The sequence below is a fragment of the Desmodus rotundus genome, chromosome 7 (assembly GCF_022682495.2).
Source record: "Desmodus rotundus isolate HL8 chromosome 7, HLdesRot8A.1, whole genome shotgun sequence".
Taxonomy (NCBI): Eukaryota; Metazoa; Chordata; class Mammalia; order Chiroptera; family Phyllostomidae; genus Desmodus; species Desmodus rotundus.
This window is the reverse complement of record NC_071393.1, coordinates 30,633,690-30,705,778: the sequence shown is the minus strand read 5'-3', so window position 1 is coordinate 30,705,778 and position 72,089 is coordinate 30,633,690.

The following is a 72,089-nucleotide window of genomic DNA, read 5'->3' as shown; positions in this document are numbered from 1 at the left end:
GATATCATATTATTCTATGATATCTTCTCCTTAGAGAAGAGATAGGAGATCCTTTGGATATGTACAGTGTTAACTGTGATATTCACCCACCTAGCCACTTTTTAGAAAGGGTGGAAAGAAGATAAGACTCCTTTTGTAGGAGGGGGAAGGATTGTGATTTGGATCTAGAAAGCAGTGAGCTTGTGGGAGGTCAGATTATGAGCAAAAGTGAGAGTAAAGGGGAAAAAATAGGTGTAAAGTGTGAGAAAATAGAGTTAACCACAACAGTAATAAGGTTCAGGAAATAGTGAAGTGGGCTAAGATCTGGGAGGGGTGCTGTGTAGTATTAACAAATGTATGGAACAGCTATTATTTACAACAGTAATGGAGCAATAATTATATGACTGAATCTATGTGGTCTGGATAACTAGAATAGGGAGTATAGGACCTAGAGTAGTGTGCTAATGGAACACAAGTGAAGTGAAAGACAGTAAATTAACAATACACTATGAGAGAGAGAACAAGGGGAAACCAGTCAAACAATGCAAATTAACCAGTCAAGTAAAGGAGACTAAACAGAAAGAGGAGAAATACAAAGATACTAATAAAATGAGTGATGTAAGAACAAAGAAAAAATAAGAATATAAATATACAATAACTTGCAAGTTCTCTGGAGTAGCAAAGTGAAATTTGTTTCACTGTTTCAGCTGTTGGGATGCTCCCTCTCTGGGTCCAACTCTGGTCTTTTCACAGTTCCAGGTTTTACTGTCTCACTTGTGGGAATTAAAAGAACAGAAAAGAAAAAAGAAGAAGGAAGGAAGAAGAGATATAAAGGGAAAGAAAGAAGGAGTAGAACAAGAAAGAAGGAGAGAGGAAGAAAGTGTTAAAAGAAAAAATAATAATAACATAATAAAGAATTACTTTTTATATATATATTTATTGATTATGCTATTACAGTTGTCCCATTTCTGCCCCTTCACTCAACTCCATCCTGCCCACCCCCTCCCTCCCACATTTCCCCCCTATAGTTCATGTCCGTGGGTCATACTTATAAGTTCTTTGGCTTCTACATTTAAGAATTACTTTTTTAAAAAATTAAAAAAGAAACTCTCCTGCTGGCTTCAAACTAGTCAAGCCAGTTTTGCTGGTCTTTTTGGCTGCAGCAGGCTCAGGGGCACTTACTATAGCTCTTCTCTGTTCCTGATCAGCAGTTGGCCGGCTTCCAGCCCAGCTCCCCAGCAGCCCCTGGTCCAGCAGGTTCAGGCGGGCACCCTCCTCGGGGCTATGGGTGTGAGCGCAGGGCCTTCCGTGTTGCACACTCTTCCCAGTGCCTGGGATGTGGGCTTGGTGCCCCCCCCATACCTCCCATGGGAGTGCCTCCAGGTGGCCAGGTGGAAAGGAGGCTTGAGCTGCTGCTGCAGGAGAATTCCCCAAACTGCCCCTGAGTGTCTCTCTTATTTCACTTTTTCTTTTTGAGAAATTCCTCCTGCTTGATCCTGCTGCTTCTTACAAGGAAGGGCCGGTCCTCTTGCACAACCCACCTCTCCAGCTAGACCAGGGACTGTCCAGGTCAGGGCCCCACACAGCCCAACTTTCAACTCTACCCAGCTGGCCCACAGTCTCCATGTGTTTACCACTTCGTCCTTATTCCCCTCCCTGCGACTACAAGCAACCAGGTGTCTCTCAGTGCTGCTCAAACTTTGTTTGGCAGGGGAGGGAGCTGTTAACCCGGCTCTCTCCCAGGAGTCCTGTGGCAGGCCAGGGGGGTACCAGCCTGGGGCTGCAGATGCCCTGGTCCCCGGGACCTTATTGTCCTGAAGCAATCCCCTTACCGTCTGTTTTTTTAGTGTCCTCTATATTTTTTGGTCTCCCATCTTCATATTTGCTGGGGTACTGTTGGCTGTTCGCTTTGTTCCTCAGTAGATCAGCTAGGTGTTTCACCTGTTTGCAGGGGGAAGTGGACTCCACTCCCACCTATCTCGCCACCATCTTCCTCTTCCCACATTACTTTTTTAATTAATAAAGATTTTATTTACTGCTTTTCAGAGAGAGGGGAAGGGAGAAAGAAAGAGAGGGAGAGAAACATCAATGTGTGGTTGCCTCTCATGTGCTCCCCACCAGGGACCTGGCCCACAACCCAGGCATGTGCCCTGACTGGGAATCAAACCAATGACCCTTTGGTTTGTAGGCCAGCACTCAGTCCACTGAGCCACACCAGCCGGGGCTCATGCATATTACTTTTACATAATCTATAGAAACAAATTCCATTGCTAATAATTATTCTGACAGTCATTTACAGAACAATTAGAGTAGAAGAATAAATCTAATTTACCTTCATCTATTATATAGTCTTTGTTCTTTATTTTTTGTGTAAGACCTGAGTTTTTGATATATTACTTGTATCTGGAAAATTGTCTTTAACTTTTCTTATTTACTAAATCTACTGGAAATAAATTGTTTCTTTTGTATTTTTGTCTGCAAAGGTGTTTATTTATCCCTCATTTCTGAAATATGCTTTCACTAGATATATGGATTGGCAGAATTTCTTTCTTCTAGGCCTTTAAGCTGTCACTCCGTCATCTTCCCGGATGCACTATTTCTACGGAGAAGTCACTGAAATGATCATACTTGCTCCTCTGTAGATAGTGTATTCCTCTGCCTTTACCTGGCTTCCTTTCAAAGATTTCTCTTTGTCTTTTTTTTATTTTTCAGAAGATTGATAGGATATACTTAGAGGTATGTGTTGATTTTTCTTTGTTTTTGCTTTTGTTTTCGTCTTGCATGATGTTTTCTGAAATTCTTAAGTGTGTGATTTTGTATCTGTCATTGATTTGAGAAATTTATCAGCTATTATTTCTTTAAACATTTCTTGTCCTATTTACTCTTTTCTATATGGGATTTCATTTACACAAACATTAGGGTTTTTTTAATATCGTTCCACATCTAATTAACATTTGCCCTCCTCCAACTCTTTTTCCTCTTTTTGTTTCAGTTTGTGTAATTTCCACTGATCTATCTTCATATCCTCTGGTTCTTACATCGGATGGTTTTGTTAAAAGTATCTTTCATCTCTGTTATTTATTTTTTACTTTTAGCATTTTTATTTTATTATTTCTTATGAATTCTATTTCTTTGTTGAAATTACCTATCTAATCTTCCATGTTGTCCATCTTTTTAATAAGTTTTTATTGCATTAATTATAGTCATTCTAATTCCCTGTCTGATGGTACTGGTAAAATCTGTGTTGCACAGCAGATATTAATAGTAAACAGGTTTTGGACCTGAAAGTAGGCACACTTTTTTGCCTGCTAGGCAAGAGTTTCAGTGTGTCTAATAATGTGCTGGGCTGGATTTGAAGTTAGTTGTTGCTATGGTTACCCTCAGAACTCTATAGCACTTTAAATTCTTTTAGCAATACCTAATGTTTAGGGGGAAGATTAGTTTGGATTTTTTCTAGTTCCTGCTGCATCTTCAACCTTAAGTATTCCTTTTGCACTCAGCCACAGAGAGGATCTGTCTCTTGCAAGTGACTTGTGGTCCATGCTTCTTATCCTGACAGAGTCGGGGGAGTGAAACGGAATGCTGCTGATCTGAGGAAGCCCTGTCTCAGCTGTGGAAGGGCTCTGTGTCTCTAGGTCCTAGAAGGGCAGCCTTTTCAAGTGTATGGTAATCTTGCTTCTCCCTTGGTGAAGTTTTGAATCTGGCACATATGTCTGCCTCTCTTTTAGGGCTGATTTTTGTTTCCTCCTCTTTCCCTCCAGTTGCAATGAGATTTTACCAGTGCCCTTAAACTGGTAGTGTTTTTTGACCTTCCCCTTAAACATATTTTCCAGATTTATTTAGATATAATTGGTATAATACAACATTGGGTAAGGTTAAGGAATACAATGTGATGCTCTGATATACATAAATTACAAAATAATGACCACAGTAGGGCTAGCTAACACCTCCCTCCCTTCACAATTTTACGTTTTGTATGTGTGTTGTGAGAACATTTAAGATTTATTCTCGTAGCAACTTCTGACTATATAATACAGTATTGTCAGCTGCAACAACGGTGCTGCATATCAGATCCCAGATCTTACTTTGTGAACTGGAAGTTTGTGCCCTGGGAGTAATATCTCCCCTTTACCCTAACCCCAGCCTCTGGCACCCACCACTTTATTCTTTGCTTCCGTGAATTTGGCTTTTACAGAATCCAAATGTAAATGAGATCACACAGTGTTTCCGTGTTCCTGTCTGTCTTATTTCACTGAGCATCTTGCCCTCAAGTTCCATCTGTGCTGTCGCAAATGCAAGCTGTCCTTTTTTCACATGTTGAATGACATCCCATGTAAATAAAACATTCCTCATGTATAAATCCATTTTTACCCACTTATCCATAGACAAACACTTAAGTTGCTTCCATCCCTGGGCTGTTTTGAATAATGCTGTAGTGGACATGGGGGAAGGGTGCAGATATCTCTTCAAGATACTGATTTCATTTTCTTTGTATATTTACCCAGAAGTTGGATTGCTGGATCATACGGTAATTCAAGTTCTGGTTTTGTTGAGGAATTGCTGTATTGTTTTCCACAGTGACTATGCTAACTTACTTTCCTACCAGTAGTGCACAAGAATTCCTTTTTTCCATGTCCTTGCCAACTACTTGTTGTGTCCTTTTTTTGACGATAGCCATTCTAACAGGTGTGTGAGGTGATTGCTCATTATAGCTTTAATTTGCATTTCCTTGGTGATTACTGATGTTGAAGATCTTTCATATACCTGTTGTCCATTTCTATGTCTTCTTTGAAAAATAGTTAACTTCTTCTATTTTTACAAATAAAATTGTTTATTTATTTGTTTATTGAGTTATATGAATTCTTTATATTTTTGAATATTAACCTCTTATCAGAATAATGATTTGCAAACATTTTCTTCAATTCCATCAGAAAAACAGAAGAAACACTGGAAAATTCACAAATATGTAGAAATTATACAATATACCTCTAAACAACTGAAGGGTAAAGAAAGAAATCATAAAGAATTTTTTTAAAATATTTAAATAAAAGTGGAAACACAGCATACCTAAAACCCATGAAATGCAACAAAATCAGCTTTAAAAGGAAAGTGTGTAGTGATAATTGCCTACATAAAGAAAAAAATCTCAAATTGATAACCTAACTTTATACCTCAGTGAACTAAAAAAAAGAATAAACTAACCCCAATATCAGTAGAAGAAAGGAAATAACAAAGATCAGAGCAGAAATAAATACACCACCAAAAATAAAAACATTGGAAAACATGAACAAAACTAAAAGTTGTTATTTAAAGGTAAACACCATAGATAAACCTTTATTTACATTAAGAAATGTTTTAAAGAGACTCAAATAAAATCAGAAATAAAAGCAGAAACATTACAATTGATACCACAGGAATAATGAAGATCATAATATACATTAAGACTTTTGTTTCACGGAGGAGAATTCTTGGAAGGATTTGGGTGGAGTCTCCCTTCCCAGAGTGGCAGGGCAGTTGTCCCCTGCCCCCAGTCATCCCTTTAAGGGAGACTACATCAAGATTCTTTCAATAGTTTTTGGTTGGTGCTTTATGGGTTTCACGGGGAAAGAACCCATACAAAACTTGTCATTTTCCCCAGATTTGCAGTCCCCAGGGGCCACCCTGTCTCTTGGCAGAGCATGCGCAGCTGAGAGCAGTTGGTCAGCTACGCTGGAGGCACACTTCCTACTGGACCCCACTGCATCTTGCCCAGGTTGTGTCAGTGCCATGGCTTATTCCTACCTGCAGGAGCCTGTTTCTCCCCAAATCCTGGTCAAGTTGGTTGCCTTACAACCTCAGAATTGCAGTGTGGTCAAGAAATACATGACCTTGTTTACCATCTGGATTTTTACATTTTAAGTTCGGAAGCAATGGTCTTTCCAACTCTCTAAATTTGCAGCCAGAAAATGGAAAGTTTCTGCATTCTTTCAGAGTATTCATCAGTATCCTTTTATGTTCCTGAATCATCTTATTAGCTATACTCTTTATTTCCTTAATTGTTGCCTTTGTATATAAAATTTATTTTTCAAACTTAGCAGTCTAACTTCTAATACACTAATATATGCAAAATTTTAGAACCTTATGACATTATGTTTCCATTTGCTTCTCATATTTTTATACTATTGCTTTTCAAGATTTTTGTGCATATATTATAACTCTCAAACACATTGCTGGTATTTTGGCTATAAGCAGTTTATTTTTTGTTAATTTTTTAAATTAAAAGTATGTTCAATACACATTTCTTTTTTCATTATTTCCCATATTTTTCTTTTTGTAAGTACAAGAAACGTTTGAGAAAAGTCTTTTAGCCTACCAATTTCAGCTCCTGTCACACCCGTGAATTTCCTGACTGTGCTTTTATCACACTGTTTGGCTTCTATCTGGTGACTCTGAGCTGCTCACCGATCCCATTAGACAAGCCCCTGTCTCTGTCACGTCACGTGCCCGGTCTCCATTGGACCACTTTTGCTCAGAGGGACCCCTCCCATGAAAGAAGCTGGTCTTCCCTCACTTTTGATAAAACATGAATCCCAGCCCAAAGCCAAGCCAGTCAAAACTACCAAGACTTAACTGGGCCTTTGTATTCATGGACCCAACATCTTTTACCAGAAGCTTCTCTCATTTCGTCACCTTTTGTCAGGGTGATTGACAGTCAGGGTCAACATGAACGAACACAATGACAAGAAAACACATGGCATGTAGTTATGGTAGATTGAGTGGTAGTGGGTATTTATTGGGAGCCTGTGATGGACGAGGCAGGTACATGGGTGGTGCTGGTGTCCTAGTATGTGAGACAAACATGGAGTCCGACCCTGGAGTTTAGGGTCCAGAATCTAGTTCAAACAAACAAAAGCACTTTAATATTCGCCAATAAAATTTCACTTTGTTTGGATTAGTGACTGTAATTTGCATTCTATGAAAATATTCTTCTTGTGAGTTAGACTGGCTTTTGGTGTATCTTCAAAGTCACCTGAAATATCTTGATAATATATGCTTAAATAGACTCTTTTTTATTTTATTTATTTATTTTAGAGAGAGAAAAGGGGGAGAAAGAGATGGAGAAAAACATTAATTTGTTGTTCTACTTATTTATGCATTCATTGGTTGGTTCTTGTAGGTGCCCTGACCAGGGATCAAACCCACAACTTTATATATTAAGACAATGATCCAACCTACTTAGCTACCTGGCCAGGGCCTCAAGTAGAGTCTTAGTAGACTAAACATCATTGATTCTGAAAACTTATCTCTAGTTTATCCCTGAAAACAAGTAGATAAGAGCATCACATTACAGAACACCAGGAAGCCACAGACTCTGAGTGTGTCAAGGAAACCTGAGGGCTGTATTAGGAATTCTCTGTACACTAGGAAGCATTGAATCCATCATGCTTCTGCTTCCTATCACCCTCTCTGCAGGACGCTTATGCAATGAAGCCATCTTGGTTTATTATAAAATCCGCCACTGCCCAGAATACCATAATTTGGCTGTCTCCCACTGTTACCAGTTAAATGTCACAACTTTAGAAGAGCCAGTGTTCTGTGAAGCCAACATAATTTGAATTTTCAATGGTTAAGAGCTTTTTATTTCTCCTACTATAGACCTAAAGTGATTAGATCTCAGGTGAGACAGAGTTGAGGGGGACTGGAAGAGATTAGTCAAAGAACATGTATGCGTATATGCATAGCCGTGGACACAGACAGCAAAGTGGTGAAGGCTGGCGGAGGGGGGTGACTTCATGGAGGGGAGTAAAGGCCGGTGGGGGGCGGGAAATGGAGGACATCTGTCATAGTGTAAACAATAAAAAAATCATTTTAGGATAAGTGTTTTATTTTTGTCTTTTAAGCAATTTAGCATAAATGCAAAGGGTACAACCCTCCAGGGAGAAATGAGAAGCAACTCAATCTTATTTTTGAGCAACAAGTACATTTTCCTGCTTCTTTCTTGGATCCTGAAAGCCAAATGCCCTTTTAAGATGCTGCACATAATGCTAAAGCAATAAACTGACAAGTTCATGGAGAAAATGGGTGATGTTATTGAAATATAAATGTGTTTTTATATTTTCTTTCTATATTTTACAATCATCTCCTGGTGGCTTATATATCTCTCTTTCTTCTAATGTTCTCCTACAGCTTTCCTCTTTCCTCTGCTCACTGACTGGAATCAAGCTGCCTGATATCAATCTGTTGGAAGTCTGCGGCTGAGCAAACTTCATATTACATATTTGTCATCTCGGAAAAGTGTTCATCAGAATTGATTGTTCCCTCTGTCCCTGTATCCCTTTCCTTTCTTTTCTTTTCTTATTTTTCTTTTCTTTTCTTTTCTTTTCTCCCTCCCTCTCTCCCTCCCTCTCTCTCTCTCCCTCTTTCTGTCTTTCTCTTTCTTTCTTTCTTTCTTTCTTTCTTTCTTTCTTTCTTTCTTTCTTTCTTTCTTTCTAATCCAGGCTAATAACTACATGGCATAATGCTTTTATTATTTTTATTTCTCCTTGTTTATTCTAGCGTAAAATTATTTTCCAAGTAGTGATAAATTCAGGCAAGACCTCCTCTCCTTGTTATACAGTTTGCAATAGTTGTGACGATAATAATTTTGCTGACCTGTTAACAGAGTGGTAGAGTTTTGTAAAATATCAGTTCCCATATTGTCTTCTGTCATTCATGCAACCTCATGCTTCATTACTTATTCTTTGATGTGTTTCTTGGGGATGATCAATTAATGGAACATCTTCTCTGAAATTAAATGTGTGACCTTGAAGGTACAGAACAAGCAAAAAAATGCAAACTTTTGGGTCTGATATAGACAAACCCAGACCACATAATGTCCCTGAGTAGCCTCTCCATCTCAATTCTTCATTAAAACAACAATAGCAACAATGGAAAGGCAGAATGTCTTAAAGGTTAATGGAGGACTGGGGCATGTCCTGGCCTCTGGGGTCTTGTATAATTCTAAAACTCCAGGTAACTGTTCAACAGCTGATATGGCAGGTTTACTTTATCTGGCTAACTCATTTGATCAGATCTTACCTTGTCATTCATCAAGATTAACATTTAGAGTAGAATTTAGGGAAGGGACTGATAAGATATTGTAACTAGACTCTGCCACCCAAGACTGAAGTGGTTGGTTGCTGAGGATTCTACCTGGCTGAGCAAGATGACATCCAAGCGGAGCTCAAGAAGAAATAGCAAAGGAAGGTCTAGGATGCAGCACAGATGGGAACTGGAGGCACAGGCAGTTGGTGTGAAGAAGTTTTCTCCACAGGAGCCAGGCCCCAGGCACTAGCTTGTGAGTTAGGGCACAGTTCTCAGGAGGAGCTGGCTTCAAGACCAAGAGCACTCTGGGGCATTAGGATGTCCACTAGCAAGGTCTAGGGCACCAACACAGTCATGAGAGCTGGGCCAGGGCAGGGACTGGAGATGAGAAACCAAGTGGTAGGCATGTTATCAGGTTCAGGCAGAGAATCACAGGGCAGGCCCATTAATGCTGGACCCCGTGTGCGTCTGCAGCCGGCAGAGCCTTATGGCTCTGAGCTATACTCAGTTGGTCTCAGAGACAAGGTGAGATAATACAGAGGCCTCATTTTGGGGACAAGTGGCTGCATGCAGAGGTTGGATACAAGATGGGGCCTGTCAGGTTATATCACTGTCCATGACAGCAAGGTCATCAGTTTCTGTGAGTCCTTATATTAGCACCTTGCCACAGTATAAATAGTTACCTGATATTTGCTAATTCACTGTGGTGAGGGTGGACAGTGATGGTCAGCATGTTTCCTCTGGCCAGGACCTGGAGGCTGCTCCTGTTGGTAAAAGATGGGGGCAAACTGGCATCCAGGGAGTCAACACCAGTGGCTCTTTAGCCAGGCCTTCTGAGTGTGACCCTGGGCAGAACTGTTTCTTGCTAGGACTGAGTCCCCAAGTGTCAATTTAAAAAGATGGTCTATGTTTGAGTCAGGAAGAGACATTCTAGGACTACTATCAGCTGTAACTGTTCTAAAGGAAGCTGGTTTAATAAACTTTGATATGATATTGGTTGTATTTTATTGTTCAAACTGGGCAAATTTGAGAGACTATGAAATTTGGCCTGAGATAGCAGGTATTGTGTTGGTCAAAAAATTCATTTGCTTTTTTTCTGTAAGATGGCTCTAGTAGTGCTTAGTGGTCTTTAGCTTCATTTGAAACAATTTTGTTAGATTGTATTGTGACAGCTGTCATATCAGCATGTATTAAAAAAAATCAAAATTGGTGATTTTTTGTGTGGCCATTTTAATATTGAAGATGGAAGGAAATCCATAACATTTTCAGCATATTAAGCTTTATTATTTCAAGAAAGGTAAAAACTCGACCGAAATGCCATTATGGAGAAGGTGCTGTGACTGGTCGAAGGTGTCAAAAGTGGCTGTGCAGTTTTGTGCAGGAGATTTCTCTCTGGAGGATGCACCATGGTTGGGCAGAGCAGTTGAAGTTGACAGTGATGAAATTAAGAATAATCATCATTATTCCATGCAGGAAATAGCTGACATGCTCAAAATATCCAAATCAATAAAGTTATTGGTGAACATGAAAAATATGTCTTTTATGGAAAAAATCTAAATGGACTTTTTGGCCCACCCAGTAGAAGCAGAGTGCCAGAAGAAGAGCTCCCAGGACCTCGAGACAGCTCTCCTCCTGCCCCCATCTCCCAGGGCAAGGCTTCTGCCAGCCTGTGTTGGGAATCATGCCAGTTCTTGGGCAAATGCAAGAAGACTGAAAGATACCTCGGATCTTTGGGTATTAAGGGCCAGAATTAGATCATTTGCATTTTATTTTTAAGTTAGAAGACCCAGTGTCTTGCCCCAGTTCTATCAGTAACTGGCATTAGGCCATCCCATTCCTTTCTAAGTATCATTCGTTCATCTGTCCAATGGGAATAGTAACCCCTTCCCTGTCTACTCACTCAGTAATTTTTTTCTCTGCATCAAATGAAACAAAGCATGTTTTCGTTCCCCACGAAGTGAAGATTGTTGTCAAAGGTAAGTGTCCATTTGTGGGACAGTACTCATTCTTTGTAGTAAAATCAGCTGGAAGGAGTGAAAGCATTTTTTTCCCTCTTGTGTGGCTGCAAGCTCCATGGACAGAATCTGGCCCTTCAGGTAGAGAGCATTGGGTAGGGGAGGCACTGAGGAGAAGATGGGGTGTCAAGGGGATAAGGCAGGTGCTCTCCCTTTGGCTCCTGTGACTGAAGGGGCAGGGGAAAGAGGATACACTGCCAGGGCCCCAGACTCACAGACAGGTGCCCTGTTGGTGCCCATTTTTTTTTATCCCAGCCTGGTGGTAAATTAACACATATCTCAGAAATATCCTGCTCTCTGGGCTGGAGATGGCTGGGGAAGGGATCCTTCCTCCGCTTCGGGGTTTGCCACATGTCAGGGAGCATGATTGGGAATGCTCAGGTCTACACTGGGCCTCAAAGAGGAGCAGGCACAGGGCAGTCAGTGCTCTTCAGAGGCCAGGGAAGAAAAGGCCAGGACACTATGTTCAATAATGGGAAAATGAGAGGACAAAAATCCTCTGCCTCATTTTGTTCTAAAGGTAAAGATATTTGGAAATAAATTTATATTAGAATGTCATGTTAAATATTGTTATTCAAGATGGGCTGTTTTAGTAAAGCATATATATTTTTTAAAACAGGATTTTTTTTTTAGACAGAGACAAGTAAAGTTTTCCATTATTGCTGAGGGAAGAGACCTACTACATTTAAATATTCAATGTACTTTAAAGTCATTATTTTTTTTCTTTAATTGTAGAGTTTTATTTATCATTATAAGTGTTCCTTATAAAATTTTTCTTTTCTCCTCCCCATGTGGAATATAAGTTAGAAGAATCTGTAAGAACTAAAGCTTGGAGAGATCAGGGCCTGAGAGGCAGTCACGGTAACAATAAAAAAGAAATCTTCTAACCCTCGCCCGGTGGCTTAGTTAGTTGGAACATTGTCTCATACACCAAAAGGTTGTTAGTTCAATCCCCAGTCACGGCACATAAGTAGGTCATGAGCTCAACCCCTGGTTGAGGCACGTACAGGAAGCAACAGATTGATGACTCTCTCACATTGATATTTCTCTTTTTGTTTCTCCCCAACTCTTTCTCTCTCCCCACCCCTTCCTCAGGTGAAGATTAAAAAAAAAAAAATCTCCTAAACTGCAGTGCTTATAGCCAGGGTGAGGTTTTTGGTACTAAGCTCTTCCGAAGCTGTGGAACTGAGGCTGCAGGAGGTATTTGGTACCTGATGGGCTTTATGGCAAGTTGAAACAAACAAAAATTAAAAGATGGATGGGATGGGATGGGATGGGATGGGATGGGATGGGATGGGATGGGGTGGGGAAGGGTTGGACAAGGGAGCATTGTAGTCAAAGCCTGAACTTGGGCCTTTGGACTATATTATTGATAAGTGGTGACTGAGTTCTCACTACCCAGCAAGCTCTGTTCTGTGTTCTTCATCTATGTTAATTCACTGGCTTTGCACAGCAGCCCAGGTGATATATTTATTATTTGCCTCATGTTTGCAGGTGGAAAAACTGAGTTGTCCACTGGGTGGGTTAAATTTCTAAGGTCACAGAATTGGTTTGTAGTAAAACTGGAATTAGGAATCCAGAGACCATATTATTATTTTGTGGGGCATGGATCTAGTTTCATTACATTACTGTTTGTGCTAATACAGTTGTCCCAAATTTTCCCTCTTTGTTCCTCTCCACCCAGCACCTGCCTACTCCCTCAGGCAATCCCTACACTGCTGTCCATGTCCATGGGTCCTGCATAGATGTTCTTTGGCTACTCTATGCCCTGTGCTGTACTTACAGCCCCCTGACTATTCTGTAACTACCAATTTGTACTTCTTCATCCCTTCATCTTTTTCACCCATTCCCCTGACAACCCTCCCATCTGGCAAGCATCAAAATGTTCTGTGTATCTATAATTATGTTTCTGTTCTGCTTGCTTGTTTATCTGCTTTTTTAGATTCAGTTGTTGTTAGACATGATTTATTGCCACTTTTTTGTTCATATATTTGACCTGCTTCTTCTTCATCATCTTCTTTTTCTTCTTCTTAAAAAAGACCCTTTAACATTTCATATAATACTGGTTTAGTGATGATGAACTCCTTTAGCTTTTTCTTGTCTGGGAAGCACTTTAATCTGCCCTTCCACTCCAAATAATAGCTTTGCTGGGTAGAGCAATCTTGGTTGTAGGTCCTTGCTTTTCATCACTTTGATATTTCTTGCCAGTCCCTTCTAACCTACAAAATTTCCTTTGAGAAATCAGTTGACGATCTTATGGGGGTTCCCTTGAAGGTATCTAACTGCTTTTCTCTTGCTGCTTTTAGGATTCTCTCTTTGTATTTAACTTTGGCATTTTAATTATGATGTGTCTTGGAGTAGGCCTCTTTGGGTCCATCTTTTTTGGGACTCTCTGTACTTCCGGGACTTGTGTGTGTATATATATATATATTTCCCTCACCAAGTTAAGGATGTTTTCTTTCATTATTTTTTCAAATAGGTTTCCAATGTCTTTCTTTTTCTCTTCTCCTTCTGGCACCCCTAAGATGCAAATGTTGAACTGCTTGAAGTTGTCCCAGAGACTCCTTATACTATCCTCATTTTTTGGATTCTTTTTCCTTCTTGCTCCTCTGATTGGTTGTTTTTTTCTTCCTTATGTTACAAATCACTGATTTGATTCTCAGCTTCACCCACTCTACTATTGATTCCCTGTAAATTGTTGTTTATTTTAAATAGTGTATCCTTCATTTCTGACTGGATCTTTTTTAGATTGTTGAGGTTCTCACTGAGTTCCTTGAGCATCTTTATAACCAGTGTTTTGAACTCTGCATCTGATAGATTGCTTTTCTTGATTTTTTTAGTTCCTTTTCTGGAGTTTTGTTCTGTTCTTTCATTTGGGACATGTTTCTTTTAGCAATCTCCCTGTGTTTGCTTCTATGTATTAGGTAAAGCTACTATGTCACCCAGGGTTGGCAGAGTGGCCTGAGGTAGTAGGTATCCCATAGGGTCCAGTGGCAGAGCCCCCCCTATTATGCAAGCTGAGTATTCAAGGTGTGCCCTCTGTGTGGGCTGCATACACCCTCCTCTTGTACTTGATCCTTAATTGCTCTTGGCACATCCGATGACAACTTCTGACTGTTTTCTGTCCTGGATCACACAGCATAAGCTACAAAGTGATCTGCAAATGGCTGCTACTTGTCCTGAGCTCAGAGGTGCTCAGACCAAGCCAAGCTGTGGACCAAGACTGGCTGCTGCTAGTGCTGGGCTTGAGGCAACTTAGCAAGAGGTATGGGTCTCACTGATGCTGTTTGTTTGAGAAAATTTAGGAAAATCTGAAGCATGGGCTAAGACAAGCCATTTGTAAGGAAAAGTCCCTGGAAACAGCTTGGGTGGGCCTGAAAATTGGGTGTAGCAGGGCCTCAGGGAATCACCAGTGTGGGGTAAACAGTGTGAGCCAGGTGGACGGAGTCTCAGATATGGTGCCACCTGCTGGCTCTATGGCTCTGTGTGGGGAAGGCTCAGAAAAGGAACAATGATCTCTACCAGTGTTTCTGTCTGGGAGAAAGCTGCCCCCAGCTCTCACTCTGAGGCTGGACAATTCGGTTTCTCCTCATATGTCTCTTCTGGGGGGCAATCTGCTGTCCCCTTGCTGGAGCTCAGAGGGAGTGAGTCCAAGAAGTCTATGCACAAGCTTTTTAAGAGAAACTGCCTAGGATTCCAGCAATTCCTGTCTTCCACAGCCTCATTCCCTCCATGTTTTTACAGCCAGAAATTATGGAGACTTATCTTCCTGGCACTGGAACACCTGGGCTGGGGGGCCCGGTGTGGGGCTGGGACTCCTTGCTGCTGAGATATCCCTCCCAACTTTTACCTCCACACAGGTGTGGGACCAGCTCATTCCACATCTCTGCCCCTCCTACCAGTCTCAACGTGCTTTCTTCTTTAATTCTGTAGTTGTAGGACTTCCATTCAGCTCAATGTCTGACATTCCTAAGTGATAGTTGTTCTATATACAGAGTCCTCTGCCAGTAATGCCCCTTTTTTATTATAAAATCTTATTATAAAACATTTTATTAAAAAGTCATAAGCATGTGATTCTGAAACATAACAATATCATCCCCAAGCACCCCATATAACATTTTAGGTGAAATGTTAAAATTAAAACTATAAGCTATTACAACCATATCATTACCCTACTAACCATACTCCAGCAGGCCTTACTTCTGCCATACCTTAGTTTGGTTGTAATTTTGATGTGGTTGTGCAAGGAGGTGAGCTATGTTTATCTATGCCACCATCTTGACCAGTGGTCCAGAGACCATATCATTAACCTCTATGATATGGCAGAGAGAGAGAGAGAGAGAGAGAGAGAGAGAGAAGGATGCATTAGATTTGTTGTATTTAAATCTGCTTTATTTAAATGATACCATCTTTAGATATACCATTGTCAAAATCATCTATGGATACTTACACTAATGAAATGTATTTTTTAAATAATAAATGAATTAATTTACTTAATCTATTCTAATTGAAATGTCTTTTACTTTAGATTTTTTCTAATTAAAAAAATTACTGTTGACACTATTACAGATATCCCCCATTTCTCCCCCTTTGCCCCTCTCTATCCAGCTCCCACCTTCCCATGTTTACCACATTGTTGACTGTATCCGTGGGCTATGCATACATGCATATATGTTCCTTGGCTAATTTTTTCCAGTTCCCCCACCCCCCTCCCCTCTGAGATCTGTAAGTCTGTTCCATGTTTCCATGCCTCTGGCTTTATTTCTTCATCAGTCTATTTTGTTCATTAGATTTTGAGGCAAGTGCTGCTTTTGGATTCTTCTCACTAATAATTTACTTAGGATTTTCAAATCAATATTTGTAAGTGATTTAGTTTACAATTTTCTTTCTTTGCTATGGTTATCAAATGTGTATCAATGCTATACTGATTTATAAAATAGTTTAAATATTTTTTCATGTTCCTTGGTTTGCAATGATTTATATTGCACTGGGACTATCTAATCTGAAGGTTTGATGCAATTAACCTGTGAAACCATCAGGACCTGGAAATTTTTTTTTATGGTATATAATCTGGATAATTTTATCTATTAAAATTAGTTGTTTAAATTTCTATCTCTACTGGGATACATTTTGGAAACTTGTATTTTCATAGGAAATTATGTATTTTACAAAGATTTCTTTTATAACCATGTGAAATAGTCAATTTTAAGATTTCCTCTGTTTTAGTGATTATTCTCCCATCACTTATTTATATGTATATAAATACTAAATGTAGTAAATGTATACATATATATTTTTAAAGATTTAATTTACCTATTTTTAGAGAGAGAGGAAGGGAGGGAGAAAGAGAGGGAGAGAAACATTAATGATGTGCTAGAGGTACATCAGTTGCCTCTCCCATGCCCCTAACTGGAGACTTGGCCTGCAACCCAGGCATGTGCAGACTCCCTGACTGGGAATCAAACCTGTGACCCTTTGGTTCACAGGTCAGTGCTCAATCCACTGAGCTACACCAGCCAGGGCCACTTATTTATATTTGTATAGTTGTGCTTCTATCTTTTCTCTTTTTAGTTGTTCAATAGTTTGTTGATTTATTAAATAGATCGATTTTTCCTGTTTTTTATAATAATTTCTGATTTTATGTTTAGTATGTCCTTCTTTTAACTTATGCACAAATTACTGTTTTATTATTGTTTAGCTGTTTAAGTTGGAAATGTTATTTATCTGTATTGTGTTTAACTTAAGAATTTAAGAAAGTTCAAGAATAGAGGAGAAAACTGGAGTCTGAAATGAGAGAGCTAGTGTGAAATTCTTGGTGGAATAAGTGACGCAAGACTGCTTTTAGTACAGGGATGTTTATAGCACACATTATTAATTAAATAATTAATTTCATTAGTATGTTAATTTGTTAGTTATGTGGACTAAGAAGCAGCCACAAACTAAGCCTGACGAGCTCAGGGGAGGTCTTCATGGTGCCCCCTACAGACCCAGAGGCCAAAAGTAACCCCGTAGGATGGTCTGAACATGAACATTGCTAACTAAAAATGAGTCATGGAACGTAGTCACATGCTAGGCCTGTAGCTTCCCTGACAAAGGTTAATGTTTACCTTAAGTAAGCCTGCCTATTGCCTCTTTTGTCTATTATAACTTATCTTTGAAATGTCAGAGTAACCCCCTTTCTCCAGACACCTCAGAGTACAACCTCGCTCCAGCGTATGAGGCCCCAGAACCCCTCATTTTTCTCTTGTTCCCGGCAAACCATCCCTAAGTGCCGTAAGTGTTAATCATTTACACTTGGTGGGTACAAGTGTTACTGTCCTGTACCCACCAGTGTTAAAGGAGTATGTGTCTGTCCATTTTACTTTTTAGCCAATCCCAGAAGATTTCCCAGTTTTCTTTCTCCTTATATCTCCTCCTTTAATTCTAATATATAAAATAAACTGCAAAACTGTCATTCTCTGGAGCATTTCTCAATTTGTTGAGACTTTGCTTCCTGTCAACCATCATCATTTAAAATATATATATATATATATATATATATATATATATATATATATATATACACACACACACACACACACATACATATATATGTATATACTTACTACAAGTTTGGATGTTTCTTACATTGATATTTACTTGGTATAGATTCCAAAGAAGCCCACCCAGGACCACCCTGGAACCCCAGACCTGGAGCTAGGTACTAGCCTTGTGACCTGCCAGCTCCCACTTTGCTTTGGATAAATTTGGGTGAAGTTTTCCTGGAATTCCAGAGCTCCCTGTTTTAAAGAAGCCATGACTTTATTTGAGCCGTTCTTTAAAACAATCCTTGAGGTGGCACTAAAGATTAAATAAGAGTAGAGCTAACCGAGGGCAAGGATAGGGTAGACATAAGTCAGGGACAGAAGAAAAAAATGGGTGGCTGGCTTTTAATTTTGGCTTTTCAATTTGAATTGTTTACTGAGAGTCTGAACAAAAACTTTTGCTGGATAAATAAAACTCTAAATACACTTTCAGCTCTGAAGTTAAGGGACACTTACTCCCTCCAACTTGAATTTTGGGTATTCTTAAGTGAATCTAGGTAAAGGTGTCAGAGAGTACCCCTCAAAACCAGCAGGGCCCCATAGGGAATTTGAACACAGTTATAATTAAATAATTGGCTTGTTGGGGAAGCGCACATAAAGGCTGGTTACCCAGGGCTCCAAGTCCTCATGGCTGTAGCAGATGGCTGGGGGGAGAACCCAAACCCAAGACAGGCAAGTGGGGCTGAGCAACTCAGCAGATGATAGTTCCTTGGAACTCGATCCATAAGCAGCACACTTCAACCCACTACACAATATGCCCAGAAATCTATTCAGACTCTGCAGATCTTGAAGAAAACTAATATTAACTTAGGAAATTATGCCTCCAAGGCCAACAAGCCCCCAGGATGCAGGCCCCATGTAATAGGCCTGCAGATGTACAATTCATAAGGAAGCACTTGCAACTACTTACAGAAATGAAAGATGTAACGAGAAGCGATATCAACTGAAGAGGGCCAAAATGGAGCTCTTCGACACCTTAATTATTTTTTTATGCACAATTAGCAAAAGCCGGTTCTAAAATTAAACCAAATAAATGGGAGGCTAATCTTGATTGGAAATTAGAAGCTTCTAGGAAGAGCACAAAATTATCTTCTCTACAGGAAGCTACTAAGACATTTTTGAGACTGTCTCTAAATTAAGAAAAGCCTTCAAAGCTGCTTAAGGCCAACATCCCACGTTTTTCTCTTCTCCAACTGCCCATTGTACCCTTGACTTCATTGTTATGACTTAACTCTCTTTTCCTCCTGCTCCTCCTCTCTCTCTTCTACATCTTCTCCACCATAGCTTTCCACTGACCTAAGGGACACTCAGGATAGAGAAACAGATGACTATAGACTAAAATAATAATAATAAAAGAATTCTAGAAGCCCCCTTGGGAGAAAATCCAGTCTCAAATGGAGGAGACCAGCGATTTTATATGTGCCTTGGATTAGACTAGAATGTCCCTGACCCTCTCTGGGACCCTGATGAGTTCACAAGGAAATTTGATATAACTGTTCAAACATGTGATCCTGGCTATTCTGACTTATTCTAATTAATGTACCTACTGGTTTCTGAGAGCTAAGCAACAGTTACTAAATAGGGTCTGCTGGAAAAGCCTGTAGAAACATCTGTTTTTACGTAGAAAGCCAGGTCACCTTAAGAAGGGTTGTAGAAAGCTGAAATAGTCCCTGGTTGGTGTGGCTCGGTGGATTGAGTGCTGGCCTGCGAACAAAAGGGTCACAGGTTCATTCCCAGTCAGGGCACATGCCTGGGTTGCAGGCCAAGTCCCCAAAATTTATCAGGATGATTATTTAGTAAGTTATAGAATGCCTAATCACTGGGTTGTACATCTGAAACTAATATGTTATATGTCAGCTGTAATTAAAAAATAAAAATTTATTTAAAGTAGAAACAATAGCTTAGTTATCTAATATCTAAAGATGGGTTACTAGTTAACCCTGAAAGACTCAGAGGAATAATATTCTGCTTCTAAAAACAAACAAACAAACAAAACAGAACAGCTTACAGAGTTCCTGGGTCCAACTACTGGCACACCTGGCTTCCAGATTTGTATTAATGTCCTGGCCTCTATATTTCTTATGAAAATCAGATTGACCTGGTCCAATCCAGTAGAATCCATTAGAGAAACAAGCTGTAAAAGCTATTAAAAGAATTATCTAAATCTCTCTCTCTAGAACATCTCAATTGTAAACTTTATTTTTATGCAAAAATAAAATGCTTTGGAAGTTTTTACTCAGAAACATCAAGATCATCACGGACCCACAGGATGTTAGAGTCAGCAGTTAGCCTCAGGCTCCAGAGGCTCTCTCCCTGCCAGGCAGCCCTCTCTGCCACAGCTGAGTTGTGCAGACAAGCAGCAGAAATCGTTGGGGGCTCTCCTTTACTTTTTTATGTTCCTCATTCTGTTGAATCTCCACTGAAGTCTCATCACACTCAACACTTCTTTTAGTCAATGAGCTTCTTAAGAAGTACTCCTGCTTTCCATGCCTAACATTAACTCCATGTAACAGTTTTTAACCCAGCAACTTTGTTAATTTCTTTGCAGGATGAATGACAGAGAGATCTGAGTCAGGTAACAGATCACTGGGGAGAAGAGGGGGTTGTGGGGGGGGGAACGTAGGCGTTTGCCAAGGCTACTGTGGGCAGTCTAGGGCAGGACTGGCAGAGAATAGGAACACATCCAGAGCCAATGGAGATAAAAAGAGAGAGCTCTCTGGCTCCAGAGCTGGCTCTCTCTCAGTCACGGTTCTGGCTCTCACTCTGGGTCTCAGGTTTGTCTCCCTAGAGGATGCCTGGATGATCATGCTGCAGCTGCCTATGTTTCCCAACGGATAGTATTTTTTGGATAGGAAAGAACTCCAGGCACAGCCTAGGATGGGGCTGGCTGGCAGAAGGTGGCAGGTTTATTATTTTGGTGTTCTAGAGGGGACAGGCTCTGAAGCAGAAGCCAGCCATTCTTCCATAATAATGTAGTTTTGTGTATTATTCTGTTTTTAGTTTGTAAACTAACCCTATAGAACAAGATAACTAAAAACTAACAGGGAAAAGCTAGGAGAACTCAGGTATTAGAGTTTAGCCTTAATTGATATGCTTACGTGATTAAACCTGTGACTTGACAGGCTTAAGTATTGCATTTGAATAAAGACTCCTTTCCTTCATCACGAAGCCTTTGCCCCTGGAATTTTTGCCTAGAGGGCAGCAGAACCCTAAGTGCTGTTTGGTAACATGAAGACATCTATAATTGTGTTTTGCTTACTGAACACTGACTTCTTCATAGAAATAATTTACATGAAATATCTGAAAGATACACAGGAACATGACTGAGCTGGATATGTAGTAATTCCCTGGTGGACATGATGGAAGGTTCTTACCTTCTTAAGTAAGATCTGCCCAACAAGCTGAATTAATTCTTCTAATTCAAGCTTGTCCTTCAGCCGAAGATCAAATAGCCAATATTTACAATGACAATCGCTATGCGTTTGGCATAGCTCACAACTCTGAAATGTTGTAGAAGCAGCAAGGCTTCTTAATTTCCTTTAGGTTTCATTAAAGTTATGGTAATTGGATTTTGCCCAAATGCTACCATCTCAAGGATACAAATGTGTGTTAGTCATGATTTGTGTGGGTTTTTTTTTTTACACTGCATTGAGGCATTCCCTGGCAGACAAGTAACAGCCTTAACGGTAGGTAAGTTATTATTGAAAAGATAATAGTTCTCAATTGGGGAATTCCTTCTTAGTTACATAATGACAGATAGACTCATTTTACTAGGCAGATAGTGCAATTCATTAGTAACATTTGGCTTATTCTATAGCATTTTTGTTGTGCTTATCACCCCAGTCCTCTAGATTGGTGGGAGGTACAAATGGTGCAATAAAACTCAGCTAGATAAATTTTCAGAAGCTTTTAATATCTTTTGCCCAGAAGTTTTCCCTAGAGTGCTCTACTCCTTTTGGTAAACATAACCTTTCTCCTCATTAGTCATTGGTCACCCTGTACATCTGCATGAAGGGACATACAAACCAACCTTACTAATGGGAGACATTCTTTAGTATTATCAGAAACTTATTAGCCAGCTTAAAGAAATTGATAAATTAATGATTGATTCACAGTGTGCTCTTAAGAAACAAAAAAGTTCAAAGACCATGACTTACAACCAGGAGATTTCATCCATTGGAAAAGATACCAGTTAAAGGCTCTCTCCAACCTCCTTAGAAGGACTTACCAGGTGCATAACTGCGAATGGACGTCTACCCCTGTCTCTGACACTTGTCTCTGCCTACAGTGGAGATCAAAGCCTTCTTGAGGATGCGAAGCCATCAACATTAGAGAGAGCCAGCTGTCCCTAGACATCGACAAGGCCTATATACTTACACATTGATGTTGAACTTAAAAACCATTTGCTTTATTGTCATTATCTGTCTATTAATCATAATAAGATTTTGCTTTTCTCAAACTTTGTTCTTATATAGTCCATCTGTTAATAATTGCTGAAGGTAGGTATGAGACAACTTTTGCATTGTCCATAATACTTTTTTATGGTTTCTGATTTGAAATTTAGAAGTAATACCCTTGCACAAGAAAGAAAAGGGATGTGTGTACTTCTGAGAGAAGTTAAAAAGAAGTAGCTTGTTCTAATAAGTTCATTATTTCTGTGGGTACAAAGAGACAAACTAAGAAGAATAAGGTAAGTTGTAGAAAGTTAATGGAAAAGGAATATGGAGAAAGAAATTTTATCTATAAATGCTAGACTGTAATTATGGGAATGTGCTAATCTCCTAACCCAACAAAGACTACTAACTATATTAATTCAGATGGAAGCTGAAGTGGCTATAAAAAGATATGGCCCTCTATAATGGCTGCTGAGACATAGGAAATTTACTTATGCAACTTGGGCTGTACTCCTAGCCTCTGGAAATTTTTATACAGTAATTGTAATTTGCATCATTCTGTTCTTCCAGCCTTGACTCCAGTTAAACCTTAAAGTTCCAGTTCCCAATTGCACAACTAGCAGGAATCAGATTAATAATAAGTGGCACTTGAATACTTCCAATAAGAAGTAAATGGGCCATATTAAGATGAATAATAATAACAACATCAGTAAATGGGAACCCAACTCATGGTCACTTTGGGAAAACCAAAGACGTATATGGTGTGCTCTCAAGGTATACGTACATGTTATACTGGATGCAAAATACAAAATAGATGGAAAGCAAAACTTGGATTATGATTGTTTACAGGTTAGAGATAATCCATAGTTCTTTCTTTTCTTTTTCCTTTCTTTCTTTCTTTCTTTCTTTTCTTTTTCCTCTTTCCTTCTTCTTTCCTTCCTCCCTTCCTTCCTTCCTCCCTTCCTTCCTTCCTTCCTTTCTTTCTTTCTTTCTTTCTTTCTTTCTTTCTTTCTTTCTTTCTTTCTTTCTTTCTCTCTTTCTTTCTCTCTTTCTTTCTTTCTCTCTTTCTTTCTCTCTTCTCTCTTTTTTTAACTTAATAAAGACCCATAAGTCCTGACTGCCTCCTGTTTACCTGCCTTTACCTTTGAGAAAAATTTGGCCTTGACTTTCTACTGTTCTGTCCCATTCCAAATGGTTGATTTCAGCAGGACAAATTATGACACAAAGACTTCCTAGAAATGAGCCTTTCTAGGACCATGGAACCACATTATCTAAATGAAAGGTTGGTCATCAATGCATGCTTTGGTTTGCTTATAACCAAAGGGGGAAAGTGTGGATAAAAAAAAGAGGCCATAGGTGAACCTGAGAAGCTCAGGGAAGACCTGCATGTCAGGCCCTACAAACCCAGAGACCTAAAGTAACCACATATTTAATAGGAGGGTCTAAACATAAACATTTCTGACTAAAAGTGAGTCGTGATGGGCAGTCACATCCAAGCCTGTATCTTTCTTGACCTTTTCTTTTTACCTTAGGTGAGCTTGTCCATTATCTTTTTGTATCTACCACAACATACCCTCAGCTTGGTAGAGTAATCCTCAATTTCCAGACCCCTCAGAGTACAGCCTTACCCCAGAGTGCAAAGCACGAAACCATAAATTCCTCGTTGGTATCCTCTTCCTCAAAGATCATTTATATGTGCTACAAGTGTTATTATTAACTCTTCTATACCCACCAATGTAGAAAAGAAAAGCATGTGTCTTTGTTCTACTTTTATTAAATCCCAGAGATTTTCCCACTTTGCTTTCTCCTGTCCCCTCAACCTACCAGCAATAAATTTCATGCAACCCTTCTTACGTCTCCTCCTTTGATTTTAATATATAAAATAAGCTGCAAAACTATCATTCTCCACTGCAATCTTGCTTCCCAACAGTTGTCACCAGTTTGGCTCAAATAAACAAAAAAGCTCTCTACAGGTCTAGATGTCATTGACAGCTCAGCTAAATTGTAATTCTCCTCTGAGAGTCCCGAATCCTCAGCAAAATTCTCTGCACGTCATTGGCTTGTACGCTTGTGTTTTGAGGAAAGCAACTATATTCCATGTTGAGGGTATTATTATTTCATGTTCAGCATGTCAGAATTCAGAGATAAGCAAAGAAATTTTAAAAATAGACAAACTGCAGGAAGAAAACATTCCATAGAAAGAGAAAACCAGAGATTCAAAGAAATCATGAGAACATGCTTCCTGAAAATTCACCATAGTGTGGGTGGCTGGGCATTCAAAATTGTGGGGGTGTCCAACATTTTGGCTCCTCTGGCCCACACTGGAAGAAGAGTTGTCTTGAGCCACATATTAAATACATTGCGACATGTAACCACAAAAAAAATCTCATGTTTTAAGTAAATTTACAATTTTGTGTTGGGCTGCATTCACAGCCTTCCTGCAGGCTGCGGGTTGGACACCCCTGAATAGAGGATGGAGGGATTTTTTTTTACCTGAATATTACAATTACTTGGTGACCTCATGGAGACGTCTAAGTTACTAGGTACTGCCTTTTACACACCTTCCTCTTTTTCCCAGATGGGAAGTGTTGTTTACATCCATGGCATTTAGATTAAGATTCTATGAACAACCTAATCCTGGTAATCTTTTGCCACCTCCAAATGGTCTTAGAAGGGCTCCGAGCTGCCTCCCTACAACCTCATGAGACTGTGAGATATTGTAAATTACTTGAGAAATTGGCATTTGTCATTATTCTCAGGAGACTACAATTAAAGAATTAACAGAGCTTCTTTGGTAATTGTGAATTTGAAAAGTTCTGGTGTACTTTTGTTCTAATTACTCACATCTCAGTTCAGTTATTTAAAAAATATAAACACTGCCTCTCTGAACCTCTATACAACTTTCCCACTTCCTAGGTCCTGACTTATCTTTCTTAATAATCAGTGCCTGTTAACTCATTCTGTACTCCCAGGTGATATATGGAAATAAACACCTGGACAATCAGAGCTGCTTCATCATAACACATATCACCTACTGTACTCCTGGCCCCCTCCTCCTGGCCCCAGTTCTTAGGCATTAGTCACTTCCAGAAGATTGTTCTGAAGCCACTGTCAGAACAGTAAGCACACTGTACTTGATTCTGGATCTCCTTGACGTGTCTTGCAAAAAACCGTTGCTCAGCATCTCCAAAGGGCCTGATACCATGTAGGGTTATCTCATTTCTTAACTTTACCTCCAAGCCACCCCACAAAACCCCTGTGAGTCTCTGACAAAGGAGCACCGGGTTTTAGCATTGCTGCACCCCCAATTTCCCTAGACTACCATTCCCACACACACCCTTCTATGCCTTTTTGTCTCCTCCCTTAAACCAAAAACACATTGAACCCATCTCTGGACATACTCTCAAGGGTCTTTTCTCCTTGTTTTTACCCCTAGGGAAGTGTATTTACTTAGGATTTTAAGTTCCTAGTGAAGGGTGTCTAGTGTCTGGGTGAGTTGCTGTGTTCTCTTTGTGAACTCCTTTTCTTTGGGCACAAATCCAGGCTGATCTCAAATTTGTTCTTTCTTTTCACCTAAGAAGAATTTAGTTGAATTTCAGGAATAAAGTTTGTCTGATAAAAACCAGGGTTCTGAATCTTAGCTGTAGCTCAATTATTGGTTTGGCATGCGATCCTGATTCTTTTTAAAATGGACATTAGGAACTCAAGGGAGCCAAGGCTTGCCTATCCTGCTAGACCTCCCCACTGGAAGGACACCTTTGTATTCACATTCCAGGTGGCATTGCTCTTCCAGGAACTTTCTCTCAGAGGAAAGTCACTAGAGATGGAGGTGCTGGAAAGGTGGGAGCTGGCCCTCATTCTCCACTGTACCAGCTGTTCACACTGAATCAGACAGGGTCCTGGGGCTGGTAAGCCAGGATTCCTGAGTCTATCCTGGCACGCTGCCAGAGAAAGCTGAACAAAGTCTTACCAGTTCAACCCAGCATGAAGACAGCAGAAAACTGTGGTCCGGGAGCTGGGGCAGAATGTGGGTGAAGAGAACATTCGGATGGTTTGAGGAGATAGGTTCTGCTAGGGTTACACTGTGGTCCATTACTCAACACATATTGCTGTGGGGTCCCATACAAGGCTTCTTAGTCAGCTCCTTCCTCTGTCAGGAGAAAAGCACCAATCCTCCTGAGCAAGAATATGTGAGGTTCTCCAGAGACAAGAGGACGGTTACGTTTACCAAAAGGAGAAGGGACCTCTAGGGAGAGCTTCTGGGCAAAAGAGATTAAAAGCTTCTGAAAATTTACCTAGTTGAGTTTTAATTGCACCATTTGTGACTGAATAAAGAAGATAAGGCAGCCCTGTCAGGTGTGGCCCTGTGGTTGGAGCATCATCCCACAACCAAAAGATTGCAGGTTTGATTTCCAGTCAGGGCACATATAATCCCTGGGCTGGGCTCATATGGGAGGCAACCAATCGATGCTTCTCTTTTGCATTGATGTTTCTCTCTCTCCCTTCCTCTCTCACTAAAAGCAATGAAGAAAGTGTCCTCGGGTGAGGATGAAGAAGGAGAAGGGAGAGAAGCAGAGGAAGAAGATTTATACAATGGAATACTACTCTATCATAAAAACAAGGCAAATCTTATAATTTGTGTCAACATGGATGGACCTACAGGGTATTATGCTAAGTGAAATAATCAGACAAAGAAAAACAAATACCATATTGTTTAACTTATTTGTGGAATCTTAAAAACAAAGTAAATGAACAAACAAAATAGAAACATGTTTATACATACAAGAACAAACTGATCACTGCCAGGCAGGATAGGATTTGCAGGGCTGGGTTACAAAGTTGAAGGAATGAAGAAGTACAAATTGACAGTTACAAAATAGCCACAGGAATTTCAAGTGTATCATCAGGAATATATTCCATAATCTTGTAATGACTATGTATGGTGCTATGTGGGTACTAGTCTTATCAGGGTGGTCACTTTGTAAGTTATATAAATGTCTAACCACTATGCTGTACAGCTGAAACTAATATAACATTGAAGGTCAACTGTAATTAAAAAATAAAACGTACAAAATACATAGTGTAGTAAATACACAGACCAGTAACATAGCGTTTATTGCCGTAATGAGGTGTTATATACCTTGCATACCTGTATGGGGACCATGTTTGTACAACTGGCAGGGCAGCAGGCTGTTCACACTAGCACCACCACATGTAATGGACTGTGCTACAACTTTCACTGGCTACCATGTCACTGAGCTAGTGGGTTTCCTTCTTCATTATGATCTCATGGGACCACCAACCTGTATGCAGTCGTGTTGACTGAAATGTCATTACGTGTTGCGTGACTATTTTTTTAAGCTAAGAGGACCAGGAAAAGTCACTTGATTTATCCTTCAAATAAGTTTTTACGGGAGAGTTTGCTTATGGCCCTCATGAGGTGATATGACAGGTGGGCAGTTATTATTAGCTTTAGGGTCAAAAGCCTTGACCCTCAGGTCCCAAATCCATCATTCCTTAGCTGGCCTGCAGTTTTCTTAGGAATAAGTTGGGAATTAAAATCGCATCCAAATGTGTTTTTCAGAGGATTACTTGAAATAATAAGTAGACGCAGTTTTCCATTAAAAAGCATTAGTGTGAGTGTGAGAGTTTCTCTAGGTTGTAATATCACTTCAGAGCACATAGCTTACTTGTAGATCGCGTGGTCTTTGCGATCACCAGACAACGCCGTCTGTCCTCTTCCGTGGCCCTGTCGTTTACACCTTCACGAGCAGCATACATGATTTCTCCGTAGGTGAGCATTGCTCTTGATTCTTTACTCAACTGCTTGTATTGAAATCTATACACATCATCTTTCATATGTGGCTTTGCAGCTTCTCTCACTAGAGCAGCAATGTATCATTCTTTTTTTACTTCATTTTTATTGTTTACCCTATTACAGACATCCCCACTTTCTCCCCCTTACCCCCCCTTCCCTGCATCTCCCCTGCTCTCTGGCCATCACTTCAGCATCGTCTGTGTCTACCACGGTGGGTCTGAACCCTGGAATTGTAGCAGACGTGTGGTCAATAGAGACCATTGATTCTGCTTTTACTCTTGGGCTCAGCGTCTTCTACTCCAGTGGTCCTTCCTGAGAAAAGCGGGGCTGCGCAGCCCCTTCAGCCTGAGGGCAGACCTGTACCTTAACAGAGGCCTGGAACCCATGCTGGCCAACCCAGCTTCCATTAATTGAGTCATAAACTGTCTCGCAAACTTTTGAGAGTGAATGTAAATACAATCATGAGTCACTTACAGCAGGATTAGTTCTGAGAAATGCATCCTCAGGCAATTTCACCATGTGCAAACAACCTGAAGTGTCCTTTCCTAGATGGTACAGCCTACTGCTGTAATTTCATGCACCACAGAGCCGGCAGCACAGCAGGCTTGTTTACACCAGCATCACCTCGCACGCGTGAGTGATGCATTGTGCTGTGACGTCAGAGTGGTTCCGCCATCGTAGGCAATAGAGATTTTTCTGTTCCTTTATAATCTTATGGAACACCACGGTATATTGTTGGGCCATTGTTGACTGAAACATTGTTATACAGCACGTGATTGTATTGTGGGAAGCAATTGAGATTTTGAGATACTTTGTTACATAGTAAAAATTGACAAGTACATTCTATCAGCTTTAGAGAGATAAACTGTTATGCTGTTATGAAATGGGACAGTATAAATCTATGGAAAGTTAATAAAAACAGTTACTTGTGTCCACATGCATGAATACCTAAACACACTAAGTGAAAAAAAAATGTTTCAGAAAACATTTATAATAGAATTCATATAAAATTTAAAAATGCAAAGCATATGTATGATGAATAGCATTATAACATGACTTGCAATGATATTAGTTTTGGGGAAGATGAGCTATATAAAGGTTTTTGATCAGGAATTTATGTTGACAATATTTATTTATATTTATTTATTTATTCTACAGTACATCATCTCTATATTTTATTGTGTTCATCACCCAAGTGAAGTCACCTCCCATCCCCATTTATCCCCCTTGTACGCTCTCCTGCCGCCCCCACCCCCTCCCCTCTTGTAATCACCGGACTGTTGTCTGTGTCTAGGAGGGAGGGGTGTGTCTTGCTCAGTCCCTTCAACTTCTTTACCCAGCTCCCCAAACCCCTCCCCTCCGACAACTATCAGTGTGTTCTTTGTATCACGTTATTTTGTTTTGTTTGTTAGATTCCACATATGAGTGAGATCATATGGTACTTGTCTTTCTCTGGCTGGGTTATTTCACTTAGCATAACAACCTCCAGGTCCATCCATGCTGTCACAAAAGGTAAGATTTCCTTCTTTTTTTTATGGATGAGTAGTAGACTATGTTTTATTTTTTAAGCTGAGTGATAAGTTCACAAGGTAACCATGGTATTATTCTTATGTATTTTATATTCTTCAATATTACACGCTAAACTTTAAAATGTAAAAAAGTTAAAAAAAATTCTAAATCTATGAAAATGATATTCAAACTCATATATGTTATGTTGAGCCTCGCTCACGCAGGCCTGCACTGGAAGAATGAGGAGTGTGTTCACAGTGTGCAGACTATGTTTCGCTGTGCACCTGTGACTGTCCTGAGAGCATGCATGGGCGGGGCCCGCTAGGGGGCTCCACCAGGAGCATGATTCCCTACCGCTGGATGAGCCTGGACTGTCTGCTAGGTCTCCTTCAGACCGGATGGGAATGTTTAGGTTATTTTTCTTCCCCCGGTGCTGTTCTGCATGGAACCACTATGTTCTCTACTTTTTATAAGCTTGTGGCTGATCATTCCTGTAAAGGAATGGAAATTGTGTCTTCCTTACAAGGACTCCCCCTGATCAGCAGATACGGGATTGTGAAATTAAGATTATACTTACCTTGGTGTTGGGGAGACCTCTCAGATCCTTCACTTGTGCATCCTGGGAACTGGAGCAATGAAAATTACACTTCTTGGGTCCTCATTTTAGATGTTTTACCTTAATCTCATTTTTCTAAGTTTTTAAGGTAGAAATTAGATAACTTATTTTAAACCATTTTATTTTCAATTTAGCACATAAATTATAAACTTTTATTTTAGCAACACTTTAGCTACAAACCACACATGGTGATGTTTCATGGTATTTTCATATATTCAAAATGTTCTCTAGTTTTCTTTTTAGTGTCTCTTTTGACTCAGGTTATTTATAAGGGTGTTATTTAATTTTTAAATGTTTGTTAATTATAAAATACATTGCTGTTATTGATTTGTGAACTAACACTATTGCACTTAGAGAACAAACTCCTCAGACTTCGGTGCTGTTACACGCACTGATATTTGCTTAGCAGCCCAACGCTTAGTCTTTTGGGGGGAAGGTTATATGCACCCTTGTGACTAATGTGTATTCCGTAGTTGTGTGATACAGTGGCCTGTAAATGTCAATTTAGGTCACATCGGTGACAGACTTGTGTAAGTTTCTATATCCCTATTGATTTCATGTCTGTGTTTTCTATCAGTTACTGGGAAAATGTATCTCAATTTGCAAATATAATTGTGAATTCGTCTATTTTTCCTTTCACTTTGTCAGGGCTTGCTTAATGAATTATGTTTTGCTGTTTCAAATTGAATTTATGGGGGTGATGTTGATTAATAAAATTGTATAGGTTTAAGTCATACAGTTGACATATTCTATAATATATCATCTGTATACTGTATTGTTTCCTTCCATCACTATTTGTTACCCCTTTACCCTCTCCTGCCTCCCCACCCACTTTCTTTCAGCTGATCACCATACTGTTATCTGTGTCTATGAGGGTTTTGGGGTTTGTTTGTTTTTTTGCTTAATCCATTCACATTTTTCACCCAGCTCCCAACACCCTCCCTCTGACAGCTGGGAGTCTGTTTTCTGCATCTATGAGTGTGTTTATATTTTGTTTATTAGTTTATTTTGTTCATTAGATTCCACATAAGAGTGAAATCATTTGGTACTTGTCTTTCTTTGACTGGCTTATGTCACTTGGCATAATACTCTCCAGGTCCATCCATGCTGTCACAAAGGATAAGAGTTCCTTCTTTTTATGGCTGAGTAGTATTCCATTGTATAAATGTATCAGAGCTTTTTTTAATCCACTCATGTACAATGGGCACTTAGGCTGTTTCGACCATTGTAAAAAACACTACTATGAACATAAGGGACCATATATACTTTCAAATTACTCTTTTGGGTTTCTTTGGATATATCACCAGAAATGGAAGTCCTGGGTCATAAGGAAGTTTAATTTTTTAATTTTTTTAGGTAACTGCATACTGTTTTCCACAGTGGCTGCACCAGTCTGCATTCCCATCAACAGTGTACAGGGTTTCCTTTTCTTTTTCTTATAAAGATTTTATTTATTTATTTCTAGAGAAAGGGGAAGGGAGAGAGAAAGAGAGGGAGAGAAACATCAACATGTGGTTGCCTCTTGTACACCCACTACTTGGGATCTGACCCACAACCCAGACATGTGCCCTGACTGGGAACTGAACTGAACCAGCGACCCTTTGGTTCACAGGCCAGCACTCAATCCTCTGAACCATACCAGCCAGGGCAAGGGTTCCCTTGTCTTTACATCCTCACCAATACTCAATGTTTGCTGATTTATTGATGATAGCCATTCTGACAGGTGTGAGGTGATATCTCATTGTGGTTTTAAATTGCATTTCTCTGATGATTAACGATGTTGAACATTTTTTCATATGTATATTGGCCATCTGTATGTCCTCTTTGGAGAAGTGTCTATTCACATCCTTTGCTCATTTTTCAATTAGATTGCTTGGTTTTTTTTTCCATTTCATTTTGGATTTTGTTTTGAGTTTTATAAGTTCTCTATGAATTTTGGATGTTAACCTCTTCTCAGATGTATAATTGGTTAATATGTCCTCCCATTCAGTGGGTTGTCTTTTTCATTTTGTTTATGGGTTTTTTTGCTGTGCAAAAACTTTTTAGTTTGATGTAGTACAATTTGATTATTATTTTTGTTTCCCTTGCCTAAAGAGATATATTGAAAAAATATCACTATGAAAAAATGTCTAAGATTTTACTACCTATGTTTTCTGCTAGGATTTTTATGGTTTCAAGTCTAATATTTAACTCCTTAATCCATTCTGAGTATTTTCTTGTGCATGGTGTAAGAACATGGACTAGTTTCTTTTTTTTTTTTTTGCATTTATCTGTCTAAATTTCCCAGCACTGTTAATTGAATAGGCTACCTCTACCTCATTGTATGTTTTTGTCTGTTCTGTCAAATGTTAATTGACTATAAAGACATGGGTTTATTTCTTGGCTCTCTGTTCTTTGCCATTGATCTATCTGTCTTTTTTTTTTTTTTAAATCACGGTACCATGCTGTTTTGATTACTACAGTTTTGTATGATAAATTGACACCAGTAGTATGATTCCTCCAACTTTGTTCTTTTTTGTCAAGATTTTTGTGGTATTTGGGGTCTTTGGGGGTTCTATATAAAATTTTTGGAATATTTGTTCTAGTTCTGTGAAATACACCATAGGTATCTTGCTAGGAATTGTGTTGGATCTATAAATTGCTTTGGGTAGTAAAGACATTTTAATTATGTTAATTCTTCCTATCCATGAACACAGTATATACTTCCATTTATTTGTATCTTCTTCAATTTCTTCCTTCAGTGTCATAATTTTTTTGAGTACAGGTCTTTTATATCCTTGGTTAAATTTATTTCTAGGTACTTTATTTTTTTTTTAATCAGTTGTGAATGGGATTGTTGTCTTAGTTTCCCCTTCTGATAGTTCATTATTGGTATGTAAAAATGCAACTGATTCCTGGGTATTTATTTTGTATTCTACTGCTTTACTGAATTCATTTATTATTCTACAAGTTTTGGGGGGAATATTGAGGGTTCTCTGCATACAGTGTCATGTCACCTGTAAATAATGACTGTTTTACTTCTTCCTTTCCAATCTGGACACCTTTTGTTTCTCCTTCTTGTCTTATTGCTGTGGCTAGGACTTCCAGTTGTTGAATAAGAGTGGAGAAAACAAACATCCTTGTCTTCTTCCTAATCTTAAGGGAAATGTTTGTAGTTTTTGCCCACTGAGTATAATGCTGGCAGTGGGTTTGTCATATATGGTCTTATTATGTTGAAGTATGTTCCCTCTACTCCCACTCTGATGAAAGTTTTTATCATAAATGGGTGCCAGATTTTGTGAAATGCTTATTCTGCATCTATTGATATAATCATGTGGTGTTTATCTTTCATTTTTTTATGTTGTATATCATGTTTATTGATTTGTATATATTGTATCAACCTTGCATCCTTGGAATAAATCCCACCTGATCATAGGTATGATCTTTTTAATATTGCTGGATCCAATTTGCTAATATTTTGTTGAGGATTTTAGCATCTATGTACATCAGGGATATTGGCCTATAATTTTCTTTCTTTGTAGTGTTTTTATTTGGTTTGGAATGTAGGACCTGTCTCAACTACACCCTCCACAATTAGACTTTTGCTAATGACTCCTGCAGAACATGTGTGTACCTGTCCCTTATATTTGAATAGCTATTTAGAAGAATTTTATTTACTCCTTGAAAACATTTCATGTATATTTACCACCAAATTATAAATGAGGGAACTAAAACATTGGAAACTGAGTTGACTAAGGTTGTATATTATCATGTTAGATTGCCATTCTGTAAAATTTTACCTGGATTTGCCTATCCAGTATTTGTATACTTTTCTGCCTTTCCTTTTAGCTTTAAAATTCTTTGTGGGCATGAGCCCTACCTTTCCAATTTTTGAACTTCTCAGAATGCTTGGTGCATAGTAAATTATCAATGAATATTTGAGACTTCAATTGAGTACATGTTAATAGATGCGTGTGCATGTGTGTGTACCTGTGGTGTGAGAAAGGAGCAGTGTCCCAAGCGAGCTGTGCGAGGGGGTGGGTCAAGAAGAAAGAGAGCTTTAGGCCTAAGGAATATTTTAGGTAACACAGTGCCATTATTTCTTCATGCTAGGCATTGGTAGTTGAAACTGGCCTCCGGGGCTGTTTTTCCCCAAACTCATCCTGATTTATCTTTTATTTCCTCATTGATGGTGACCATGTGCCACCCACTGACTCGTCTCTCTTTAACTCACCACTGCATCCAACCCTTTCTTCTTGTTAACCTGCTTGATTGCTAACAGAGCCTTCAATACTATGGAGCCTGTGTTGATGCACATGGTGACAGTGATGCCATGCCCTCCTCAGCAACAATCAGTCTGCTTTGTCAAATCCCTAAGTAAAAGGTGCATCAGAAGGACTGTGTGTATGTTACTGAAAACATACACAACTGTCCATGCACATCCACTCAGCATTTTTTTCCCAAAAGATATCAACAATAAAATTCCACTGCAGTATCAGTGAAGTGAGTCCTAACTGATGAAGTAGTTTCCATGGAAATGATTTTAGTGTGCTTTGCAAAAATAACTTGTACTGCATGTGAGAAAAAGTGAAATAGTAGTTTGAATTCTACATGATCTCATTGTACTGCAAATTTAGCCTCTGGTTATCTGGGATATGGCTTGGGTAGGAGCAGGAATTTAGAAAATATTCCAAACATGTTGTGTTGCAAAGAAATCTGCATGTCTGGCAATTGGCTCCTGTCATTTATTTGTTCTTTTGGCCAGAAACCCCAGGAGCTGTAAGCTCTCTGGGGCTGGAAACTATACTTTGAGAATCACAATAGTATTTTTTTTAGTACTTGTAAGGCACCGTATGTATAACTGCTTTAAATACAGCAACCTTAAATGTGAGGCAAGTGTTATTAATTATTTACTATAGTTTAAAAAGGTTATGCTCAGATTAATTGTGTGATTTAGCCAAGGTCTCTCAGACAATAAATACTTCTCTCAGAAGTTAGGAGTCAAGCCCAGGTCACCACCATGCTTTATTGACTCAGGGCCTTGCACAATTCATGGTTCTTGCTAGATGTTCAGATGAATAGATATTCAGGATAAATGAGTGGGGATGGGAAAATGTTATGGAAAGGACAGGATTGTTATTGTCAAGTTTCTATTTAAGCCAGGGGTAGGGGAGCATGTTGTGGGGCTCACACTATTGACCTATTAAACACTCATGCTGTTAGAAGACGGTATGGGGGTCTTGCTGACTAAATTGCTTAACCAAATCTTTCCAGCACCTTCCTAGGACATTAGTTGACAGTCCCTGGGAGAATAATCCACTTAGGTCAGCAGAAGTGAATCACTCAACCTCAACTCAGAAGTGCATCTAAGGATAGATTTTGTTTTCTCCTAGAAGCTCAATATAACAGCCCTGGATTCTCCACTACTGTCCCTGACTTGACCCAACCCCACTTTCTGGCTCCAACTCAGCCTTAGCCAGGTGACGGGTATTCTTAACATGTTAGAAGGTTTAGTAAATAACTACATAACAGAAGTGGTGAATGGGCTTTTAAATACGAGCCCTGAAGGACTTAATGGAAAGAAAAATTTTGGCAAATGTGACCTCTTCCTGGGACATGAGGATAAAAAAGTAAATAAATAAAAAATTTTAAAAGCCAATGTCCCCTTTGCTTTGATTAGATGTTGATAAGAATTTTTTTCATGATCTTTCAATGGAATTACTATGCCCAAGGACACCAAAAAGACCCACTGCCAAGCGGACATGCTCTTCCCCAATTTAGATATACAGGACTCTGTGTATATCTGTGTACCCTTCAACCACCGGATACGGAATTTATGTTCCTCATGGGGTCAGGGCCAGGGCTCCAGTCACTGATGGTGGGAAACTGGGGGAAAGACATTGTGCCCACCCGTCAGATCACTAGGTGACCCTTTTTCTCTTGCTGTTCACTGTGACTCCTATCATTAGTTCTCACCCAAGATATTCCAGAGGGGAATTGGAACAGAAAACAGAGAGAGTGCTGATTTTTTTCAGGGTAGATACAGGGCTCAGAAAGAGCCCTGCTTCTTTCCTGCTTCTTGAGAGAACAGTAGATGGAGAAGTGTGAGGATGTGGGGCACGTAGCTCGGCTCCCACTGTGGCCACTCTTTCATCTCAGGGATGACTGCTGGTTCATGGGCACTCCTGGAGAGGGAAATAGAATGATCATTTCTGATACTTCACATGTAAAAATCAAGGAATATTTCTACCTGTGCTATGTGCAAAGTTGTGGTGAGGGTTTTTTTGTTTGTTTTTGTTTTTTATTTTTGTTTTTTTGGTAATCAAGTCTCTGCCTTAAAGACTTTTATAACTTATGTGATAGATGGACATTAAAAAAATTAAATATTTCTCAAGAAAGAATACGTAGGTGGATTTGGAGTGAAATTAAGTTCTTCAAGCTATTCTAAAGCCATGTCTTCATTTCAAAAATTTTATTTTATTTTAGAAATCCAAATTCCTATATTTGACCTACTTCTGGCTTCCATGGACCTCAAGGAAACCTATCCATAGAACTGAAGAACATTCTCTGGCCCACCAGGATTAATTATTTATATAATACCCTGCTTTTTCTTATTACACTCTGGTAATAAAATCTGTTCACAGACATTCCACCTATCTCTTGGCCCTGCGAATTACACACAATGGGCTGGATGTTCCAATCCCCTGAGTCAAGTCCTACATTCTGTGGCTGAGACACACTTCTAGAGACATGTACCGCTGAACTGATCATGCATGTATCTACTCTAAGCCTCGGTGTGGCTGGGTGGTGCGGTTTTTCCTGACGGCCTATAGCATAGCCTCTCGTGGGACATGCTGGATGTCAGAGCAAGGTGGGTGGGACTTTTATTCCTAGAAGATTTTAGGTCATTTCTTATATTAATTCTAGATCTAGTAATGGCATTTCTGACAAAGAACTGTGCTTTGGGATAAAACAGTTCTCTATTTAAGAAACTGCATTTCTATCAGTTGTATTTTATATGTAAGTTGAACTCTGAACAACTTACAGAGTGTCTTAGGAACAACTGTCTCTCTTGGAGCAGTACAGAAGACACTGGAAAACAGAGTGCAGAAATGTTCAGGCCTAACGTGAACTCCGGGAAAGTGGCTGGCATAGAGGGAGCGCTGTCTTTCCACTGTGGCTACATTCGTAGACCAGAGCTAAGGAAAGGAGTGATTTCCTAATGTGTGTGTGTGTTTGCCACAAATTTCTTTTTCTTGTGAATTTGTTTTTATTGGGATATAGGAGACAGGTCACTGAGTGGTTCTATCCTACCAGGCTATTGTCCATTCTAATCTTCCTGGGATAGCTTTTGGGGCTTTTTTTATCCTTACTTGCTGAGATAGTATTTAAGTACCAGAATACCTTTGAATCACTAGGTCTTGAAATTAAAATAGTCTTCAATTTTCACACTCATTCTTAGCAAAATAAGTCAGCAAGGAATAAAAGCTGGCCGTACTTCCTGTAGGAACCAGGGCATATGCTCATTACCAAGAACGGGGAGAAGCTGGCCTTGTAATGTCTCTGCATAAACATGGACTAAATCAGTGCGTGCTTGAGGCTTTCAGCAGGAGTCCGTATAGAGGACAAGCATCTTCCTGGCTTTCGGAGGTCCTGTGTGAACACTTCCTAACACTACCAATTCCTGACTAGGAACATTTGTTCAGTGGGTTTCAGCAACGTTCATTGTTATTCCATGGCAGGAGATTCGGGCTCCTAATATGAATTAAGTGAGACAGGTGAGGGTCAAGGGGTTTAAATGAATAAAACAGCTCACATTTGGAAGGTGAATGAGACAGACCCTCACCCTTATTTCAGGACAATTTGGATTTTCTTTTTTTATGTTTCCTGGTTTGTTTTCAAGAATTGCTTGGAAACCTGGCATTCAAAATGAATAGTGGACTGAAAATGACCAGCACAGGCTGATGTTCAGAGAACAGGAAGGAGAGAGGCAGATGGACAAAGATGAACTCAGGAGGATGAGAGACCTCCTGTGCTTCATAGAGGGTATGAAGTGATGGGGCAGGTGGAATAAAAACTAAAGATGAGAATGGGGAAGACAGTAAGTGGAAGAACACAAAAGGAAAAATTAAAAGTGAAAAAAGAAAGGAAGGAAAGATAAAAAAAACTAAGTGTGTTCAGGGAGTGGAGGGGAAGTAGGGAGAAAAGGGGGACCAAGAGCCTATTCCAAAGAAAGGAAGAAAGAAAAAACAGAATGAAAGAAAAACAAAACTCTGTACAAGAGTTGACAATTAAAATAATTAATGAGAGCCTTGGCTGATATGGCTCAGTGGATTGAGTGCTGGCCTGCAAACCAAAAAGTCACCAGTTCCATTCCCAGTCAGGGCACATGCCTGGGTTGCTGGACAGGTCACCAGTAGGGGGCACATGAGAGGCAACCACACATTGATGTTTCTCTCCCTCTTTCTCCCTCCCTTCCCCTCTTTAAAAATAAAAACAAATAAAAAATATTTTTTAATACAAGAACTAGTGAAAGAGTCTGCAAAAAAAGAAAGGGAAGTGAATATAAGAACAGAGAGAAATGGAGTCATATCTGTGAGCTGAATGGAGAAGCAGCTAACACATGAGAGAGACCTCATTTAGGAGGGATGGAGGAATGTCGTCTGAGCCAAAGAGAACTGGACTCTTCCTTTCTCTGATGCCCTCGCATCTCTCTCATCTCAGAAACCCTGTGGCTGAGTTGGATGATGAGGTGAAAATAAGTGGAAATTTCTCCTCCTTCTGGACCAGTGTCAACCCCAGCCCCAGTGCTTCAGGCCAGGTGGCCAGACCATCATGTGATTAACAAGCCTAGAGGCTGATTTTTGAACTTGATGTATCTCTGGCATAGGGTTCACCCAGGGACAAGAAGGCAGAACCTGCATGAAAGTGAATTTGGCCTCTACCATTTGATGGTTCTAAGCCCACCTTGTCGAGATGAGAGCGCCTTCTGGTAGGCTGAGGTCCTGAGCCTGACACTCTGGTTTAGAAATGAACCTGAACAAGCAAGGATACTCCTTCTGGGTAGGGGTCACTTTGGTTTACTGCTCCCTTAGCCTACGTTTTAGGGCTAAATGCTCAGCACTGGAGGAAGATGTTGGCTAAAGCACTAATACTGTTTTCAGAGCCAGGGCTCGTGATAGGGACAGGAGCCATAGGAGAAGGTTCTCAAGGGGCAAGAAAGTGAGAAAATGTGCTCTGAGCTGAACATTTTTACACCAGCAGGTCCAGATCTGAAAGGAAACTGTGAGTTGGCATTAATCCCTGGTGCATCGGCAGAAAGGCTTGTGAATAAGAAGGCACGGTTATCTCCTCAGACACCTGTCTGAAAGTCACTGGAGTTGGCTCTCACTGTCTCTCTGCCTCCTGAGGAGGGTTGCCCTCTGACAATGTAAAGTGACAGGGCCAGCTCCTCCTGTCCTAACAGGAGATCTTCAGACTGGGTAGCAAACTCCAATGGTCATCAGATCCAGTCTGCTGTCGTGAACTGGAACCCACATCCTTGGGCTGGTTCAGACAGGAGAGGAGGTGAGGTGGGAGAGCTTCCTATCAGAAAGGAAAACCTTTGTACTGCATGACCACCAAACCATTTTTATCCCTGTGAAGTAGTAATCTTGGTTATAACTACAGAGATATACACACTAGGGGAAATTCAGAGATCAGTTCTCTCTGGATGTGTTATTTGAAAGCCTGTGTTTGAGTTCAAGCCCTTCTTCATATCCATGGGAATGCTTTGATTAAGTGCCCTAATCTTTTGGAGCCTCAGTTTCTTCACATATAAAGTGGTATTAACGATGCACAGTTTGTAAGCTCATTGTGGAAATTAAGGGCAATATAAAGCCAGTGTCAACATCCTTCTGGTACATAATTGGTGACAACACATAAAAGCTTTTTATCATTACTATTTATAAAGAACCAGATGGGCTATACAGCAGTTCGTGCAAGTCTCATTTCAGTTAGCTCAGATAATCAGGAAGAAATAATTCCTTTAGTAAGAAACATTTTTCTGGATTATGCTGTATGTATATGCACCCCACCCCCCACACACAACAGTTGCTCACACTCTGCATCCTAACATGCAGCAGGCAGGTCCTAAGGAAATTTTAGAGTCAGGAGAAGCCCTTGGTGATAGGCTGCCTCTCTGGCAATAGCGGGAGACTTTGTCTTCCCACTCCCTTTCCACTTGAGTGAATAAAATTAAATCAATAGAATTCAGCAGATTAAGGAAAGTAGAGTCATCCCACAGCTTCATTACCTTGTAAGAGATAATGGCAACTCCAAGTCCCAGAAGGCAATTACCAAACTATAACACATCACTCCTGAGCAAACCACACACATCCACCCCCTTCCTGAGCTGCTGCTGCCGCTCAGTGCAGAACCTGCTCTGGTCGGAGAGTGCCTCTCAGCCTAGGGGTGCAGGGAGCCTCTCTTCTCCGCCAGGCAGAGGCTGTGTACCCATGAGCAGTCACAGCAGCTCTCCCAGCCATAGAGCATGAGCACTCACTTAGTGAGCAGATGCATGCCAAGCATCTGAACCCAAAATGAGATATTACCTTTGCAACAAAATGTCATTTATTCTCTTACTGATGCAAACTACAATAAGGGCTGGGATGCAGCTGTGCATCACAAGTGACCTAATACAGGACGTTGCTGACCACCAGGGCTATTTCCACCTATATTTGTGCTCCTTACAGATGGACTTCTGTCCCTCAGACAGACGTCCTCCACATGGCTGAATTCCACCTTGTCTTTGGACATGTTTCACTAGGTGTGAGGACCACAATAAAAATACTATCACCAGTAAAAAACTGAGGCTGGCTGGCTTATGTCTGAAGTTTAAAAAATAAATAAGAAAGGTCCCCAACCTGTCCATCTTAGGTCACGGCTCTGCCTTGAGACCAGTGACTGTGACTGTGTTCCAGGAGGCTACCAATAAAAACATATGGCAGCTTTTTTGCAAACCACAGCGTTGGAGTAATGGGAAAACGATCTGCTCCCAGTAGTACGGAAGAAAGTAAGGTGCAGTTTTTTGAGTGACAGAAAGCAAAAAATATCTGTGATGACAGTGCTGTGAGTTTTCAGTGGCAAGTCTGATGAAGGCAGTGATCCTCGCAGCTACATGGAATTTTCCGCTTCCTCTGCCCTCTCTCTGTCTCCATTGTGATTATAGAAGCTCTGTGCTCACTCAGGGTTGGTGTTGGGTGAGTCGGAATGAAAGGGACAATAATTGGCTCACCAATTGAAGAGGTGACTACTCTACCTTTCAAAGCTCATTTTCCTCTATGTAAACTTTAAGGATTGAGGTTCAGGATCTCATTCAAATCATTATATGCTATTATAAATATCTTCAGTACACACTTTTCTTCTGTGCCTTCCTGATTCATTTCCTTGGATGTTTACTAAAGTACATCAAACTCATTATGTTAAAAGCTAAATTAAGTAGTCTTTAATGACCACTCCCTTTACTGTGCCCTAACATTAAATGTGTTTTTTATCCAATGAGGTGAACTTGAAGCATGGTAGTTACCTCTGACTTCTCCTTTAGCTCCTATATTCAAGTTATTACCAAGATACTTATTAATTAAATATTTCTTAAAGATATCAATTTCTCTATGTCTTTAAGAAAATTTTAGTCCAACTATAACCGTCTTCTGCCTAAACTGCTGAAATGGCCCTCTATTTGGTCGAAGGTCCAACACTCTCATCGGCAGCAAAAGTGACCTGTTCAAAACTTAAATGCAATGGTTTTGTCCACGTTGTTAAAATCTGGCTTTGATGGCTCCCATTACTTTAAAGATGAAGCTAAGAAATGTTTCATGCCTGTGAAGCAGGTAGAAGTAGAGATGGAGACCCCTATAGATTCAGCTGCAGTGAGTGCAGTATAACTCTCCACAAGAGTTTCAGCACCAAAACCAGTTAAAAAACACAAAAACACTTTTTTAATATCAGAAGTTTTAGTCTTTGGGCATTTGACCCTTTAATCGATACTGCAGAAAATATTTAAGGCACATTTACTGGTTTATTGTAAGAACAATGGATCCTCAAAAACTGACAAAACACTGAGAAGACTCCAATCATAGAAATTAGTGAGATTTCCAGAGTTAAATAAAAATAACTCAGGGACCTAGAATAAACTGGCCTACACAACAATATATCTCTATATGTATGGAGGTTGTGTATATGCATGTGAATATTGAGAAGTATTCAAAGATAATAAGTTACTCATGTAAATATCAAGCCCCCTAAAAATAATATCACTGTTAAATTTGCTCAGATAAGCAAACACTAATTATTTAACAAGGTGTTAGCATAGGAGTTAAGAATATGGACTCAGGATCCAGAGGACCCAAGTCAAATCCTGACTTTGCTACCATTTACTGCCGAATTCTGGAAAGTTACTTAACTTACCTGTGTCTTGGTTTCCTTAATTATGAGAGGGATGATAATAATAGCACCTTTCTAATAAGAGCTATTGAGAGGGTTAGTTAAATTATGGGCACAAAGCATTTTAAAACAGCACCTGGTACATAATAAGCACTAAAAATGTGTAGTAAACAGAATAATGTTCTTTTAAAAGGCATCCTGTTACCTAATTTCTGGAGTCCATGAATACGTTACCTTATGGTGGAGGGACTTTGTAGATGAAATTACAAATAAGTACCTTGAGATGGAGAGATGTGAAGTAATGCATTTAAAATAGACAATAAGCCCTGGCCCGTGTGGCTCAGTTGGTTGGGCTACATCCCAGAAAGCAAAGGGTCACTGGCTCAATTCCTGATGAGGGCGCATGCCTGGGCTGCTGGTTCAGTCCCTGGTTAGGATGTGCGCAAGAGGCAGTAGATCAATGTTTCCCTCTCACATTGATGTTTCTCTCCCTCCCTTGCCCTTTCTCTAAAAATAAACAAATAAAATACTTTAAAAAGTAAGTGAAAAAATAAAATAATGAGAGCCTTCATTTTCAAGTATATTTTATTGATTATGCTATTGCTGTTTTCCCAATTTTTTCCCTTTATCCTCCCTTGCCCTGTTTTCCCCAACCCTCCAGCATTCCCCTCCTTAATTCATGTCCATGGGTTGTACATACAAGTTCTTTGACTCCTGTTTCCTATGCCATTGTCAACCTCTCCCTGTCTATTTCTGCCTACCAATTATGCTTTTTATTCCCTGACCTTTCCCCACCCCATTCTTCCCTTCCCCCTCCCCACTGAAAACCCTCCATGAGATCTCTATTTCTCTGGTTCTGTTCCTCTTCTAGTTCTTTGCTTAGTTTTTGTTTTTGTTTTAGGTTCGGTTGTTAATAACTGTGAGTTTGTTGTCATTTTACTATTGACACTTTTTCTTCGATACGTTCATTTAACATTTCATATAATAAGGGCTTGATGATGGTGACCTTATCTGGGAAGCACTTTATCTGCCCTTCCATTCTAAATGATAGCTTTTCTGGATAGAGTTATCTTGGATGTAGGTCCTTGCCTTTCATGACTTCAAATACTTCTTTCCAGCCCCTTCTTGCCTGTAAGGTTTCTTTTGAGAAATCTGCTCATAATCTAATGAGCACTCCTTTGTAGGTAACTGTCTCCTTTCCTCTTGCTGCTTTTATGATTCTCTCTTTATCTTTAATCTTGGATAACTTAATGATGATATGCCTTGGTGTGTTCCTCTTTGGGTCCAACTTCTTTGGGACTCTCTGGGCTTCCTGGACTTCCTGGAAGTCTATTTCCTTCACCAGATTGGGGAAGTTTTCCTTCATTATTTGTTCAAATAAGTTTTCAAATTCTTGCTCTTGTTCTTCTCCTTCTAGCACCTCTATGATTTGGATATTAGAGTGCTTAAAGTTATCCCATAGGTTACTAAGCCTCCTCTCATTTTTTTGAATTCTTGTTTCTTCGTTCTGTTCCAGTTGGATGTTTATTTCTTCCTTTTGGTCCAAATCATTAATTTGAGTCTCGGTTTTCTTCCCTTCACTGTTGGTTCCCTGTATATTTTGCTTTATTTCACTTTGGGTAGCCTTCATTTCTTCCTTCATTTTGTGACTGAGTTCAATAAGTTCTGTGAGCATCCTGATTACCAGTGTTTTGAACTCTGCGTCAGATAGGTTGTCTATCTCCTTGTCGCTTAGTTCTTCTTCTGGAGTTTGGATCTGTGCTGTCATTTGAGCTGTATTTCTTTGTCTCGCTGTACCTGTTACATTGTAAGGGGGCAGGGCCTTAGGCATTCGCCAGGGTGGGGCCACCCTCTTTGCTGCGTTATGGCACTGTCTATAAGGGAGGGGTAGAAGAGGGAACAATGCCACACTCACTCCACTCTAGCCCCACTTTCCAATGCAACTGGGGGTTTCTCCCACCATGGTAACCCCCACAGTATTTTATAGCTAGCTTTGAGTCTTTAGTTTCCCATTCAGCCAGCTCTGCCTCGCCTGTGCAGTCCGCCGCCCTGCCTCATGTCCTCTCTGCTTGGCTGCCCATCTCCCATCTCCACCTCTCCCCAGTCTGGGTGAATGTTTCTTTAACTCCCTGGCTGTTGGAGGTCCATGCAGCTTGATTTTCTGGCACTTCTGGTTGTTTATTGTTCTTAAATTGGTTGTTATCCTTCTTTTGGTTGTGTGAGGAAGCGAAGCATTTCTACATACGACTCCATCTAGGCCAGAACTCTCGACAATGAGAGCTCTCAAGCCTCAAACAGTAAACACTTTTAGGTGCACTGCTGCTCCCCCATCAACAATTGATTGCAGCCTCCTTCTCCCCCACCTCACCTACGCTGAGTGAAGACACAGACACTACATGTTTCTCCACTCATCCCTCCAGGCAGCCAACACCAACCAATTGTTACTAGAACACAAATCTAAGCTGTTTTTTCTTTCCTGAGTTTGATATGGCTACAAGGCATTTCACACTAAAAGGAAGGAACAGCATGGGCCACACTGTAAAGGCCCAGCTGAAAGGCAGCCTGAGGAGGACAGACTAGAATGAGGGGTAGACTAAGTTTCTAGTGGGAAGTCATGTGGGCCAAGCCATAATAAATAGTGATAATAATAGATAAATAGCATTTGTTTTATGCTCATTATATAAGGGGCACTAGATATTTTAATTCATACAACTCTATAATTATTTCTGTAACAGATAGAAAACTAAGCTATCAAACAATAAGGCTGACACCTGTCAGGGAAGGGGAGATTGAGGGGCTGGAGGTGGAGGGATTGAGAAAAAAAGATATAAAAAGAGAAAAAAACTCATGGACCCAGACAGCAGTGTGACAATTGCTGGGGGTAGGGAGATGGTGGGAGGTCAAGGAGGGCAAAGAGGGGATAAATGGTGATGGAGACTTGACTTGGGGTGCTGAATGCACAATACCATATACAGTGATGTGTTGTGGAATTGTGCACCTGAAACCTGTATCATTAAATAAATTTAATGAAAAGAACAGAAAAGAAGTATAAGTGCAAGGATGCATGCCAGGTAAGCATTAGAATTGATGGATTTGGGATTCAAATCTGGGCAGTTTTGCTCCTGAACCTGCATCTTAGCTTCCCCTTTACACTAGGAATGCAGCTGGGTTGGCTGAATATTTTGAATGATGGAACCTATTCTATAAGCAATGGGTAATTATAAAAAGACTTTTAAATAAGATGTGATCATGTCACAGCTGTGTTTCTGGAAGACTAATCTGGCACCAATGTGTGGATAGATTTAGTGGGCCACAAGAAGGAGAGAACAATTAAAAGGAGATTCTCAATGCAGAAAATGGGTAAAGAGACAAGAAGAAAAATTGGGGAGGGGTTTGTGTTATTAGAGTTGGAAGAGGTGGCTAAACTGCTTAGCTGAGAATCTCCTTAGAAAGTTATCATGTGAAGGTTTTTATTTTTATTTTTAATTAAATTTTTTTAAATTACAGTTTATGTTCAATATTATTTGGTACTGGTTTCAGGTCTGGTTTCAGTCTGTTTGCGGTATCTGAGTGTTTCCATTTTGTTTATTTTGTTCATTAGATTCCATATATAAGTGAAATCATATAGTATTTGTCTTTCTCTGACTGACTTATTTTATTTAGCATAATGCTCTCCAGATCCATGGGTAGGGTGATTCCTCCAACTTTGTTCTTCTTTCCCAAGATCATAGTGGCAATTTGGGATCTTTTGTGATTTCATATACATTTTTGAATATTTGATCTAGTTCTGTGATATACACCATTGATATGATAGGAATTGTATTGAACTATAGATTGCATTGGTGGTGTGAAAATTTTAACAATGTTAATTTTTATTCATGAGTACGGGATATGCTTCCATTTATTTGTATCTTCTTTAATTTCTTTCTTTAGTGTCTTAAATTTACCTGTTTGGTTGAATTTATTCCTTGTGTGGTTTTTTGGAGCAATTGAAAAAAATTGTTTTTCAGTTTCTCTTTATGCTAGTTTATTACTGGTGTATAAAAAGGCAACTAATTCTGAATATTTATTTTGTATCCTGCTACTTTACTAAATTTATTTATCGGTTCTAGTAATTTTCTGGTGAAATCTTCAAGGTTCTCTCTATATATACAAGGTCATGTCATCTGCAAATTATGACAGTTTTACTTCTTCCTTTCTAATTTGGATGCCTATAATTTCTTCCTGTCTGGATGCTATGGCTAGGACTTCCATAATGATGTTGAATAAAAGTGGTGAAAGTGGACATCCTGACTTGTTTCTGGTCTTACAGGGAATGCTTATATTTTTTTCCCATTGAGTATGATGTCAGCTGTGTGTTTGTGATATATGGCCTTTATTATGTTGAGATATGTTCCCTCTATTCCAGCTTGGCTGGGAGGGGGTTTTTTTTATCATAAATACATGCTGGATTTTGTTAAAAGCTTATTCTACATCTATTAGTATGATCATATAATTTTTATCATTAATTTTGTTTATGTGGGTCTCACATTCAATGATTCACAAATATCCTCACGACCTTGCATCCTAGGAATAAATCCCACTTGAAAATGGTGGATTTATTTTGCTAATACAATATTTTGTTGAGGATTTTGCATCTATGTTTTTCAAGGATATTGGCCTATAATTTGCATTTTTGGTAGTGTGTTTATCTGGTTTTACAATTAGAATAATGATGACCTCATAAAGTGAGTTTGAGAGTCTTCCTTCTTCTTAAATTTTTTAGCATAGTTTGGGAAGAACAGGTGTTAGTTCTTTAAATATTTGGTAAAATTCACCTGTGAAACCATCTGGTCTAGGAGTTTTCTATTGGAAGTTTGTTGATTACTAGTTCACTTTAATTTCATTAGTTTTAATCTGCCTGTTCACATTTTATGTTTCTTTTTTATTCAGTTTTAGAAGACTATTTCTAGGGATTTATTCATGTCTGCCAGATTGTTCAATTTTTTCATGTATAGTTTGTAATAATTTCTTATAATCCTTTATATTTCCATTGTTACTACTTCTCTTTCATTTCTGATTTTATTTATTTGGGTCCTCTCTATTTTTTTTCCTGATGGACCTGGTTAAAGTTTTGTCAATCTTGTTTATCTTTTCAAAAAACCAGTTCTTGGTTTCATTGATCTTTTATATTATTTTTTTAGACTCTATTATGTTTATTCCTGCTGTGATCTTATTATTTCCTTTCTTCTACTCACTTTGGATTTTGTTCCTTGTTCTATTTCTAATCCTTTAAGTATCAGGATAGATGGTTTATTTAAGATTTTTCTTATTTCTCAAGGTAGGCCTGTAATGCTATAAATTTTCTTCTTAGGGCTGTTTTTGCTGTACCCCATAGATTTTGGGTTGTTTTGTTCTTATTCTCATTTGTTTCAAGGTATTGTTTGACTTCTTCCTTGATCTCGTGTTAACCCATTCATTGCTTAGTCACATGGTATTGAGCCTCCATGTCTTTGTGTGGTTTTTTTTAGTTTTTTTATTCTCATTGATTTCTAGTCTCATACCATTATGGTCAGAGAAAGTGCTTGATATGATTTTAATCTTCTTAAATTTATTGAGATTTGTGTCTTAAAATGTGGTCTATTCTAAAAAAAACATTCTATGTACACTTGAAAAGAATGTAAATTCTGCTCCTTTTGGATGAAATGCTCTGAAGATATCAATTAAATTCATCTGATCTAGTGTCCCTTACGGTCACTGATTCTTTGTTGAGTTTCTCTCTGGAAGATCTATCCATTGATGTCAATGAGGTGTTAAAATCCCCTACTATAACTATATTACTGTCAATCTCTCCTCTTATGCCCATCATATTTGCTTTATATATTTAGGTACTCCTGTGTTGGATTAGGAAATGCTTACAAAGATTATGCCCTTTGTTATTATGTAATGTTCCTATTTGTTTCTTATTTTAGCCTTTGTTTTCAAGATTTGTATGTCAGATATAAGTATTGCTACCCCAGCTTCTTAAAAAATTCTATTTGTATGAAATATTTTTGTTTCCATTTATATACTTTTAGACTATTTGTGTTTTTTGTTCTGATGTAGGTCTCTTGTAGAAAGCATATATATGGGTCTTATTTACTTATTTATTCAGCTACTCTATGTCTTTTTATTAGACCATTTAAGCAATTTACATATGAAGCAACTATTGGTAGGTATGTATTTATTGCAATTTTATTCTCTATAAGTCTGGTCTTCTTTAATTTTTCTTTCTTCATCTTAAAAAAGGCCCTTTAACATTCCTAGTAATCCTGGTTTGGTGGTAATGAACTCTTTTACTTTTTTCTTGTCTGGAAAACTCTTTATTTCTCTTTCAATTTTAAATAAGTGTCTTGCTGGGTACAGTTGTCTTGGTTGTAGGTTCTTGCTTTTCATCACTTTAAATATTTTGTGCCCTGTCCCTTCTGGCCTGAAATGTTTTTCTTGCAAAATCTGATGACACCCTTATGGGAGCTCCCTTGTAGGTAACTAACTGCCTTTTTCTTTGCTGCTTTAAGATTCTCTCTTTGTCTTTAAACTTTTCCTTTTTAATTATGATGTGTCTTGGTGTGGGCATCTTTAGGTTTATCTTATTTTGGACTCTGCACTTCCTGAACTTCTCTGTCTTTTTCTTTCATCAGGTTAGGGAAGTTTTCAATCATTATTTTTACAATCCGTTGCTTGTTCTCCCTTCTCCTTCTTTTAGTCCTATGATATAAATGTTGTTACACTTAATGTTGTCTCAGGGATTCCTTAAACTACCCTGGTTTTTTAAAATTAGTTTTTCTTTGATGCTTGATTGTGTGTTTTCTGCTACCTTTTTTCCTAAATCACTAGCTTTATCTAATCTACTATTTATTCTTTCTTGTGCATGTTTAATTTCAGATATTATATTCTTCATTTATGACTTTTTAAATATAGTTTTATGTTCTTTTTCATGCTGTTGAATTTCTCACTAAGTTCCTCGAGCATCCTTATAATCATTTTTTTTTAAACTCTGTATCTGGCAGTTCACTTGACCCCCATTTATTTAGCTTTCTTTTTCTGGATATTTCTCTTGTTCTTTCATTTGGGGAACATTTCTTTGTCTCCCTGTTTTGGCTACCTCTTGTGTTTCTTTCTGTGTATATCTTCCAGTCTTGGTAGGGTGGCCTTAGATAGTATGTATCCCATGTGACACAGTGCCACAGTCCCCTTGATCACCTGAACTGGGTGCTCCAGGAACATCCCTGTGTGGATTTTGTGAGCCCTCCTGTTGTAATTGAGTCTTAATTGCTATTGGCCTATTTGTGCATGGGTTTAACCCTCAGGTTGGATGACTGTAATGATTGACCTTGACCACAATGTACAAGCTGCTGTGCAGACGCAGACCACACAAAGTGAAATTTGCCTCACTGATGCCTTCTAAGGCCTCCCAAGAATCTGATGCCTTCCAAGATCTCCCTTTGGATACACCACTTGTGAAGCTCATTGGATCCTACTCTGATGTTATGTAGTGGGTGTGTTGTTCTGGAGCCTCTTGAAAAGGACTCTGGTACATGCCAATATCAGATGATAACTGTGACTAGTCCTTGGCAATCTGTTTGAAGCTACAACGCGATCCACAGTTTGTGACTTCCTTTGCTGGGCCTGGGTATGTAAGGGAATGACTAAGCTGTGCACCAAGGCCAATTTCCATCAGCACAGAGCCCTGGATCAGGTTAGCAAAAGGCCTAAACACCACAAGATCTGCCTCCACCTGCTTCTGCTTGCTGGCTGCCTGTTAGACTCAGTCACTAAAAAAGCCTCTGGTATTACTCTAGTTGAATTACTCTACTTTTGACATAGGCTCTCAATGAGCTATTGGTAGGGGCAAGTGGCATTTATCAGAGAGATATAGGTTCCAACTCAGTGCCCATGCTGAATCTGAGGCCACTCATCAAAAATCCTAGGGTATACCAAGGCTAGCTGCCACCCACCAGTTACCTGCAGACTTTTGTGCTGGGGTGAGATTTCAGGGAGTCATCAGGGTGTGGCCAGCAGATCTTATCAGACCCAAATAGAACAAGATTTGGCCATGTGAAGTGAGGGCTCTGCACAGGTTGGGTGTGCAAGGAAAAATGACCCCTGTTCTAGGGCCAAACAACTTAGTCTGCTTGAATTCTGCCTGAACTTCCTAGAGAGCAAGAGACCAATAGCAGGGCCTTCGGATGTGAGAGGGAGGTTGAAAGAGTGCAGCTAGTGCATCTTCTGTAAGAGGGAGGCACTGGTCAGGCTCATGAAAAGTTCAGGAGAATTGATACCAACTCAGAGCCACACAGCTCAGTCACTAACATCCCCTGAGAGTCTGTCTAGACCTTTACAACCTGTGCCCAGGCAGCTGATACCACCCCAGAATATGAACTATGCAGGGTGGAGCAAAGGGAGTCCAGAGAGCAAAGATATTACATCCCCCCAGGCTGATGCCAGCCATATGGAGGGGACTGCTTCACCCAAGAAAGATGGTGTCTGCATTGTTGGAGAAGGACTCAGCACAAGGATCCTAGCAGCTGTCCCTTTAGCTTCCTCCCCAGAGCCACAAGCCCCAGTCTCTTCTCATGTTAGTCCTGTCTGCCCTCCCTCTGCCAGAGCCCAGGGGAAGTGGCTGCTAATGAGATTTTGTGCACTGGCCCTTTAAGAGAGCACCTGGGTCTCCAGCAGATTTATGTCTCTCCCTGGCGGACAAAATCCCTGCTGATTTTCACAGCCAGATATTATGTGGGCAACTCTTCCCAGCTCTGGTGCTCTGGGCATGGGAGCCTCGCACCAGGTTGAGTTCCCAGTGCTCTTAGGGGAGGACCTTCACAGTTGGGATATGACTCCAGATTCTCAGCCACTGCCCCTGGCAGCAGGGCCAGTCTTGTTCATGTCTCCATCCTTCCTGCCAATCTCAGGGTTGCTTCTGTAAATCCTTGGCTATAGGACTTCTATTCAGTTTGTCTTCAGTTGGTTATGCAGGTTGATTGTTCTACATTTTAGTTATAATTCCAGTTTGGTCCTGGGAGGGGGTGAGTATAGCTCCCACCTACTCTGTCCCCATCTTAGATCCTCCCAAAACAGTGAAATTTTGAACTAAGCACTAGGAAAATCAATTTATGCAACTATAAATGTCCAGTGTGGGTGGCTGAGTGGGTTGCTTTAATAGTTTCTAAATTGAGTAATGCCATGTCAGAGAAGGGAAAGTAAAGACACGGTAGCCATAGAATTTATCTATAGTATCTTCTTCAGGATGTAGATATACTTGTGTTAACTTTATGCCCTTAACCACAAGAAATTAGATAATCAGAGAGAAAAAGTACCTTGGAAAGTAGTAATGGTTTCCTAGTGCAGATTGCCAGAACGTCAAGAGGATCAAGCACTCTAAGATGATTTACTTCAGTAGCTCTCTGTGGATGGCTACTATTGACAAGGCCAGCAGGCCGGTGAGGTCCACAATTTAAACAATGACAGCTATGGTGTTCCAAGACAGATAAAATTTGGGATGATGTGATTGGGATCCGATCTAGTTTTTTAAAGAAAGTTTTTCTAAGATAAAGAAGTATTCACTCTGTTATTAAGTCTATTTGAAGAATTAACCTCCCTCTGTAATAGCATAACCCTAAAACTCAAATATCTGCTTTCTCAGTAAGGCTTAACTCTTTTAAGATACAGTATGTTAGGCATTGGAAAAGCAGTAGAAAGGGGATCACGGTTGGATTTACAAGTTGTGAAACCCACTTAAAATCACTTAATGGTCTCTGAAGCTCAGTTTCTTAATATGTAAAACAGGCACAATTATTTGTGTCATACTATTGGAAGATGAAATGGATACCAGGCTGTGTAAGTGTTTTGTAAACCATAGAATTCCTACACAAATGTTGTCGTTGTTGTCATTGCCTCCAGAAGCCTCACACAGAAACTCCTTCCTTTTCTCTCCCACAAGCTAAATCTCAGGGCACTGATCTCTCTACTGCAGCCTTTTTCATCCCCAAACCAAGAACATTAGCTATTGGACCAGTGGGTTATTTGGGGGCTTGGGACCACAAGAGCCTCATCTCCTGGAGATCAGTTATAAAAGGCACGAGCAACAAGAGCAGTCTGTTCGAGAACTGATTGCGGTTTGATGCCATACGGCTTCAATTTCACTAGTACAAGCACCTGCTACAAATATTTGTTAATGTTCTATTCTGTGCCTAACACATAAAATTCATAGATCATCATTTACAAAGTAGTAGTACAGTAGTAGTAGTAGAAGAAGAAGAAGAAAAAGAAGAGGAAGAGGAAGGGGAAGAGGAAGGGGGAGGGGGAGGAGAAGGAAGGAGGAGGAGGGAGGAGAAGGGGGAGGGAAAAGGAGGGAGGAGGAGGAGGAGAAGAAAGAGGGAGAAGAAATGGTCAGTCAGCAAACCTCTACCTAGCCTGTACCTTCTAATCACTTCTAATACATATGGCCAACCCTTGGTCAGTTTACACAGAATAGCTTTGGCTGAGGTTTCAGTATTAGTATGATTTAAAGTACTTCCTGGTGAATCTGATATGCATCCAGTGTTAAAACAATTGTGCTAGACTCTTCTATAAACATGAGCAGTAATACATCATGATTTCTGTCCATAAATAATTTACCTTCTAATTGAAGGCAACATAATTTATGCACATAAGGATCATTAGCTTCATAGGATAGCAGATGTCACATTCAGAGAGCTGCCTCTAAATACAAACAGTAAGGAGATACAAACCAAACATGAGTTCAGGAAAGAAGGCTCCAGGGAAGAGGTGGGACTTGTAATGAGAGGGGAGACAGAGTTTGAACTTAATCAGATGGAGGGGCAACCTTGATGAGGGTACCCACGGGAATAAATTCATTAAAGTTAGACACATAAGGTGTAAGTGAAAACTGACTCTCGAGCCCACATTTGGTGTAAGAAATAGAAGGTAGTTCAGTGACTTGAAGGTGTTTTCTCTGCTGATGGGGATCTAAGTGGATGAGAGGGTCCCGTTATTCAAACATAGATGAATTTTTGGCCCCACGTCCTGCTCATAGTTTTTCTCAGGAGGACTGTATTGTTGACTAATGCCAGCCCCTCTCTTCCCTTGGGTAAGTGAGAGCAAAGAAGAGATAAGCAAAGGGTAGAACTGAGGACTCAACCACACTTGTGACTGGGCAGGGACCTCCAAAAGAGCATGGGACAGACTAGGACCCACAGTAGCTAACTGTTTTGCTAACTGTTTAAACAGTTAGCTACTGTGGGCCCTGAAGCCTTTAAATAGTTCACCTGCTTGTCTTTGAACTGTCTCTACTTTCTTTAGCATGGTGGTTCTTAAACTGGAGGGCCATTAGGCACATCACTGAGCCTCACTTTCAAGGTTTCTGGTTGACACTTCTGGGAACTTGGATATATAACAAGTTTCCAAATAATACCAATGCTGTGGTCTGACTCTACACTTTGAAAATCACTGAGCCCTCATTTCATGTTGTGTTCTGTGTTAGTATTTAGTGAAGACCTTTGTGAAAGTCTCCATCTCAGCTACTGGAAAGGGAAAGAAGAACAAAAGTGTTTGCTCACACCTAGATAACCCAGAGCTAGAAAGGTGATGATATACCCCTGGGAGCTGGCATAGTGGTGACTGCAACAGCCACCACAGGAGAATCCCAGGGCTAAAGAGATCTGGGTCACAGTGGCATCACACCCTGGAGAATTTGGTGCTTTGCCTCAGTTATGGAAATGGTTTCCTCCCGTGTGCCAGGGAATCCAGGGTGTTAGTCTGTGTTGGAATCGTGGCTGGGGAGTAGGAGATAAACCAAGAAAAATAGACTGAGGCACACCGGAAATTTCTAGACATAAAGTTAAAAGCCGTAGATTTGAATAAATGTTATAATACTGGTCAGTAGTGTGTTTTTAATCTTGTGGTTTGTTCTCTTTGAGCCTTAGTTTCAAATATGTGAAATAAGCAGTATGAAGATAGTAATGGTTATGACAAATGCACATGGCCGTGCAAACAAAAGCACAAGAGACTGCACGTCCTGGAGCATATTTTGTGTCTCCTCAAAAAACCAGTGTTCTGAACCTACCTTTGGGGGCACTCCGTCCTTGGTGGCAGGAGATCCAGCAGCAATAAACTGTTTTGCCTATTCTCTTAGTAATGGTTAGATCCTCTCAGATATTCATGGTGAAGTATGAGAAGTTCAATGTGGTTGGCATAGTAGGAGAAGGTTATTCAGGAACTGGTGAGGGCACAAAGAAGAGGGGGAATAGCAGAGGGAAGGCTTCATGGAGTAGGTCATACTGGGGATAAATGTTGATGAGTAAATGACAGTTTGCCAGGCAGTCAAGAGAAAAAGATCATCCTACACTGAGAGAACATCATCTATAAATGCATTGATATTGAAACAGGAAGTCACGATCAGTAAATGTCCAATAATTGTGTGAAACCACAAGGCATGCATTTGCTGGACAAAAGGAAGAGGGTCAGTGTGAGTTGGTCAAGGACTTTGTGTGCCCTGTCAGAGAGTAACAAGGTGTTGAGCTGAGCGTGGAGTGTTGTCCTTTATCCAAGCAGGTGACATCCTGGTCATGACAGCCTGACACCTATCTACAACCAAATGATGGTTTTGCCTTTCAGCTGAACTTTAATACTTTTTTTTTGTCTTCTGGAAGCCAGGGATGATCTACTTCAGAAAAGTTAGGTCTCTCTTTGCTGTTGTAAAGTCCTTGCATCTGAACTCAACCCAGTGAATATCTGCAGGTCAGAAACAGGGCTGGGAACAACAGGGAAAGGGAATATGATCAGGGAAGCCCCTCTTTTATCATGTCATGAAAATAAGGAGGCAAAATATATACATGTTGCACTCTTGACATATTCCAAGCCCCAGGTTAGTGTTTCACACCTATTTTATTTAGTGTGCACAACTCTAAATCAGTTTTATAATTCCTTTATTATATATCAACAAGGAGACTAAGGTTCAGAGATGATAGATAATCTGCCAAAGCCACAACTGAGTAAATGAATATTACAAAGGGGAAACCCCAGTTCATGTCTTAGTCTTCACTTTGCTCCACAACAATAAAATAAGGCAAAGACCCCCACATAATAATGAAGTCTTTCAGGGTCTGCAAGGGGAAGGGAGGTAAATGATGCTTGTGGGAAACGAGGTGACAGTGATTCACAGCACTGATGGCGAGTCCCCGTGTGGGCCACTTCCCTGCTGGCCTCTTCACTGTCCCTCTGGTTCTGGCCTGCCCCTCAAGTAAATCCTGGCACTGGAGACAGAGAGATATTAAAGCACTTAGCCTTGAGCCTGACCCAGAGCAAAAGCTCAGAAACCACTAGCTTTTATTATTTTATTTTATTTATTTATTATTCTGTGATAGTTTGCTTACTACATATCCTATTTGGTGAAGTGTCTTTTCAAGTCTCTACCCATCTCTACCCATCTTATTATAGTTGAATTATTTGTTCTCTTAATGTTGAGGGGTTTTTTAAAAGATTTTACTTGTTTATTTTTAGAGAGAGGGGAAGGGAGGGAGAAAGAGAGGGAGAGAAACATCCATGTGTGGTTGCCTGTCAGACACCCCCCACTGGGGACCTGGCCCACAACCCAGGCTTGTGCCCTGACTGGGAATCAAACCAGTGACCCTTTGGTTTGCAGGCCAGCTCTCAATCCACTGAGCCACACCAGCCACAGCTTAATGTTGAGTTTGACTGTTCTTTCTGGATACAAACAAGTCCTTTGTCATTCAAATCACAAGTGATTTGAAAATATTTTATCCCAATTTTTAGTGTCTTTTCATTCTTTTACCAGTGTCTTTTGTAGAGCAAAAGTTTAAAATTTTGTTGCAGTCCATATTTTCTTTTGTAAATCATGCTTTTGGTCTCATATCTTACCCTAGGTCATGAAGATTTTCTACTATCTTTTCCTTTTTAAAGTTTTGTGCTTTCCATTTAGATCTGAGATCCATTTTGAGTTAACATTTGTTTAAGATGTGAGGTTTATATCAAGGTCTATTTTTCTTGCATATGGATATTCAGTTTTCTATTTATTGAAATAACTGTTCTTTTGTCACCCTTTATCCTCTTCATCCTTCTCCCACCCCCTTTCCATACTGTCATCTGTTCTATGAGGTTTTTTTTTTTTTCTTGGCTTAATCCCTTCACCTTTTTTACCCATCCCCGAAGCCCACCTCCCCTCTAACAGCTGTCAGTCTGTTTTCTGTATTTATGAGTCTGTTTCTATTTAGTTGTTAGTTTATTTTGTTTATTAGATCCCGCATATGAGTGAAATTTTATAGTATTTGTCTCTCTCTGACTGACTGTCTTCATTTAGCATAATGCTCTCCAGGTCTATACATGCTTTTGCAAAGGATAAAATTTCCTTCTTTTTTTTATGGCCAAGTAGTGTTCCATTGTGTAAATGTACCACAGCTTTTTATCCACTCATATTATTATATTAGTTTAAATGAGTGCAATTCAGGCCATGGCTTGTCCTTATTTCAACCCCTTCTATTACTTCTATCTTCACTCATAATAATTCCTCATTTCTGGCCTCTCCCACCTTCCTACCTCCCTTCCCTTTTGTGAGGCTGAATTACTGCACTTCACCCTCATTCCAAGCTTCTTCACCCCCATGCCTTAATTTTGTAGCTCTTAGTCTGTGAACTGAATTGTTCTCTTATTCACCTGACTGGCTTCTCAACCGCCTCATCTCCACACAGATGTGATTTCTCGTGGAAGCCTTCCCTGTCTCCTAGCCTTATAGCTCATTCTACGGATTTGTGTTTCCTTTCATCCTAATGCTCCCCATAGTTTACAGTGACTATTTGTCTATTTCCCCAAGATACACAGAGGTCCCTTACCAGGGTCCATGTCTTATTCACCTTTAATTGACAGTGCCTAGCATCCAGATGAAGATCCATCATGGAAGCTTAGAAAATGCTGGGAGGGAAAGAATGTGTCCGCCCAACTGGAACTCACTCTCCTTCTCCCTTTCTGCCTTTGAGGAGCCCTTCTCCCACTCACCAGTTCTTTAGGCTGGGTTTGCTTTTCATATCTTCCATGCAGCTTTCCTCGTACCCTCATTCTGCTCCTGATCCCTTAGCTGCCGCGGCATTAATTTCCTGGCATTACTGCGAAGTGCTGCTCCGTACTGAGCTGGGAGCTTCAGAAGAGCAGGTGTTGGCTTATTTGTCTTTGTGCACACATCCCAGAGCCAGGCAGGGAGTGGGGACTTGGTGAATGGTTTCTGATTAATTAATTGTATAAATGAGAAGAGTGTCTGCCCTGTTAGCCAACGTATATGCCGCTGTAAGTGTAAGAAAGAAGAAAAGCCACTTTTTCCTGTTCAGAATTAAGACCAAGTAGACCTTAATGTCTGCATTTTCATTACCATCACATTGGCTTTTAATAATACTAATTTACATTAGTTATTCCAATTGTCACATTGCCTTTCACAGGAAAACACTTTGAGCAAATGCTAATGAGAGACTTGGCAATTGTGAGTAATGCAGCATTATATCAGTGTGTTATAATAGGAAGAACACTAATTTTAGTGTAGTCGCCTCTCAAGGGGGAGGTGAGGCCCACACAAATTCAGATAGCTTGTCCTCAGTAAGACATGAGAAGGAGTTCCCTAGGGAGCAGACCCCTTCTCTGGAAAGTGCCGCATACTGAGTAAGTTAAATACGCTCATGTAACTGTGTTGGCCTGCTCAAAGGGTGCTGGGGTGGTAGAAAAACTTTTGAGACTTCAGTCCCCCAAAACTGAAGACTTGCTTCCTCTCACTGTTCCTTTGAGTCCATAGTGGCTGACATGGCTGAGCCCTGGGCAGCATCTAAGGCATGGGAGAACATCCTACCACCTAAACTCCTGCTTTGCACTGTATTTGTTACAAATAAAGTTCTGTTGCTTTCAAACTACTGCATTTAGAGTCTGCTGGCCTAACACACATCAACAGTAATTGCTTTGCTCTTAACCACATACTGCATTTCCATGTTCTGTAACTGAGGTGTGCATATGTGTGATGGTTATACCTAAATTCTAAGCCTTTACTAGCAGGACCATAATATTTGTTCCAATATTTAGGTAAGCATTTATATGCTTCTCTCACTTATTTTGGGGAACACTTACGTGTGTTTTGTCTTTTATTTCCAGTTCACCGTTTTTGGGTCCCAACGTCATGTATGCAACGTTTAACAAGTTCCTTCTTCCTTGGTCAGCTATGAACTCCTTATTTCTATAGACCTTCAGGAGTTATACTTACCATCCAAGCTTCTCACGTGCCACACTTCTGCTTAGTTTTCCAGGAGTTCAGTCCAAATTTTGGAAATAACAAATGTTAGGGGAAAATCATTACTAATTGTTATCTCTGAATATCTGCATCTTTTTTGCCCCTCTCTCTAGGAGTCTGGCCCTCAATTTGTTTCTGACTCAAAATTTTCTCATGTTTTCAAATGTTTTTCCCCTTTTATTTTTATAGTCTTTTCTAGTCATTCTTAATAAGTGGATTGTTCTGCTAACACTTGCCTGTTGTTACCAGAGCACTAATTTGTATTTTGTAGTCTACAACATAAGAAATCATAAGCATTTTGGCATCATAGAGATAATATGATAAAAACTTATTTTATGAATTTGCCCTGGGTGGTGTGGCTCAGTGGATTGAGTGCCAGCTTGTGAACCAAAGGGTCGCCAGTTTGATTTTCAGTCTAGCGCACATGCTTGGGTTGTAGGCCAGTCCCCAGTGGGGGTGTGTGAGGAGCAACCACACACTGAAGTTTCTCTCTTTCTCCCTCCCTTCCCCTCTCTAAAATAAATAAATAAAATCTTTAAGAAAAAAAGAAATATAGTAGCAAACACAAATTAATAGAAGATAGCGCAGACAGAATACCCTAGAGTTCTTATTAAGTATTCAGAATATGCTAAGTGGTTGGTGGTATTTTCCTTCTTGCTTCATCATTTCCATTCTTTTATAAAATTAATCCAAATAAATTCCAAGGTTATTATGTTTGACCCTGAATTTACAGTGTAAAATAGGAAATACTGACTGAAGAGTAGTTAAAAACTAAAATTTCTGAACTATTTTTGTAGACAAAAAATATTTAATGATTTATATTGGAAAGTATATAGTTTTTGTGTTTCTGCTCAATGTCATAATAAATAATGAACTAAAACAATCCCTCTATGTAAAATGAGCACATAAATGTATATAGATGGGTAGATAAATGATTGCCAGAGAGCTAGGTAGAGGCAGAAATATAGACCTATTCAGGAAAACACCTGTGCACATGCACACGCACACCACGCAGCCTGGGGGAAAGAAAGGTAGGGGAAAGTATCTGAGAGAACACAGAAAAGAAGGCTGAGTCTTAAGGATGAAGTTCGAAATATGAAGAATGAGCCCTGGCTGGTGTGGCTCAGTGGATTGAGTGCTGGCCTGTGAATCAAAGGGCTGCTGGTTTGATTCCCAGTCAGGGCACATGCCTGGGTTGCAGGACAGGTCCCAAGTAGGGGGTGGGTGAGAGGCAACCACACATTGATGTTTCTCTTCCTTTCTCCCTCCCTTCCCCTCTCTGAACATAAATAAATAAAATCTTTAAAAAAATAAATATGAAGAATGCGAAAAATCTTTTTATCTTTAAGTATCAACAAATCTATCAAGCCCCGATGACGGATTCAAGTTTTCCAAATTTTAAATTTTCACTTGAAGGCTGGGATTTCTCGTTAGCAACACAGCATCAGTTGTTTTCCTTGAAGTTTCATTCATTCTTAGAAAAAATATTCATTCCACAAAAAAGACAGCTTTGTCAGATTGCCATTCTGATCATTGCACCCCTGGTTGTTGTCAAGACAACCATTATGCCCCAGCACACCTCAAAACACCTGGGAGAGTCTCAACCAGAGGATACACTTAATAAAATTAATAAATTTTATTGGTTCATCAAGGAAATTTGGGGGGAAATCTGACTTGTTTGTTTGTTCTACTGTGAGTTTGTGGCACAGAGAATAGCGTGGCTACACTCTGATACAGCTGCCTTGACTCAGTGCACCTGTCAGAGGACTAGTGTCAATGAAGACCTGAGAACTACTGATGCAGAACCTAGGATGTGAGAGGAAGAACTCTGTCTCCTCCCCCGCCCCTGCTGCTCCTTGTCCCCTTCCCCCTCTTCATGTCTCTGCCTTCCACAGTTTTATTGGGGCCTTTCTCATGAGTAGGAAGTGAGTGGTGGTGTTGAGGGCACACCCCGAGCTAAACGATCTCTGGAGTGGTGAGGGTTCTGGCCTGTTTCACCAGTTGCTTTATCTGCCTTGTCTCATCTGACCCTCCACTGTCCAAAAAATAAAATATAAGAAAGGCAATACTAAACATTCTCCAGGGATTAATGTGGACACTTTTTCTTTTCTGTAAGGTTTCTTGTGCACAGATGAAGAATTTAGGAACCTTTACAAAAACTACCTTCTATGTTTTTTAATCTATAAATTACAAGGTTGAGAAGCAAGTAAATAAGTGTATTTATTACTATTTTATTAATGAATAAACCTAAGGTTTAGAGAGATGAGACGTCATGGTAAAAATCTAACTTGAGTAACGCCCTAGTTTTCCCCATCTGAGCATCCAAGTTCTCAGGGCAGCGAAACAATTTCTCTCTAGTTGAGAAAAATCATTTTGAGATCCCTGGGCTGTCAATGGAATAATGTTCTCAGCCCCTGGAATGTCTCTGAGAGCTCTGCTTAGCTTGGAATGGCAGCCCAGGTGCAGTGAGTGTGAAAAAAGAAGGATCTTGGTGGGACATGTTGATTCTCCTTGCATTCCTCCCTCTCTTTGTCCTTATCCCCACCTCCCCCAAGCTGTCAGAGACAGGTCAAGTGTCCGCATCCTCGCTCCCAGAGTTTTCTAAGAATGGCGATTTAGTGGACTGAGGACAAGCGAGTCCTCTGCTGTGTCAGGCACCTCTCCAGCAGAGACAGTAGTGAGGCCAGGCTGCCAATTAATCCTCCTAACAAAATGTTCTTCAACACATGGACACTTTAATGAGCCTACCCAGATTTGTGACCTGACACTAGGGCAGAGAGAGGGGGATAATAACTAGAATGTCCCTGTCACAGGATGAGAAGGAATAATACACATGGCAAGAGGGGCAGCTGGTTCAACTAGACCATAAACCTCTCACCAGAAATCAACCTTTCCATTCTGATCAACAGCTCTCTGGTATGTTGGGGTCACTGACAGAGGCTCGGGGTAAAGACAGAAGGGGAAAGAGGGGATGAGGGTATACAGTGCTGCAGAGATGGGACGTCCCACACTGCTGCGTTCCCACAGCAGCTCCACTAGCTCTATTCCGTGGCTTCCCCTTCAGAATGTGTAGCAATTTGAGATACTAGATAGGAAATAACTTTCAGGATTTGTTGGATTTATCCTTTGGCCTTAAACACCTGAGCTCTCCTGGTAGCGATGCAGGTGATCCAAGTGTTGCAGATTTCCATTCTCAATGAGGATTCTGAATAAAGGAAATCCCTCTGTCTCTGATGGACCCTTATGACTCTAGAGGACCAAGTTCCTTGTCGGTGTCCCAATGTCTCCATCCGTGAGTGTAGACTACATTCACAGAAGGGGGAAGAAAATCTTCCCAATCCTTGAGTCCAGTTATAAAACCTTTTACAGACAAAGTTTTTTTTTTTTTAATTTAGTGGTTTTTCAAGTCACAGAAACAAAAACAAAAAAGTTCACAAAATTAGCATTTCCTTTCCTGTGTAGCTAGTCTGGTTTTCACAGAGCTGGTTTCAATGGGCTGCCCTTTAGATAGCACAGCTCATTTACAAACTTGAAGAGAAGGTAAACCAGAGAGCCAGACAGAGAGTGACAAAGACCGCTTGTGTAATTGTCAGCAAACCTGTGAGCACTCCTGTGACCTCTCTAGGCTTGCTTCCTTGACGGCAAAACGAAGGGATGGAGCGTCTGACCTCTGGCAATGTTTGCGATTTTAATCCATCAGTCACTGCGGTTCCTTGTTGTTTTTCTTCCTCTAATATGCATGAACTCCCCAACTGCCGCTTTGATCGGGAGCAGTATGAAAGGCAAATGGGGCAAGGCAAGGGGAGAGATTTGAAGCAGCTGTAACCCCAGGCTCATTGAGAAAGGGGGCTGGACCTGTGAATTATAAATAGGCTTGGGGTTATCAATGAAAGTCCAATATTCTAATCTTTTTACATAAAATAGTTTGAAAAATAACCCTTATTTCTTCTAGGCTTTGAGAGCTGTGGAAACCCTTGTGAATAAAGAAGCAATTCTTATTTTTACTGAATAGATAATGGTAAAATAAAATGTTTCATTATTACCTGTCTCATTTCTGTGTCCCCACATTCAGAGAAAGACTGTGTATCCACAGGGAACTTTTCCTCTGAGTAGTACTTTAATCTTGGTTTTCTGAACAACAGATAGATGCTCTTCTCAGCATCTTCCTCCTGAGTTGTCTTTATGACAAAATGAGGAAGGATAGAGAAACTCGTTTTTTGGAGCTACTGAATAAAAGGGGGGTTCTAAATTTTTAGTTGAGATTTAATAATATTCACGGAGAGTTAGGGAAATAAGTGCGGCAGATGTCCTTTACTTCTGCCTAGAGCACTCTAGGCTTCAGTCTGTTTCTGGTGGCAGATAAAGGTGTATGAGCCAATCAGACTCCTGAGAGATGAGTAAACTGAAACTCTCTGGGCTATTAGTGAGGTGGCAGGATCCTAGCAGGGGGGCAATAAGTGGGACATTCACTATATCAACAGCTCGAGGAGACATATGAAGTGAGGAATCAAGTAGATGTGCAGGAATAGTAGTAATGGTCAGAATAAGCAAGAGTCAGAAAATACAGCCTACAGGGTGTCTCTCCTGAATGCTGATGCAAAGCTGGTGACACCAAGCCTTGGGGCAATAGGACGAGTTTATGGCTGAATTATTTAGGCCAGAGAACCTTAAAGAGGCTCAAGTACCAGGGTACCACTCTCCTGAAGTCTCAGCCTGCCCCAGGTCAGTTGCTTAAATTTGTTTCAACTTCTTTATCATTCTATCTGCAGTGACTACCTAAAACCAAACAAAATTAAGGTACTTAATAAAAAAGACATTGGATGAATAAGTGAAGAAGGAAATGCTCATGCCTGTTAACATCACTCACGTTACGGCTGCATATTCTAGGTCCTAGCTCTCTCTTCATTTCCGTATCCTGTCCTCAGCTCACTGGAGTCTGCATCGTGGTGCCTGTGCGTGCCTGCCTTTCTGCTTTTATGTGATTGTAAATGGACCTTGGTCTGGATGAGTCTTCACCCTTCTGTGTGGTCTGTTCTAAGCTAATCCACTGCAGGTGAAAATAATTTCTCTGGCCTCTCTTCTGCTTGCACTTTCCCAAGAGGAAGATTGGTCCAAGACATGATTACTGATCAGCACACATTTTAATAGAGTGTGCAGGGTCACTGTGCATGCATAAAGGGGAATTTTCTTCTCTAATTTTCTCACATTCGTATCTCATCATTTCCACCTTCTTTTGTTCCACAGATATTTTTTGAGCTTTGTCTATGTTCCAAGCACCATGCTAAGTGCTAGATAAATAATGGAAATTTAAAAAAGCAAATAATAATAACGACAAAACAGATTTGGATATTGCCTGCTATGGTCCAAATATTTGTGCCCCTCCACCCCAAATCCACATGTTGAACCCTAATGCCCAACACAGTGATATCAGGAGGCCGAGTCTTTGGAAGGCCCTAAGGTCATGAAGGTGAAGTCCTCATGATTGACATTAATGCTCTGACAATGAGGCCTGAGAGAGGCCCCTGGCCCTTTCCACCGTGTGAGGGTGAAAGGCGAAGTCTGCAACCTTCACCCGACCCTGCTGGCAGCATAACCTCAGACTTCCAGCCTCCAGAACTATGAGAAATACTTTTTTTGATTTATAAGCCATGCCGTCTTTGGCATTGTGTTATAGCAGCCCGAATGGACTAAGGCACCGCCGTCATGGAGATTTCAGTCCAGTGGGAGGAATATATACACTAAGCCATTAAAAATAAATTAACTTTTTTTTCTCATGGGAATGACTCGTGAGAGAGAGAAGGAGGAAAGATACAAGAGAAGGAATACTTCCAGAAGAAACAAAATTTGTAAGGGAAGTAGAAGAAATTGGATTCAGAACAAATGAGTAGGGTTACCAACATAGTATAATGACTAAGAGAATGGATAAATGCCCTGGTTTTATAATTATTGTTTTTGTAGTTGTGAAATAAGATATATCTCATTAAATAAAAGAGAAATCCTGACTTTAAATCACAACTCCAATACTGAATATCTGCATAATTTTAGACAATTATTTAACCTCCCTGCGACACACTTTCTCCATCAGAAAAAAATGAGACTGACAAAAGCACCACTGGACAAAGCTGCTGTGAAGAGTAGTGGCTTAGAATAGTGATAAGCACGTAGTAAAGGCTCGAGATTTTGCTGTTTTAAATAACATTTCTTAGAACGGTTTTAGATTACAAAAGTAATGATAAATGCTGCTGATTGTGAGCTTGCTCCCTTGCCGGAAGCAGTGTCGGTCGGGTTTTTGCAGTGTAAAGTAGCCCTCCCCTCTACACTGTGCTCTTTGGAAGAGAGTTGTGATGAGCAGCTAACACTGAAGAAATGGGAGGTTATGTTCCACTTTATTGAGAGCGGAGTATTCCCATAAATTATTGGAAATTCTCCTGCATGGGAGATTTGACTCTTATTCCCCTTTTGTTTATTCCATCATTTGTCTATATCAGTATGGACTGGTATTTATTTTATACTTTGTGATATAATCCAAAACTACTTTATTTAGTTGTTTAAATCATTCCGGCCTTGCCCATTGAAAGCTCTTTCCCCTGGCCTCCGAGTCCCTTTGGTGCACACCAACCATTGTGTGCGTGTGTGTAGCACCTTCTCACTTTCTGACATCACAAGATGCTCTGAGTTCTCCTGTTACATTTCTGGTCTTAGTCATACAGCCATTTCCACAGAAAGTTCTGGTTCCTTTCATTGCAGGCTGTATGAGAAACAAAGATCTGGGTTCTAAGAGTGCAACTCCTTGCTGCTAAAATGCCATAGCTTTAGTCCTCCTCAGCGGACAGAGGAAGGGAATAACAGTTGTATGGAAATTTGTGCATACACACATATCTATTAATATGTCCAGATGCAGCCGTCCGTATCTATATTAAACTCAGGATGAGTCCCTGCTGATGGCTCCCAGGCTGATTTAGTGTCATGCAATCGGCCCAGCCTTCGCCGCGTTTCCTGTGCCGGCACAGAGCTGCTGCCCCCCGGCACACACGACTCCTTCAGTCCACTGGTCAAGGCCAGCATGCACGTGTTGGCTATTTAACAAGAGAAACACTACTTTCCTTATTTTTTCTAGAAGAAAATAAAATTAGGTAAAATGTAGAAAAGTAAATCTCTCCCCTCCTCTGGAACACAAAGGGAATGACTTTTTTTTTTAACAGAGAACCCATTCCAACGGATTACTGGAACGCTATGCCTGTATATGTGACCTGTAACAGCTCCGACCAACCATAAGCACTGCAAGAGATACTCCCCTTATTCATACTTAAGGTCTCAGTCAGGCGGCCACATTTGCTGAAAAGTGTCCTCCAACTCAGTCCTGAAACATGGGCTGGGCGAGCCCCGCAGTGAGTCTCTCACCCGGTGCCCATCTGAGCAGCTGTCCAGTGTGAAGGTGACCCCCATCCTAGACTGTGGCTTCCCAAGCTCAGAAAGGCTGCCTTCCTCCTCTTTGTGGCCAGAACACTACAGCAGCCCTCGCTGCAAACAAATACATGAACATTGAATGAGGGAGTGATGTAGAGAATGCGCATGGTCTTTGCCAGCAATAAAGAGCTCTACATATGTCAGCATATGAGGAATAATGAAACACAAATATACTCAATTCAGCTAGCAGTTTTGAGATTTTTTAAATAATTTTCTTCCCCACAGCTGTCTCCCTTTTGGCAATAAGCAACTTGTTCTCTATATCTATGAGTCTGTTTCTGTTTTGTCTTGTCTATTCTCTTTTTAAAGTAGATTCCACATATAAATGAAATCACGCAGTATTTATCTTTCTCTCGTCTGACTTATTTCACTTAGCATAATACCCTCTATATTGTCCTAAAAATGACAGGATGATATTTCATTTCATATGTATTCCATGTCTTCTTTATTAATTTATCTGGTAATGGACATTTAACTCAATTTCAAATCTTTGCTATTATTCATAATGCTGTAATGAACATAGGGTGCACATATCCTTTCAAACTTGTGGGTGTTTTTTAGGGGGAGAATACCCAGAAGTGAAATTCTTGGATATTATGGCAGCTTCATTTTTAATTTTTTGAATTATCTCCATATTGTTTTCCATAGTGGTTGCACTAATTTACGATTCCATCAACAATGTGTGAGTGTTACCTTTTCTCCACAGTCTCACCAGCACTTAACTTATTTATGATAGCCATTCTGACAAGTGTGAAGTTAAAACCTCATTGCTGTTTTAATTGGCATTTCCCTGATGATTAGTGACATTGAGCATCTTTTCAGGGCTCTTGGCCATCTGTGTGCCCTATTTAGAGATGCATCTATTCGTATTCTCTGCCCATTTTCATTAATTATTACATATTTTGGTTAAGTTATCTGAGGTTTTTATGTAATGAGTTGAAAGTGCTCCTTTCTCTTCAACTTTCTGAAACTGTTTTAGGAGGACAGGCACTAGTTCTTTGAGCGCTGGGTGGGTTTCACTGGTGAAGCTGTCTGGTCATGGACTTTTATTTGTTGGGAGGATTTTGATTACTGCTTTAATTTCATTGCTCGTAATAGGTCTGTTTAGATTTGGTATTAGTTCCCAATAGTGTTAAAGGTGGTATGCTTCTCAAAAATTATCTGTTTCTTCTAGATTGTCAAATTTGTTGGTATATCATTGATCATTCCCGTGGTGTCAGTTGTAATGTTTCCTCTTTCATTTAAGACTGTTGATTTTGTCTCTCTCTTTCTGGATTTTCTTTTATGAATTTGGCTAAAGGTTTGTCAATATTGTCTTTTTAAAGAAATAGTTCTTAGTTTTATTGATCTTTTCTATTTCTTAAAGTTCCTGTTTTACTTATTTCTGCTCTAATCTCAGCTATTTCTTTTCTTCTGTTTACAATTGGATTGTGATTGTTTTTCTTTTTCTAGTTAGTTTAGGTGTAGAGTTAGATTATTTATTGGGGATTTTTCTTGCTTTTTGAGGTAAACCTGTATATCTATGAATTCCCCTCCTAAAACTGTTCTTGTTGAATCCCATAAATTTTGAAAAATTTGTTTTTATATTTATTTGTTTTGCGATCATTTTTTATTTCTTTTTTGCTTTTCTCTTATATGAGCTGATTGTTTAGTAGTATGCTGTTTAGTCTCCATGTGTCTGTGTTTTTCTCCAGTTTTCTTCCTATAGTTAATTACTAGGTTCAAGCCATTGTGGTTACAAAGGATGCTTATTATGATTTCAATCGTTTTGACTTTATAAGATGTGTTTTGTGCTGTAATGTGTCATCTTTCCTGGAGAATGTCTCATGTGCACTTGAAAAGAAAATATATATTTTGCAGCTTTTGGATAAAATGTTTCATAAATGTATATTAACACCATCTGCTTTAATATGATATTTAAGGACATTATGTCCTTATTAAATTTTTGCTTGCCTGACTTATTCATTGATGTGAGCAGGGTATTATAACCTCCTACTATTGCAGTACTGTGGATTTCTCCCTTTATGTTCATTAATAATTGCTTTATACATGTAGATGCTCCTATGTTAAATGTATAAATATTTACAATTATTATATTCTCTTCTAGAATTGACCTCTTTATAATTACGTTACATCCCTCTTTGTCTTCTTTATAACTTCTTTGTTTAAATTTTATTACTTCTGGTGTGAGTACTGCTACTGCAGGATTTTTCATTTCTATTTGCACCAAGTATCACTTTCCATCCATTCACTTTCAGTCTGTGTGTGTACTTTTCAATTTAAAGTGAGTCCTTTATAAGTGACATATGGGCAGATGGTGATTTTTAACTCGTTCAACTACCTTACATTGTTTTATTGGAGCATTTAATCCATTTTCACTTAAAGTAATTATTGATAAGTATGTAGATATTGCCATTTTGTTTATTGTGTTTTGGTTGTTTTTATAGCTCTCCTCTGTCCCTGTGTTCTCTTAATCTCTTCCTTTGTGGTTTGCTGTCTTACTCTAGTCTTCTGTTTGAGTTCTGTTCTCTTTATTGTTTTTGTATATATTTTGTAGGCATTTGCTTTGTGGTTATCATGAGGTTTATGTACATCATTTTATATCTATAGCAGTCTTTTTTAAACCAATAAGTGTTTTGTTTTGTTTTATTTTTTAATTATATTTTATTGATTATGCTATTACAGTTGTCCCAATTTTACCCCCTTTGCCCTCCTCCACCCAATAGCCTCCTACTCCTTCAGGCAATACCCACACCATTGTTCATGTCCGTGGTTCATACGTATGAGTTCTTTGGCTACTCCATTTCCTATCCTGTACTTCATATCCACATGGCTATTCCAAAACTACCTATTTGCACTTCTTTTTTTTTAAGATTTTATTTATTTATTTTTAGAGAGAGGGGATAGGAGGGAGAAAGAGAAGGAAACATCAATGTGTGGTTGCCTCTCATGCGCCCCCAGCTGGGGTCCTGCCCTGCAACCCAGGCTTGTTCCCCTCACCTCTTCACCCATCCCTTACATCCTCCTCCCATCTGGCAACCATCAAAACCCTCTCTGCATTCATGATTCTGTCTCTCTTCTTGTTGTTTGCTTCGTGTGTTTTTTAGATTCAATTGTTAACAGATATGTGTTTATTAGCATTTTATTGTTCATAGATTAAAAAGGTACTATATTAAACATTTCTTATTAATATTTTAGGTGTGGTAAATTAATTTGCCAAATAGATTCAAACTTTATAACTGTCTTCTTTTTATTGTTTGGAAACAAACTTCTCATTTGAAAGGATTAGAATTGTCCCAACTCAAAGTTCTTTTAGAGTGGAAAGGATGAGGTTGGTATTTTACAGGTCATGTGTTTTTTATAACACATGAGTTCTAGTGTGTGGTTTGTAAAATCAACCAAAGAAAATATCTCCCAGTGAGAAAGTTTTTAGAAATCCAGAGTCCAATGCTTATGACCTTTGTTTTAAAACCACCTTGACAGAACATGCCTCACTAGAATGCCGTTTGGGGGTGACCCCCTGACTGTGCTCTCTGACATTTAGGCTGACAATAAGAGGCCAAGTGTGGTGGGGCCCTAAGCAGAGTGCCACATCCTGCTCACTTGCACCTGCACGCTCCCAGAGTTCAGAAGAGACAGTGGCTGCTCTTTGTTTTTCCATCCTGAGGGTAGATAATGTATTATCGTAATTATAACAGCAGATATAATTAATTGACTGTCAAGTGAAAGGCGTTGTTTAAACATTTTACATGTATTTATATGTAATCTACAACACAATCCTCTCTGGTAAGTATTACAGTTGTCCTTGCTGTAGAAATGCTGATATTGAGGCATGCCAAGGTTAAGAAACCTGCTCACAAAGACAGTTTGAATGAGATTGTCTGACTTCAGAAATGCAAATGTTATAGCTGGAATCTAGCCCTGAGGGCTAAAATATTTTTCCTAGTTGAGGCTCAAGGGTGACCAAAAACCAAATGAATACTTTCAAGAGATTTTAAGAAAAAGGAAGGACCCAGTGACCCCTGCCACACCCTCTATGCTTAGGGACAGCCCTGCTTAGAAGGAGAAGTCAGCTCCTTGAGGCCTGTGACTCCTTTGTCCTACTCAGAAAAAATGCAGATCTGTGTCTCTTGACACTGAACCTCGCCCAGTTCAGCCTGGTTGTCATTCCTGAGACTTTCGGCTCCACAGTGCTCCGAAGGAATGTGTTGATTGCACTCCAGTCAATTCCTCCAATACTGAAGGGATCTCTTGGGGCCCTACTTTGTCAGATCTGCACTCTGGTCCTTTCTCAGGCAAGAGAAAGAGCTGTGTTGGCTAAAGCACAATCTGTGCATCAGGACCTGAATTTAGTGAGGCTCAAGCTTCAGGGAACAGCTGCGGGGTAATGAGCTCTCCCAAGGACAGAGCCCCTCTTCCTGGGATCGCTGAGCTGACCCCTTCCCAGTCCGAGGGAGTCCCGCAGTGTAAGAAGGTACACAGTGAAGGGGTCTGTCAGCGACTTCCTTCCTTCCTTCCTTTAGTACTATTGTGTTTTAGCTTGAAACCCTTCTCTGGTCCCTTGGAACCCAGTCCTCTCCCTTCTGGACAACATCTGAAAATTTCCTCTTCTCTCTTCACCATCACAATGCCCCTGAAATTTCTGCGAGGTAGTTTGCACATCTCCTTTCTCAGCGACACCTGGTGTGAACATGGAACACCTGCATTCCCCTGGCTGGCCTCCTCTCCCCTGCTCCCTTTGCTTCTCTCCAGCAGAGTTCCTGGGGAAAGTGGGCTCCTCAGCTCAGGGCCTCACCACCTGGAGGACGCAGTGGCCTCTGTGCCATGCCACTTCCAGTCCACCAGTAAGGCCTCCACCAAAGTGATCGTTCCAATCTTCTATTTTGCACTGTGAATAAAAATCTTTAATTATAATAACTAAGCCATGCAGGTAATACCATAAAGATAAGGGTTTGGGGGTTTTTTGCTTTTTGTATAATATAATTTGATGCTCATAAACCCTTCTGATGTAGGTGCTATTATGGTTTCCATTTAGGTGAGGAAACTGAAAGGCAGAAAGGTAAATGTCTTGCTCCAGGTCATACATGACGATGGACTGGAGTCTGGGCCTTGCCGTCTGGCAGAATCTGCCTTCTTCATCACAAAGCTGCGTGACCTCATGGTAGGGCTCTGCATGTAGCCGTGTGGATGGGCCCCATGATACTGTGGTTAAAAAAATACTACATTTGTTTTCATATCTGTACCTATCTTTGATTTGATGCCTGTATTTAATTATGCAACTACATTTGAATATATATAAGAAAAGTCTGGAAGGATAAACACCAAACATTAATGGAGATGACATGAGGCCATGCTGGAAAATTATTCTTTAACTGGTATGAAGAGGCCAGATCATTAGTCAGGACTCCACTTTACTTAAAGTAAAAAGTGATAGTTCATTGACTTAAGAAACTGAAGAACTCATAAATCAAATTGAGTTTATGTGCATTTTGATCCAAGGATAATCAAAATCCTTGCCCATATTCCTCTACTTCTCTTACTCTACTGTGCTCTGTGTTGACGTCCTTCTGCCTGGGGTAGAGTGTCAGCAGGGCTGGGCTTCGTGGCCCTCACAGCTCTTAGTCCCAGTTAGTGGAAGAGAGACCAGCATTTCCCTACCCCCATGCTATCTCGTGGGGAATTTCCTTGCTCTATCCAAGGGGAGGGAGTGCTTTCACTGGTCAAACAGGGGCCACCTGACAATGCTTGGGAAGGGGCAGGCTGGTCTCTGGACCACACGTATAACGGATGCAGGGCAGCTCAGTGGAAGGCATACCGTAATAGTCTGTTCAGTCTACAGTAACAGACTACCACAAACTGGGTGGCTTAAACAACAAACGTTTATTTTCTAACATCTATTTTTCATGAAAGCTGCAAGTCTAAGGTCAACGCATCATGAGGGTTGGTTT